Here is a 72,089-nt window from a genome sequence, read left to right as displayed (position 1 = left end):
TCCACTGTCCAGGTACCATACACTACCCATCATCGATGACACCATACAAGCGATGAGGGTAAAGTCCAGTTCGAATTGTGAGGCAAGAACCTCACCTGCTGCTCCTCCTAAGGGCTTCTTACCGACCTTCTTGAGTGGACACTTTGGGGCAAAATGTCCCAGCTCGTGATAGTGAAAGCACTTGAATTTTGAAATGTCCTTCTTGCCTTCCTAACAAGAATCTGATTTGGAATGGGATGACTTCCCCTTCCATTTCTTTGCCTTACCCGCTAAGGCACAATTCTCCTCATCATCATGCTTTGATGAGGATCTGTCTCTGGTGTTCCGCTGAATCTCTTCCTGTACCAAGTCAGACCACAACCGCTCCCAATCTGGTAGCTTCTCCCTCCCATTAACTAAGTCCTAGTAACTGTGCCATCTCTTGGGAAGTCCTAGAAGAGCTAGGCTCACCATATCGTCTTCGGCAACAGTAATCTTGACACTTCCAAGATCATCTCGACAATGGGTGAACTTGGTCAAGTACTTCGGAATTGAGTCGCCCTTCTCCATCTTGATCTTTATGAGTTTTTCCTTCAGTGCCAACTTCCTATGGTCACTGTTATTTTGAAACAGGTCCGTCAATGCCTTCCACATTGTGTATGGAGTGTCCTTACTATGGAGACTCGAGACAATGTGATCTCGAACTCCTTCCAGGATAATCCTTCTCGCTTTTGCCACACACTTTCTCCATTCAGCCAGATATTTAGCATCAGATGTTGGAGGCTTAGGAATGTCATGATCTATGAATTCCTTGAGGCCATTGTCTTCCAACACTGCCTCCATCTTGTCCTTCCAAGCTATGTAATTCGAGCTGCCCTCCAGGGCATACTCAAGTCTCAAACCGTAGAATGACATATTGCTGACTCTAAAGTATGAACTTGCAAATTCAATTTCACCTACACAACAAACTTGAATTCTCCTCTTCTATATTGTCTTCAACTCTGATACCATGTAGATTTTTACTGTAGATTCAACAACTTATGTGATTTGCTAAAACACAAGACAAGAATCTACTCTACTCTTCAGCAGAAACCAAAATTGATTGATGAAAACAATAAGCAAAAAAGGAAGAATATCAATCACACATAACACAATATTTCTCTAGGGAAAGCAACTTCTAAAAACCCCGACTATCTATATTGCATTAACCAGAAGATCTGAGAAGAAAATACAATGCTTGTTCAACCTGAACAATTCTTGCACTAATACAATCTAACTCTCTACCTCACAAGCCAGCTCAAACTAACACTTAGGAAATTATGCTGCCTGCCAAGCCCCTACTTCCTTACGCAATTACTGAGAGAATTAACCCATATTTAATTGGGAAATTCTCCACCCATGACAACGCAATCCATCCATAGGCCCTCAACTGATTGCATACACCATCTATACAACTCGGAAAATTATACAACTGATAGTACACTATCCCTGAACTCTAATATCAACTACATGCATGAGTTATTTATAAGTGAATCTTCAGTGAACTGGTGTGGTACTGAGGATGCATTGGTGCATGTCCCCACTACTAGACCTCCTACTAGTTCCTCCAATAGTTAGAACTAGTTTAATTGACTATAGCTCAGTTAGACTGAGTTATCTAATTACAACTCAAAAGAACTCAACGTGGGCCCATAAAATTTAGGGATCACTCTACATGAATCTAGATAGACTTCCAACTCAAATTTCCTAAGTCAATTTAACTTAATTAACTATTACAAGTTGCTATGAGAATAGAATTTCGATTTAATTCACAATTTAATTCAAAGACAAATTAAATTGGAGTTTCTTGTTGTTATTTTTAACATATCACATCAAGAGAAATCTTTAGTATTGGGCCAACAACAGTTTCTTAGTACAGTAGGAAGCAGAGATCATTGCACTCACTTCAACAGAAGCAGAGTACATGGCTGTTATTCAAGCAACTTGTGAAGCTATCTGGATGAGAAAGATTCTTGTTGGGTTATTTGGTCAGATGATGGATCCTACAGTGATTTACTATGACAACCAAAGTTGTATCAAACTCTCTGAGAATCCAATTTTACATGATCGATCCAAGCATATAGACATCTGGTATCACCATCTATGAGATTGTGTGCATAGGAGAATCATGTTGTTGGAGTACATTCCTATAGAGGAACATGATGCAAATATTTTGACAAAGGCACTATCAAAATGAAAATTCGAGTTTCATAGAGGCAGGATTAGGGTAGCAGATAATCCCTTTCTTGTAGAGAGGGAGTGTTGAAAATGGAAACAAGAAAATCCTTAATCTTTTCCCTTAAATTAAATTAAGAGAAAATTGTAATTCCTCATCACAAGACAACAAGAATGAGTTAACTAAGTTAATTTCACTTTGTTGGCTCAATTAATTCGAGTTGAGGGCCTGACTTGAGTCATGTAGAGTGTTTCCTAATTTTTAGGAGCCTAGGTTGAGTTTATTTTGAGTTGTAATATTTTAATTCAGTTAAATTGAGTTAATGTCAGTTAAACTATTTCAAATTGTTGGAGGAACTAGTAAGAGGTCTAGCAGTGGGGTGCAACTTCATGTGTTCAACCAGTTAATTGATAAATCATCCATAATTTTTTCTCATGGAAAAATCATAATTTTGTTCATTAAAAATGATCAAAATTACATGTTGTAGATGCTAATGAGCATATGCAGTAATAGCAAGTCCTGATTTCTCAGAATCCATAAAAGACAAATCTATTATTTCCTACCCTTCTTCTTTTCCACTTTTCGCCAACCACCAGGGTTGGGAGTGGAAGTTACAATAGAGATTTGATTCTCATTGTATTAGTAAGTTGTTCTTTGTTCGAATCCGATCCCTCTGATCCATGGATTCATTTAGTGCCACTATTTTCTTTTCCTATTGCATGTTGTTGATTTTGCTGCAAATGGTTGTTGGACCACTGTATTAATGCTGAGTTGTGCGCTGTGTTATCCTTCTGTGGGTAGATCTAATCAGTCTGCTCAATATTGTCTACAATGTTCTTTATTGTCTCCTCGTCTTTTGTTGTTTCATCTAGATGTGTTGTGCATTGCCAACCTTTTGGTTTTTGTGGTGGTTTCTTATTTCTTTTGGAATGTGAGCAGGTGCTGAGGAGATGACCCATTTTTTGATAGCCCCGACACCGGAATGCCGTATTTTCATAATCTAGTGGATGAGTCCACTGTGTATTGTTGTGGATCAAAATAATGCTGTCAGGTAGTCCTTGACTAAGATATGCCTCAACACATATTCTGGCGAAAGTGAATATACCTCTAGTGACTCTGTCCATATCTGTCTTAAGATATTTGCCTATCAAATTCCCAATTCCTTCTAATACTTTGGGATGCCAAAAGTGTAGAGGGAGATTGTGTATCCTTACCCAGACAGGTATTTTAGATACCACCATAGTAGTGGCATCAAATCCTAGATAAATAATCCATAATTAACTCATGCATGCATGAAATTCGAGTTACCCAGTTGAGATTGGATTTGAAGGGAAGTGTAATATCAGTTGTATAATTTTCTGAGTTGTACAGGTGGTGCATGCAGTTAGAGAAGGGCCTATATGGATTGCGCAATTCAGGATAGGGATTTCCCTAATTAATAGGGGGATAATTCCTTGAGAAACAACGCAAATATTTAGGAGCTTGATAGGCAACAAAATTGGCGCAACGATTTAGGAGCTTGATAGGCAACAAAATTGGTGCAACGATTTAGGAGCTTGATAGGCAACAAAATTGGCTAGAGTTAGCTTGTGAAGTAGTGAGATAGCTTGTACTTGTGGAGAGATTGTTCAGGTTGAAAAAGCATTGTATTTTCTTCTCTATTTTTTTGATCTAATGCAATATACAGATAGGAAGGGGTTTTGAGCAGCAAACTTTCCCCTTAGATAAATCTTGTCTCATGTTTTGTGATTTCTCGATCGATTAATTTTTTTTGCTAATGAGTAGAGTAGATTCAAGTCTTTTGTTTTAGCATATTACATAAGCAGTTTGAATCTAAAAGGAATTTCTACAACTGTGAATAACTTGGAATCATGGAGTGTGTTATTGTGCAACCCTCAAAATCGCTACAACAACTAATGGAAGAAGAAGAGGTTGATAATCACAAACAAGATTTTGGAGATAAAGTAGAGGAGAAAAAAGGTGGTGAATACTTTAAATGTAGATATCGTAGTTGGTGGATTAAATGCAACTTACATTGTTGCAAATGTTGTTGTTGTGTACAATATATTCGTTCATATCCTAAGAACATTGAATGAGTGTCAAATGGGAAACATGGAACACATTTATTTGTGTGATTTAAATGATAAATTTGTTTTACCACAAAGCCTCATGTAAGAGATAAATTTTACAAATTATAATGCTAAAATCAATAGATATTAGATTGACCTCTAAATCCCATAGTAATTTATCATCTCTATCTGTACTTGCAATCTTTAATCCAAGATGAATGACTATAGAAACCAAAAATATTGCATTGGCAGTTGGTTTAGTGTAATATCTTTTACTTAAATTAGCGTATTGAATAGGGTGCATATGCAATTGAATGATGTTACAATAATGTGATTACATTTTATACATGGTTTTTATTTGCAAGTTCTTTAGTCATATGTAGGTAGAACGTTATTTGTTATTTATAGTATTGTAAATAATGCCTTCAATGCCTAACAAACATTATTGCACAAAGTAGATAAATAAAAACCTCCACTAGCATTGAATCTACTGTTACTTTGTCCTTGTACACAAGCCCATTGTTTCTTAGATGAATTGGTAGTTGCACTACTATAAATTCTACCATTAACAACGTAAATAATGCTACCTTTGAAACCACTATAATTGTTATTTACTGTCATTGTAAGTACATGAACATCTTAATGATTAGTGACTCATCATACATACAACTGAAGTATGTATAGGCAATGCATCAAGATGAAGTATGTAGAAGTGATGTAATTAATTTTATTAGATGGTAAAGTGTAAAGGGGCAATTTACATAAAGGAATTCTAAAATCATATATATAGCAAAAATAGTATGTATTTTATGCCCAAAATTAATATGTAGTATGTTTTACTAATCAAAACACATACAATGTTTCTTTGATGCTTCCTATTGTATAGAATTGTCAATTATTCGTAAGTAGAACATACCCTCTATGTGAAGTTCACATCTTCACAAATAATGATCAATGTCACATGCACTTTGTTTTGCAGTCATACAAAGGAGTACAAAATAGGAGCTAGTCAATTGCAAAGTTGTGTCCCTTTTTTCACTATTCCAAATCACATAGAAAATATCAAACTGTAATCAGTCTTTTATCCTAGTAAACATTATCAAATACATATCCCTAATAAAACAAAAAAAGAGTTGAACATTCTCTCATCTTTGAGCTAAACCAATCTAACGTTCATAGAACTTAGCAAACAAACCATAATACAAATTTCAAGAATAATTACATTAAAAAAATGGTTAAAATCTTAGATGTTGAAAAGTATCATTCAACAAAAAAATGTCACATAGATGCTAACATTGATGACATGCTAACCAAGAATAGTCTCTTCAGACTACAACAATTTCTATATACTCCTGGAAATTGTTTGTTCAATGCATTTGAAGTGCTATTACACTTTCGTTACTCGTCCATTGAACTATGAAATGGAATAATAGACCATTTTATCATTTGTCTACGTCGCAATGACATAGAGACAAAATAACCATACCAATATGAACTAGATCCTTATATGTTGTATCAACTTCATGGGATTCATGATGTTGACACATACCTACATAAAATGTGATTCTCTGCTTCAAATAGTAATTTTCAATCTGAAAGAGGACTATGGGGAGACACATTTTGCATATGATGGCTATCGAAGTGGTTGAACATACCAATTGGAGTTTGGTCACTAACAATGAAAACAAGGTATTTGTTCTTCAATCACGATCTAGATACAATTCCAATAAACATTTTGTTTCATGATACAAATCCTCTTAATGGACATTTTGAGCCTCTATTGTACAAAAAATTGCCTAGATGCAACTTTGTCTCTAATTATTACTTGTCACCTCTTTGCAAAGATCTTGAAAATAATTACCAATCCATTGTTCATGAAATGAAAATTCATGGATTAGATAAAGCAAGAGCAACTATGTCCAAATGTCCCAATAGCATGTTCGTTGCAATTTGTCACTTAATAACACCTGAATTTGATGAACACTCTTTGATGCTTTGTTTTGTCCAATCCTTCTGTAATGCACTAATGGGTAGGAACCAAGATGCATTACATTGTCTAGAAAAATACTTAACAAATGAAACTATACAAAGTTAAACAATGGTTGCAGGCTGGCAAGAATATCTTATTAATATGGAAATGCCATATGAAAAAGGAAGAGTTGAAGGAACATCGTTCTGCTTCTAGTGGACATCAATCATATTCAATGTAAACATACAAATATGGTCATCTGTCACTAAAAGCATTGTCAATTACTACTTGTAAAATACAAATTGCAATCGAACATATAACATATCATCATTCCAAACAAGTACATTAAACATTCATTATGAACGATTATTAGCAAATGAAAATAGGAATAAATACAATCTACACCATAAAATAGTAGAAATGCATAAAAACACCAAAAATAGGATAAATTTCCACAAATGATACGTATAGATAGCGCAAAGAGTACTCAAGAAAATAGAAATAAAATAAGGAATAAACATTGTTACTCAACGAAGAGTACTCCTATATAAATTTACAAAAAACAAATTGAAGGCACACCTAAAACCAAATGTCCAATATGTAAGAAATTACAATTTGGAAAGAACATGCTAAGCATTGGACTTGACTTAGAACAAATGTACATAAACATATCTGGAAGAGGAAAAATGTTGCCTCTTAAGATCATTTGCAGATTTTGCAAAAGAGCACTTGAGAATGCAAAGTTACCTCACTTTGCAACACTTGAACAAATAAGACGTAATAAGCCATTGCGAACTGTAGCAACACTTTCAGAACTTGAAGAGAGGCTTGTAGCATTAAGAATTTCTTTTGCACAAATAAGGCAATGGGGCTTCAAACGATCCCAAATGGGCTTAACCTGTGCACATGGACATTATTCAAAAAGCATTGCCACAATTCATGGACAATACAATGACAATTTCCATTACATTAAAAAGACGATTGGAATACAAGAATGCATATCAAACAGGGAAAGTATGTGTGCATATTGTCATGAAAGCACTAAAATAACTATGTTCTCGATATTTATATAAAGTTGAAAACATTTCCATAAATATCAATTGGAATTATATCCTCGAATTGAACATTAAAGATAATACATCTGAGGATGAGGATAATGATAGTAAAAGTGAAACAGACAACAATTCAACAAGTACATGGATTCACAGGCTCACAACGTATTCATAATTTGCAAGACAAGATCATTGAAATAGAACCAAAAATAGGGAAAGGACCACTTGGAATATTCAAAGACAAATATGCCGAAGAGATGAGTTTCCCAACATTATTATTTGGAGAACCACATGACAATGACATAGTACAAAGATTTTTTTACGAAGAAATAGTCAAATGGGAACTAATGTATCAGAGTGGTGACTTTTCCTATCACATCACAAATTTGTTTTTCAAAACAATGTGAATAGTAATTGAAAACGTCATCTCATTCATTTCAATCTGAATAAGGAAAGGAAAACTACAAGGAAGGAAGTTATTAGTAAAGGATTTTAAGTACAAGCCCAACTTAGAACAATTACTAAAAAGTCAAATTTGATGCATAGATTTCAAGCACATACGAATTTATCCTGATTACCTACAACAAATGCAAAAACATATATTTGCAATGATACGAAAATTAGGCCCTCCAACTTTCTTTGTTACATTTACAAGTGCAGAACACCATTGGAATCCACTAGTAGAAACTCTTACTAAATTACATAGCAATAGAAGAAAAAGGAAGCACATTGAAACAATTGAGGAATACGACATTGATTATCTTGTAAGAAAGGACCCAGTAACTTGTACACGTTACTATAGACATAAGACATATGCCATAAAACAATTTTTTCAAGATAATACGTTTTTTGGAAAAATACTAGATTACTACTTTGTAATTGAGTTCCAAAATAGAGGGAGTGCACATGAACATGCTCTTCTATGGATAGAAAATGCTCCAATATATGGAATAAATAGTAACTTAGAAATTAAAAACTTCTTGGACAAATATATAACTTGTAACACAGATCACCTTCATCCAGAGCTTGCAAAGATACATGAACACCATCATACTAGAAGTTGTAAAAAAAGAAAAGCATCACATTGTAGATACAATTTCCCAATGCCCCCAATGAAAAGAACAACAATTCTTGAACCCATTACTTTGCTAGATGAGTCAATAAATGAAAAAGCAATGTTGTTGCAAAGTACCTTAGAACAAAAACACTATGACAAATCAACTACTTAAGAACAATTCTTGAATGAGTTTCATTTAACATAAACTAATTACATTAAAGTAATACAAAGTGCATTGACACAACCAATGGTGTTCTTGCAATGAAAACCATCACATATATGGAACAATAGCTTTGCACTCAATATACCGCATCTATGGAATGCAAACTCAGATGCTCAATATGTGCTCAACACATATGCTGCAACATCATATTGCGGTTCATATATGACGAAAGTTGACAAATCTATGACAACTACATTCAAACGGATACGACAGCAACATGAAAAGAGAAAAATTGACATTATTCAAATGGTACGATTATTAGGCAATGATTTGCTTAATCTTCAACAAATTTCAGCTCAACAATTAGTGCACATAGCACTCTCCCTACCATTGAATCATAGTTCAAGAGAATGAAACTTTCTAAACACAACAACAATATATGAGTGCACATTTATACTTAAACCATCCATTCTTCTAAAACAAATATCTGACAAATCTAAAGATGTTATGTGCAATTCCATCATTGAATACTACATCAATAGGCCTCAATGTATTAAGCATGTGTGTTTAGCTGACTTTGTATCAAAGTATAAGAAAGACGACATACCAATATCAAAAAGAAAAAAAGAAAGAGTAATACGATTCATCAAATACAAAAAACACATTGACTATGAAAACTACTATAAAGAAAAAAAATTGTTATATGTCCCATTTCAAAACAATGAAAATGCACTAAACCAAGACTTGCCAACATGGAAGAGTGCATATATGTTACATAAGAATACAATAAAGAGAAATGAAGCTAAATTCTCATACAATCTCAACAAAAAATGGGGTGATTTGGAAGAAGCAATTCAAGATATTGACAACAACCCTATATCTTCTACTAACACAATAAAAAACCCTCGAATATCCATCGATCATGATGCAAGTATGACCTGGATAAAGATTTGCAATTGCTCCAATGTCGTGGCAAAAAATGACATCTTAATTTGGTTTTCAGTTGACAAAACACCCATTTATGCTTAGTAATCAAGAATATTACAAAATTAGAAGAATGCTTAATAGAGAACAACAAGAAATTCTCAAAGACATTGCAATGAAAAAACGAAAGAGCATAGACAAACCGATCTACTTATTCTTGATTGGAAGAGTTGGCACTCGAAAAACATTTACAACAAAATCCATATTTTAAATTCCCTTGTGAATTTACTATGCACATCACAATACAAACCCTTTGAAACCAAAGGGATTGATATTAGCATATACATGTAAAGCTGCATATAATGCAGGTGGAGTGACAATTCATTTTGCATTGCTAATGCCTTTCAACAAATATAGTTTTCTTCCACTTAGTAATGAAGTCTTAGACAACTTAACAAAACTTTACCAAGAATTGAGAGTAGTTCTCATTGATGAAGTATCTTTGATTGGTAGTCGTTTTCTGTATCACATCGATGATTGATTAAGGAATATTAAGCATGTTATAACAAAAACACTTTTGGAAACATTGACATCATATTTTGCGGTGACCTATACCGTGCCTATATACCAAGCACAACCTATACGGGTTCACTAATATTTGAACAACCTACAATAAGAAAGAAACCAATAACATATAACTTTTGGCAAGAACATGTAAAATACTATGAATGCACACTACAATGCGTCAAACAAAATGCTCCCAATGATCCCACCTTCCCTTATCTATTTTTTAAGAATAGGGATGTCACATTGCACAACAAGAAAATGTTGTCTATTGCTCCTGGTGATGAAATTGTAACTGATGCAATTGATTATGAAGAAGGAAACCATGGAAATATACCTTCTCATGCACATATAACAACATTTCCTTCACAAATCATGCTAAAATTGAACATGTTAGTTGAAATATATGCTAGAAACTATGACTCAGAAGATGGTCTTGTCAATAGTGCATATGGTATCATTAAAGCATACACAAAATTAGATAAATTTGATGTAATATGGATCACATTCTATGATCCAAGTGTTGGACGATGATAAGCACAAAAATTTCTTTTCTATATAGCCAGCAAATTTGTAAAGATTGGATGCCCATATTGCGCACAACAAAACCAATTTTCATATTAGCGAAAACAGGGCATTTGGAAATCAAAAAACAATTCCCAAATCAACTAGCATGTGCACGTAAAAATACATAGGTCACAAGGCTTAACACTAAACAATGTTTCGTTTGATCCTTCAGGGATATGACAACATGGATTAGTATTTATAGCTTTGTCTTGCATAAGAAACATAGAATCATTGTATTTGCTTAGTCCACTTAAGAGAGAAAACTTCAAAATTAAACACAAAATTTCCCTTCAAATGGAACGTCTACAAAAACTACAAAGTGGGAACTAGAATAGAATTATCCATTCATCAAAACAATGAATATACTTCAATTTTTCTCTGAACACCCGCAATTTACAAATACATATCGATGATTTTCTAAGTGACTATGATGTAATGCAGTCTGACATCATATGTTTACAAGAAACATATTTGAAATAACCCGTCCTACTAGAAAGACTCGAAGCATTCAATTTCATATCAAATTATAGTAAACATGGTTTACTCATCTGTGTCAAAAAACATATAAAGGTTTTGGAACATATGCACTTTGAAGAGAAAAATGTAGAAGCTACAATAGCAAACATGATTGTTCATGACATGCATATTGTAGTTCTCAATGTCTACATGGCACCATATGAAACATTGACCAATACATTGCATATTCTTCCGAAATCATTATGCAATATACATTCAAATCAAACAATAGTCATTGTGGGAGATTTCAACATCAATATGCTCGAAAGCAACAACAAAACAAACAAACTAAGATCACATATGTACAATTACAACCTTCATTTTCTTCTAGACACAAATAGCAATGCACCAACATCAATCATCGATCACATATGGTCAAACATAACTTGTAGCTACAAAACTTTCAAGCTAGATACATATTGGACAGACCATGATACTATTTGTCTCATAATCAACCATAAAAATGCAAAAGAACCATAGTACACATGAAACTAGTCTAATGGATTTGTTTTTCAATATTGTCACATCTACTTAGTCATTTCCTTTTTATACAAAGCACAACAATAGTGAGTATTATTACCAATGTTACTTTTACTTTGTTTCTAAAGAAGTTGTGAATTGTTGCATTCTAGCTTTTCAATAATGTCACCACATAGGCCTTAACAAGAAGAAAACATTTACTTCTTCCAACACCTATGAATAAATTTTAGTGCAAAACATTTAGTTATTTTTATTACACATATGAATTTGCTTCTTTTTTTTACATTGCAATTCTATTATTGTGACTTGGACTGGTATGTCTTACACAGTTATATTGCTTTCTACAGTGGATCAAAGGTCCCAAAACATTTTACAAAATCAAACAAACTCATCCAGGTTCATTTATTACATCTGATTCACTAGTTGTTTCCTACATATGTATACATGTATGTCTATACTTAGTTGTTTCTTTGTTTCTATGCCTATGTTGCAAGATATATATACATATATGTCTTATGTCTATCTGTGCCTTTTGTGTTTATCTGTCTCTTTTTATCAATTTTAAGGAACTTGGATATTTACATTATCTCTACAAAACCACATACATAATTACTGTGATGTATCTGATAAATAAAAAATAGACACAAATATATAAATATTTGCTAGTATAAATAAGTATAAATTTTTTTTAACCAACCAATAAATCCTTGGTCCTACACTATAGCCCTTTGTAAAATAATCTCTACTAAACAATACAAATTGAAATGCAGATCTTCATTCAAAATCACAATTTTAATACAAGTAGTAAAGATATTAGTAGCGAAGACCCTCCCCTCTACAACCCGACCAAGCCTTGCTATTGACTCTCGTCATTGCTACAGATAGGAATTCGAGGAGTAGAGAAGGGCAACTAAAAACCAGTGTTGATAATATCGCCGAGATATCAGTGATATTCGGAAATATCGTGATATTTTCGGCGAGCCGATATATCGCCGACAAAATATCGCGATATTTTTGGCTTTTGAAAATATCGGGCGATTTCCGAAATATCGCCGATATTTCGGAAAATATCACGCGACAATCGAAAATATCGCCCGGTGACTGTAAAAAATTTCTACAAGGCCTATAAAAATCCGATTTTGGTTTTTTTTCATATCATTTTCATTTCTGATTGCTAGAGAAGGAAGGGGAGAGCTATGTGGTTGCTGCCAAGGAGGGTTTGAGCGTTCTAGGCCCTAGTATTGATATGCTATTCATGGTAATGTTAAATTCTTAAAGTAAAAGTGACATTCTCCTTAATCTTCATTTTCATCCTTTTACTTAAATTTTTAACATTACCATGAAATGACTCAGGATGTTTGAGAGTGGTTCCGGCCTCATTAGATTTCATATGGAGAAAGTAGAATTTTAGATTTCATTCAAAATGCAGCAGACTTATCAGTTTTTTAAGATTTCAGGATTGGGAGATTGTAATGTTTCCAGGTGACACCACCTGCCCGGGCTACCCCTGCCACCAGTAGAGGACGTGGTCTACCTCCTATAGCTCCTACTTCTAGTTCTTCAGCTTCTAGAGCATAGCAAACTCCACTGCCAACTCCACCAGCACCAACATCTACATCTAGAGGGAAAGGGAAAGCTGTGGCATTTTCTTGCAAGAGGGGCAGAGGAAATCAATAGGATTAGACTTTAGTTATTTTCTTATGTGCTTGTAAGTTGTACATGAACAATGAACATTGAATATTCAAGAATCAAGACCAAGCATATCACATTCTAATTTCTAAGTAGTAAATTTTGATTCTATTTATTTTTTTAAAGTGAACTATGAACTTTGAGAAGTAATTATATTTTAATTTGATTAGATATGTTGCAACCTGCAATTTAATATGGATAAAAAACTATATTTTGGTATATATATATATAAAACGTGTCCCCCGTGTCTTGTTTCCAGGTCGTTGTGTTTCGTATTGAATACTCGTATTTACGTGTCCTCCGTGTCTTGTGTCCTCGTGTCATGTGACTTAGCTTAGACAATATTGATGTATTGTCTCCGTGGAGGGTGGAGTCTGAGGAGCCCCTCTTGGAGGAGTCACCTTCATGGTTAGAGCCAGTGGCAGATGATCCATTAGAGCAGGGGCAGCAAGAGGAGGACTCGGAGTCAGAGGAGCAGCAGCACTCAGAGGAGGAGCAGGAGGAGGAGGAGGAGGACACTGCGGGAGCATCAGCATCAACACCATCTGCTATAGATATAGGAGAGCATAGCCCCATACCTAGCACTCATTATTCGACATTAGATGCAGAGGCAAGGTCAGGGCCTCCTACTACTAGGGGCAGGCCTGGCAAACAACCCATCATGTTTTCCCGTAAAAGGGGGAGAGGGCAGTGATTTTAGATAGATAGCTGCTAGTTTTATTTGTTGTGCTACATATAACTCATGATTATGAGATACTTTTATATATGTGATGTTATTTTGTATTGGTTCTCCACATTTGAGTCCTTGAATGGACAATTATCAGGGATCAGCAGAATTTGGTATCGCCTTTGATGTATCATTTCTATTTGACATCATATATATCAGTGTTTTCTTCATATTTATGTGCCAATGTGTTTATTTCATGTTGTTATTGCTTTATATGTTTAAAAATCTGAAGAAAAAAAATGAATATATTACGCATTTTTTATGCTTTCCGATATTTGCCGATATTTTCGCCGATATTGCCAATAAGATATTTTCTGGACCCTCGCCGATATTTTCCCGATACCGATATTATCAACACTGCTAAAAACAATATGAGTGCTTCTTTTATTGTCGGTATAACTACCAACAGTAGTTAAAAACTTTGTACTAAAAATCTAAGTATAGGCTTGTGCAAGGCCCTACCTCCCCGGGTTTGGTTGGCAGTTACCGTAAACCATAAAGCCTAATTTTAGGTACCATTGATCCTCCACCATGGGATTGATAAAACCCTGCCCAATATAGCTAACACAGATTGCTACAAACATAAGACTCCATGAAATAAGAGCAGTTAAGGGTTGGTTATCAGGATATGGTAAACGTGCTTGTTCTTTTTATTTGTTTATTTATTTTTTTGTTTATTGCCAGCTCTTAAGCATTTTTGTTAAGGGCACACACCCTTACCTAAGGTTAGGTTATATGATTGTGTTTCACTCATTAATTGGGTTGTTTTGATTTGTATTTTTTTTTTAATTTGCCTTTATTAGGTTCCCTTATTGGATATTCCTTGTCATTATTTTTGTATTGATCTAGATTTATCCCATTATGTAACTTTGAAAATTGGGTTTCCACTGTGTTGAGTTTTTTTGTTGGTGGGGTAAGTCCATGCTCTAAGAATTCATTCTTTAATGGGCTTAAAATGTCTAAATTTAACATTTTATGGATATTTATAATTATGATAAAATATTCTTTAAAAACAGAATTGAAATACCTAGGCTGTAATTTTATTTAATTGATTTTTAGCACATATGATGCCCCTTTTCTAAGATCCTTGACGGGACAGAATTAATTCCCATGGTTTTTCCCTATTTTTTTTACAAACCTTTCTGTGCTTTTTTTCATATGAACTTTGAAGCATCTCAATTTGTGCTTTGTTTGCTAAATTATGTGGTGTTTGCCTTTATTTTGTCTTTATTCTTCTAATTGCAGTCAATTTTTGATAATTAAAACCTTTTGAGACTACCAAATTTTTTATCTTAATTCAAATATAAAGCTTATTTATAAATTTTTCTAGCTCATTAACTACTTTTGAAATTTGCAAATTGATGTTAATAAGGTCTTGAGCTTAATAAATCAATCAGAATTAGCATTTATTACATAGATTATATTTTCAAAAAAATTGTCATGGATAATGTCTGTTAAACCAATTAAATCAACCATAGCACCTATGAAATTCTTTAAGTAGTTAATATGTTTTTTAGGAAAGTGGAAAAGCATGCATTTTAGTCAACTTTAGTTGAGTGAAATTATTTCCAAATGGATTAGGTTCAATAAATACTAAGTAAATAAACAACAAACCAAACAATACTCATCTTAATTCAACAAGCATTGGACAATGGCTCTTTCTTTAGTATTATTCCACTGATTATTATGTCTGGAATCCAATACAATTGTTTTTAGAATTTAATGTTGTTTGGCAAACATTTCTGCTTTTATTATCTTTGTAATGTGTTGTAGGGAACATAGTCATTAATTTTCCTTTGTTGCCTCTTTCAAGGACTATTGTGTTTGTCGATATATATATATATATATATAGATCCAAGTGGATCTTTAGATACAATGGCATGGAAAAACTCAGAGATCAAAGTGATCAGAATGTAGTCAACCCAGGACCAGAACAGAGATCTCATCGTTCTGATTCCAACGGCGCAAATGATACTTCAATCCGAGTCTGGATGATGAAGTTATTGCAAAAAGAAGGGCTCTTCAATCCTTAAGAAAACAAAGGAATTTCCTTTAAAAATGGGTCTTAAAAGCCTTAAAGGCAAATCACAATCAGAGGTCACATGAGGGCGGACTTAAGGTTTGGGCCGTGGAATCCTCGATCGCCGATCTCCAATCAGATCGGATCGGCGGATTGAAGGCCATCACAATCGGTGGTTATATATATACATATATGTGGATATCGGCGAATGGACAATGCGATCGGCGATTAATCGGATCGACGGAACCTCCGACAAACACCTGGGGTGATATATGTGCGGGAAGTCGACGCAATCGGCAAACGTCGATATCGGTGATCGGCGATCGGCGGTCGGTCTTTCCCGAGGATTAGGCTAGGGACACAACAAAACGCCAATCCGCGACCTCAACGCGGACCTAATACCGATTATAAGCCTGATTTAATAATATTTGAGGTCCGAGCATATGGGGTTTGGGAGGATTTGCAGTGTTTTTGGGAATTTTGAAGCTTTGTCGTTCAACGATAAAAAGACCACTGTGAGCGGCGGTTGCACCTGCCACTCTACCAACCTCCATTATTAACCAAGCAACCTCAATTTGAATGGGGTTCTGTCCAAAGAACCCATTATAAAACATAATCGATGGAAGAGCACGGGAGGAGGCATTTTCTTTATGGTTGCAGCGCGCTATTTCACAGAGGATGAGAGCATCTTTTGATCTGTTTTGGACAGTTATACGACTCCAGCCCTCTTCTATTGTTGCGAGAAGCTTTGGTGCTGCATACTACTCCATCTTAGGCATTCGTTTCATAGCCATCAGGCAAATTGGAGGTATAAGCCTCTTATGGACAGATTGATAAATGTAATTCTGTTTATTCATGCTATTTAATCATAAATGCCTCCCCATTGTTGAGCTGGGCCCAGAGACATAGTCCGAATTGGACGAACTTCGTTATCAAGCCTATTATGTGTTTTCTTCTTCTATTCATATGTGCATATTTATGTGTTAAGCTGCGATTTTTATATGCAATTCTTTTCTATACATCTATAAGCGAAAACATCCTGGATCAAGTGGTATCAGAGCAGGGATTTTTAGATGTGAATTGCATGTTTGCATCCTAACAAGAGGCAGGATTCAAAGAGGCGAAAGGAATCTAGAACCTTTTGATCCAGAGGCTAGGCGTGCACCTCGAAGAAGAAACATGGCTGAAGAGGAAGCTCATATTGAAGAGGAGCACAATTTCAGAAAGACTTTCTATTCAATGGAAGAGAATATCAGTCAGCTAGTTATAAGACTAGAAAAAGCTGAAGAGAGGAATCCAGAAGACAAGGTTCAACACATGGGAATGATGGAGAAGAACCCCCTCCTTCTCCTTCTCCTGCTGGTGGTGAAGGTTCTTCTTCCCCACACCACCATAATCAGAGAAATCTAAAAGATGCATCGAAGAAACCCTTTTTTAAATTAGATGTTAAATTTGATCTTCCTATGTTTAATGGTGAAAGTAACGCAAAAAAGCTTAACAATTGGATTAGGCAGATTGAGGTTTATTGCAGGATTCAACAAATCGTAGAGGATGAAGCGAAAATCTGGTTGGCCTCTCTATGGCTGGGCAGCACACTCTCGTTTGGTGGGAGAGTAAGTTGCGGAGTAGTAAAAATGTGGGTAAGCTCTTTTCCTCGTGGTCTGATTTTACTTCTACGTTAAAGGAACAGTTTTATCCGATACAAACAGAAAGCTTTGATGAATTGGAAATATTTAAGGCAAGGCAAAGGGTAGGATGTTCAGAGTTTTACAGAAGAATTTAGGAAGAAAGCACTGAATTTGGGTATTGCACTAGATACACCTGAAGTTGTAACTAAGTATATTGGCTCACTGCATAGTTATATTCGGCATTCATTATTGTTGTTTAAACTAACCACTATCGATGCAACTAGTGTGAAAGCAATTCATATTGAGAACAGGGGCAAGAATGAAAGCGAGGACCAGTCCAGAAAGCCACCGTTCAAACCTCCCAATGGCAAATCCAAAGCGACATGGAAAGAGAAGGAGAAGAAAACAAGAGAAACCAAAGAAGGAGAGCGGCCTTATTGCAATCATTGCAAGAAAGAAGGCCACGATGATGATCACTGTTGGAAGCAACACCCAAAGAAACGCCCAAAGAAGTATGGAGGAAAAGGGAAGCAGAAAACAGTGGCAGCAGCACAACAAGACCTTGGATCAAATTCAGGAGATGAAGCGTTGGTCATAGCAGCGGGAACAAAAGGTACCTTTACACCTCCTATTGATTCTAAATCACAGGGAAGCACTAGTTCTGTAGATGAGTCCATTTCAAATGATAGAAAAAGGATTGAATTATTTCATATCAAAGTAGTAGTAAACCATACCAAAGTAGAAACTCTGTTTGATACGGGGTCCCAAGCAAATTTAATTGCAGAATCTCTGGTAAAGAAGCTAGGCTTAGAAACAAAACCACACCCAAAGCCTTACCTGTTGGGATGGATACATGATAAAGATAAATTGAATGTAACCCAACAGTGCAAGGTAAAATTTGTGATTGCTTCTAAGCTGGTAGATGAAGTAGAGATGGATGTTATATCATTAGACATTTGTGGCATGGTATTGGGGAGCCCCTACCTGTATGACAGAAAAGCTGTCCTTTTCCGCCATGAAAATAAATACCACATCACTAAGGATGGGATAGAGTACATAGTGCGGGCTCATCAAAACAAAATTAACGCCAGCCTCGTAAGCGCTGGGCAGATGAAACGGCTGGTGAACTCCAGCAAGGCATGCATGCTTATGGTCGTCAAGGAAAAGGAGGCCGAATTCACAGACGCGTTCCAAGGCTGCGATGGTAAGCATAAATAGGAGTTGATGGATTTAATTGCTAATTATAATGTATTATTTCAGGAGCCGTGGGGACTACCTCCATAGAGGGAGATCCAACACGAGATCCACCTGTTGCATGACGCCCCTCTGCTGAATATCGACATGTACAGAATGTCAGCAATCGAAATGGAGGAGATCAAGCGTCAAGTACAGGAATTGCTGGACCAAGGCGTGATTAGGCCAAGCTCCTCTCCATGTGGGTCGCCAATTGTACTAGTGCCCAAGAAGGACGATCGCTGGAGGATGTGTGTGGACTATCGCGCGCTCAACAAAATATCAATAAAAAAATCGCTATCCCCTCCCATGCATAGATGATTTATTGGATCAATTAAAAAATGTTGTATATTTCACAAAATTGGATCTACGCAGTGGCTATCACCAAGTCCGAATTTCGGAGCAGGACGTGTGGAAAACTGCTTTCAAAACCAAGCAAGGGCTATTCGAATGGATGGTAATGCCATTCGGGCTTTGCAACACTCCAGCCACCTTTATGCGGGTTATGAATTATAGATTTCAGCCTTTCATTGATGAGTTTGTTCTTGTATATTTAGATTATATATTAGTCTTCAACAAGAGTTGGTTTGAACATGTGAGTCATGTAAAGAAAGTGCTTGATGTGCTGAAGAAAGAAAAACTCTTTGTAAAATTGTTAAAGTGTGAGTTCGGGAAAACCTCTTTGGGTTACCTAGGTCATATTGGTTGGTCATGGTCAGTTAAAAATTGATCCCGCTAAAGTTGATGCAATTGTAAATTGGCCTAAGCATACTAGTGTAACTGAGGTCCGTAGCTTTCTAGGTGTAGTCCAGTATTGGAGGAGATTTATTGCTAATTTATCTATTATTGCAACACCTTTGCACACATTGACAAGTGTGAAACAAGTATTCCGATGGGGAGGAAGACAACAGAAGTCCTTCGAAACATTGAAGGAGAAAATTAGCACCCACGCCAATCTTAGCCTTACCCGATCTCCAACAGCCATTTGAGATCGAAACCGATGCCAGCAGTTATGCCATGGGAGCTGTACTGATGCAGCAAAAGAAGCCAATTTGTTACCATTCTGAGAAGTTTTCTCAGGTTGTGATAAACTATCCCACCTATGACAAGGATATTTATGCCTTGGTGCAGAGTGTGAAAAAAATGGAAACACTACCTGATCGGCAAGGAGACCATCATCCATACAGATCACCAACCCTTGCAATATCTTCGGTCACAAACCAAGTTGCAGCAAACTCGTCATTTCAAGTGGATGGGCTTTCTTCAACAGTTTCATCTAGTAATAAAGTATAAGAAGGGCACTAGCAATAAAGTGGTCGATATGCTATCTCGCCCTCCTATTTCTGCTTCTGTTATTTTGCATAATGCTTTGTTGTCTTTTGAAAGTTATGCTGAACAATATGCTAATGATGATGACTTTAAGGAGGTTTATGCAAAACTAACCCATGGTTCACAGGTGGACAACTATCACTTGCAGGGGAAATTGTTGTATCACCTTGGTAAATTGTGTATTCCCACAAGAGAAAGAGTGCATGTAATTCGAGAGGCCCACACCTCTCTTGTGTTTGGACACTTTGGTGTCGAGAAAACTTTAAGTCATGTACAAAGATTTTGCTTTTGGCCTCATATGAAAAACATTGTGACTCGCTATGTAAAGGGTTGTGTGATGTGTTTTGTTTCAAAGCCCTCTAATAGAAAACTTGGGCTCTACACACCACTCCCTATTCCGAGTCGTCCATGGGAAAGTGTGTCAATGGACTTTGTAGGAGGTCTACCTTTGTCTAGGAAGGGTCACGACTATTTGTATGTTGTCATTGACCGGTTTAGCAAAATGTGTATTCTTATGCCTTGTAAAAAGCAGATTACTGTAGAGCAGACTGCTTCTCTTTTCTTTTAGTATGTTTGGGTTCACTTTGGATTACCCACATCAATTGTGTCAGATCGAGACTCTCGCTTCCTTGGGGAGTTCTGGACCAGCTTGTGGAGAATGATGGACACCAAACTGAAAAGGATCACGACATTTCACCCGCAAACCGATGGGCAGACATAGGTTGTTTACTGAACTGTGGTACATCTATTACGAGGCTATTTTGGGAAGCATCGCAAGTTGTGGGATGAACATCTCCCCTATATACAACATTCCTATAACCGAGTAGTGCATTCATTGACACAACGGTCACCATTCGAGACATACTTTGGTTACCTGCCAAAGGACCCTTTAGACATGGTCTTTGGAAGGGAGGATGGCTTCGGTGGACGTAATGATAAAGACAAAGCTCAACAGTTCATTAAGCAAATCCAAATGATTCACCAAGCAGTGCAAGAATAGTTGGAAAAGAGTCAAGCCCGTTACAAGGATCGACATGATAAACACCGGGTCAACCATCAATTCCAAGTGGGCAACAAGGTGTGGTTCCACATCAACAAAGACAAGATGAAGGGAGAAGGAAAGAAGTTGCGGCCAATCCGGTATGGACCATTAACCATATTGGAGAAGACTGGGAACAATGCCTTTCGTCTTTACTTACCATCATATATGCAGATGTACTCAGTAGTGAATGTGGAGAACCTAAAGCTGTATGAACCTCCTTTGATCATGGACACTGATGAGGTGGGCACAGTTCCTACCGTCGACGATTTTGCACCTAAATATCTCAATGAGTTGCCTGAAGACATCATCCTCAACAGAAGAACCAGGACTTCACGGCGAGGAGATGTAGAGTACCTTCGAGTTGGATTCAAGGGAATGCATCCTAGCAAGGCCAGATGGTTGGAGAAAGAGAAAGTGAGGGCACAGTACCCTCACTTGCCAATTGACTAATGAAAAGCTTTTGGCGGTCCAAAAGCTCCTCAATGGGGAGGATTGATCTAGGTGGATCTTCAGATACAATGGCATGGAAAAACTTAGAGATCAAAGTGATTGGAATGTAGTCAACCCAGGACCAGAACAGATATCTCGTCGTTCTGATTCCAACGGTGCAAATGGTACTTCAATCCGAGTTCGGATGATGAATTTATTGCAAAAAGAAGGGCTCTTCAATCCTTAAGAAAACAGAGGAATTTCCTTTAAAAATGGGTCTTAAAAGCCTTAAAGGTAAATCGCAATCAGAGGTCACATGAGGGCGGACTTAAGGTTTGGGCCAAGGGATCCCTGATCGCTGATCTCCAATCAGATCGGATTGGCGGATCAGAGGCCATCGCAATCGGCGGTTATATATATACATATATGTGGATATCGGCGAATGGACAATGCGATTAACGATTAATCGGATTGGCAGAACCTCTGACAAACACCCGGGGCAATATATGTGTGGGATACTGACGCGATTGGTCGACACCGATATCGGCGATCGGCAGTCGGTCTTTCCCGAGGATTAGGCCAGGGACACAACGAAACGCCAATCTGCGACCTTAGCGCGGACCCGATACCGACTATAAGCCCGATTTAATAATATTTGAGGTCCGGGCATATGGTTTTTGGGCGGATTTGCAATGTTTTTGGGATTTTGGAGGCTTTGTCGTTCAATGATAAAAATACCATTTTGAGCGGCGGTTGCACCCGCCACTCTACCAACCTCCATTATTAACCAGGCAGCCCCGATTTGAATGGGGTTTTGTCCAAAGAACCCATTATAAAACACAGTCGATGGAAGAGCACAGGAGGAGGCATTTTCTTTATGGTTGCAGCACGCTGTTTCGCAGAGGCCGAGAGCATATTTTGATCTATTTTGGACAGTTATACGACTCCAGCCCTCTTCTATTGTTGCGGGAAGCTTTGGTGCTGCATACTACTCCATCTCAGGCATTTGTTTCATAGCCATCAAGAAGATTGGAGGTATAAGCCTCTTATGGACAGATTGATAAATGTAATTCTGTTTATTTATGCTATTTAATCAGAAAGGCCTCCCCATTGTTGAGTTGGGCCCGGAGACGTAGTCCGAATTGCAAGAACTCCGTTATCAAGCCTTGGTGTCTTTTTTTTGTGCTTGTTATGTTTTTTCTTCTTCTTTTCATATGTGCACATTTATGTGTTAAGCTGCGATTTTTATATGCAATTCTTTTCTATACATCTATAAGCGAAAACATCCTGGATCATATATATATATATATATATATATATATATATATATATATATATATATATATATATACATACATATATATATATATATATACATATATATATATATATATATACATATATATAGATAGATATGCCCAGAGAGGCTAGTCAAACAACTCAAGGACTATGTGAAGGATTATAACTTCAAATAATCCAAGTGTGACAACTCAATCGAGTAATCTAATCTCATTCCTAGTTACCTCCATTTATTGCTTTCTTTCCCTAGGCATAGTTCGAAATTACTTGATTAGCTCCTCGCTTTAATGCATTTAATCATATCCCTTAGCATCCCAATTCACATTACATTAAATTTCCCTAGACATTCATCATCTTTGTTACATGTGTTAAATTTGTGAAGATCCAATCAAGGATAACATTCTGAGATTCACTTCAAATATTTGTAGAAGGATTTTGGTTTTTGCAAGAATTCAATTGCTCTGAGTGCTTGGGAATCGCTTGCATTGTGTGCAGGAATGAGAATATCTAGTGTATATTACACATATGGTGTTGGCAAAGCCAATGTTCTTAGTATGAAAGGTATAGGTCCTCTTCCAATTTTGGGATTCTGCGAAAAGCAAATTCCAACATTTAAGACTACCTATGATGAATAACATCAATGCATTTTATAAATTAAACCCCCAGTTGGTGTTAATTGCAATATGTGCACTTTGCACGGGTGCAGGATTTATCATGTTGATTGCCATGGGTTTTTTGGATTTGGCACGAGGAACTCATGTTTTGGAGGCCTTCCAAATTGTTATGGAGAGATTGAATAAGCATGTACTCGCTACCTTGCAGCTTCTCAATGAACTACTTGCATTGTTTGTGGAATTTTGCAAAGTACTGGGAGGAATTGATATTAGTATCATTGTTAATAGCAGTCGATCCAGAATCAATCGATATACTATGGCTAGTATTTTGTCTCACCAAATCATGATGATCAGAGGATGAATATAGGAATGATTCATCCTCATCTATATTTATCCTCGTCCTCATGTGCAATATGTTTGGGATGTATTGGGGTGCGTATGGACGGCGTATTCTTCCGAATTGCATACACTATTTTCATATTTCATGCGTTCATCAGTGGCTTCTTCTATGTACTGTTAATACATCTCTGCACTGAAATACACTAAAATTGTATCCTATAATATCGTTCTTGTCATATGGGCATTTTTTTCAACTTTATATTGATGTACCTAGTTGAATTAGAGAAGGTCCATCTAAATCCTCTGGTACAATGTGTGATTAGTTCTGATTTTAGTGTCTTTAAAGTTTGGATCTGGATGGATGTCAATATTATTTTTGCCTTATTCTCTAGCAATATTCATGGGTATGGTGCCGTCCTTTTCTCTGCATAGTTACTCTACCCTTCTCAAGTTCACATTCAAACTCAATCTTATCGTTTTCTGAATTGACTAAAATTCCTCCTACTCCATATGTTTGCTAGTTTCTATTTGAGACTCCGTCAAAATACGCAATGTAGATTGTTGGACATGATGTTTGGAGCTCTTACATTCTTCCTTTTTTAATCAAATTTTGTCCTCTCAAAGTTTTGGTATTGTCCTTTTATTCTACAGTATGTTTTGCAATGCCATATTCCGTTCTCTTGGAACGAAGCTTCGTTCCTAGTAAACCATTATGTCCAAACCACAAAGCCACAAAGCATGCAGGAAAATGATGATCTAACACATCTTTGCTTTCCAGTCATGATTCCAAACATTCCTTCTTCATACAATAGGAATTTGAACAACTTTGGCAAAGACAAATAACATTAATAACACTTCCCATCAAATTCTATAATGTTCAACGACTACAATGATCTATGTGGAATAGTTGTGAAATATCAATTGTTGAATGATGTGAACATGTAGCTTAAGGACTTCACTTAGTAGGGAACGACTTTATATTCTATAATAATGTTAAATTCGATATCCAAACACTTCCTCAACATTTGTTATTGGTAATGTTCATGGATCTACCTATTGTCCTAAATATTAATTTTTTCCAAAAGAAAGGGTCTGCAGAAGTAGATACTTTGTCAACCATCGTGCAATTAGACATTTCTCTTCGAAATTAAATCAATGCATTGTAAGTTTCAATAATAGAATAAACATGACAAAAAATTCTCATCAAACACAAATCAACCTCTTGAATATCCTTTAAATACCACTGTAGGCCTTGTCATTTGCAGAAATTTGGTATATGCAAATTATCTCAACATCAAGAATCAAAATGGTTTTGTCATAGTTACATATGGGTACCATCCCTGGCATTGGAGAGCACATACCCCACGCTCCTTTGCTCCGGGGAGCTTGGGAGCTGATAGGAAATGCTCCAAAGTCGTTGGGAGCTTCAATGGGTACTTTGGAGCTTTTTGGGAGCTTCACTGCAACATATTTTGACGTTTCGGGTACTTATTTTGAGCATATTTTGATGTTTTGGGTACCTATTTTGAGCAAGGAAGTTACCATTTGTCTATTTTATAAGTGACACATGCCAGGTCCGGAAGCTAGATTGCATGAACTCTGTAAAGTGACAAATATGTGGAGATGTAACTAAATATAGACAATTGTCAGTCATTCATTGGCATCTTCTGTTGCAAATCTTGAATTTCAACAATTGCAAATAAGTCTACTCTCTTGAAGCCTATATTGAAGCTTTAATGATAATGTTCAACGAATTACAGTGATGGTCAGAAAGAGAAAGATTACTGTGTGTGTTAATTTCACTTTATAAATTTCCAAACTTGAATTTCGAAGTTGAATATAATATAACATTGCATGAAATCACATAATAAGTGAGTAATAACAACGTTTTTCCGATTTGGGAGTTCTACATGTTTCTTTGCTAGGAAGGAATTTGATTGTAAAATCGTTGATGGATTAATATTTTGACTTTTTTGTTCAACATTTTTTTTGCAAGATGGAATTTGATTAGCAAGTTTTGGATAGAAATAAATAAATAATTTTCTTTTTAATATATATATTAAATTTTAATATATTATATTATTGCCCTTTTCTTATAAATTTGGACAAAGCTTCTAGCCATGTCAAAAACTTGTTCCTACATACCCGAAATACCAGCATACGAGAAACTCGTGCAACATAAAGTTTTACATTTTCTTGTTGTCCACATTTTTCTGGATATGCATATGAAGGGAATCTAAGTGAGTCTGATGATAATATGTTGCTATTCTCTCTTCCCAATCCTTGGGAATCTCATACAATAATTAATTTCTTTAAAGAGATAATTTTCCCCATTTGGTTTTGTAATGGATTCAAAGGAAAATAAGCTTACGATGGATGTGCTAGATAAAGACAATGAAGACAATTCGACCAACTTTAATTTGTAGAGTGCGATATGGGGGTTTGGGAAATTTATCTCATTTACTTTTTCCAATGTATGTTGAGATCAAGAACATTTCTTACACAGAATTAAAAAGTCCATTTTGTTATTTAGAATCCCTGTTTTTACTTTTATGATTTTAGGTACAATACACAGTTAAATGTTATCTCTCTAGATATCCATATTTTGAAGTTCAAACTTCTCTTCATCCTTCTAAATACTTTTTCCTCTAAATACTTTTTCATCTAGAGATGTTTTTCATCTTTCTGTCTTTCTATCACATCTTTTTGCTTTCTTTGTTTTAGTGACTTTTTTATCATTTTTTTCCTTTATTCCTACTTTTTCAATTCTTCTAACAGTGACCTCCATTTCCTGGCCAAGGCAATCTCATCCATGTTTGCTCATTTGTGAGTTAGTTTCTACCTCTCTCAATATTTTATGCAAATACTTGCTAATGTTCCTTAATGCATCATTATGTTAAACAATAGCTGAATATAATGGTCTTAAACAAGGATTACCTATGGATCGATCCTTGGTTTTGTGCTTCTAGAGTATTCTCTTTAGTGGATTAGCAGTGTCAATCTCCATGGGTTGCGTTACAATAGCTTCTTTTGCTACATCTCCGTGTTCTCCTATTGAAATAGGTGTTACATCAACAATGCTTCCTATTGGCCCTTATGTCTCAACATAGATCTACTCTTATTCTACTTTGTTTCCTTTTCTTGCTAGTTCTTAGGTAATAGTAGGGGATTTCTCGTCAACTTATTTATATTGTTATATTATTGATTCCAGTGTTACAACAAAGGTTGTACTTGCCCCAATTTCATTATGCTATGTAATCTTGATTGCAATTTGACTCACCTTTTGTTCATAAATTTATCCTCTTTTTCTTGGGGATTGTTATGTGACAAAACCCTTCAATTTGTCATTTTCACATGTGCTAAGCACTTTTGGTTGGGGGGAAGATTGTTTCTATAGTTGTTAATAAGATGTAATTTTCTTCCTTCGTTCAATATGGTCAGAGTTAACAATTTAGATTCTAGACTAAAATACATATTAGGTTTCCAGTTGTTAATAACATCTCGTGTACATAATTCTTTGTTGTTCTTTATATTAGTTGCTTATATTTTATTCTCACTATGCTCATTTGTGGAATATTTATTTTTCAAACGTGACTATAATTGGATACTTAGCCCATTTGAAATAGTTATGTTACTTTTATGGTCAACATCACCAACCTAATCAAAATTAAAGAAATAAAACAACAAATCAGTTGCTTACGACACCTAAATAATTATTCATCAAAATCACTATTTATGTTTCTATACTCAATCCTAGTACTGATGTTACATCAGGCTCATCTTGCAACTCTAAAGAACCAGCAAACGTGATAAAGGAGCATCCTGCTTAGAATATTATTGTTCATTTGGTTGATTTAGGGGGTGATGTTTTTAATTATTTTTAGGAATCTTGTATAGATTGAGTGAGAAATCTATGTGTGAGGTTTTCAGTTGTGAAATATTCTCAACTATGTGAGAATATCAGGGATAATTGATATGTGTAGATCTCGTAGAGATCTTAGGGATTAAGAGATCCTCGAATAGGAATTATTTGAGTAAATAATTGGAAAAATCATGGATTTAGTATAATCCATAATTGTGTAATTAATCTATAAATGTAAGCCTGCGAGGAGAGTGATAAACAAGTGCTAGAGAGAGATAAGTAGTGGAGAGAATAGATCAAAGCACGAGATGTTCTGAATATATATGTAAATATTGTTATGAATGAAAGGAGTTTTGGGTTCAAAACTTGTTTTTGCATGATATTTTATTATGTTATTTGGTTTCGTTGATTCTTTAAATCGTAGGCTGAATCCTCTATTAAATACAAGAAATTGTATGTGAAATTAAAATCTTTAATGGAATCTGGCGTTTGAGGATCGCCTTCACAAAGGCTTTAATTTGTTGATCACCGATTGAAAGCAGACAGAGATTGAGTGAACTGACAAATCATCATTGATCACAGGGTGGATCAATGATGATCTATTTGGGAGAATATCCATGGTGATCGCACAGGAAATTGCAAATAAGTTATCTCGGCTAGCGGACCCGATAAAAGCATTAAAAAGAGTTTAAAGTTAAGAGTGATCGAACCGTCCGTTTAATGGGTAATCAGACGCATATCACTTCCAAAAGTGCCCACAAGTTAACTTTAGAAATTGACGTGATAAGGTTTTATACAACGGGATTAAAACCTTGTTGAGTTCCGACCATCAAGACCGTTCGTTGGTTGATTGATCGGACGGTAATCGCGTTCGAAGATGCACACAGAGTAATCCATTTTCAGACGTGATATTTTATGGACTGTGATTTAATCCAATTGAATTTCGGATCGATCATAGCCATTCATTATGAATGGACGAGATCCAACAGATATCACTCTGGAAGATGTGTGCTGGTTAGCATAAATTTTGGACGCGATAAGGTTTGAACTAGATTTTAATTTGTTTGGGATCCCCGAAAGAGATCGGGGTCTGATAGTTTAGTAAATAGGGGTTTTAATTGTTTAAATTCTGGCTGTAATAAATAAATTAACCAAATGTGTGGGCCCATAACCCATAGGTCTGCATATTGATTTCAAGATGCAGTTTCGCTACATCAAAGTGGTATCAGAGCAGAAGAAGATTCTATGTGAAGTATGATTATATTGCAAATTTGTCAGAATTAGTCTTTATAATTTTTGTGCAGAGTAACAACAGAGGAAGGTGAGAAGATTTGCAGCAACCTAGAGCAAGGAGTGCTCATATGGTTCCAGAGAAGAGAACCAGAAAGATGCCGAAAGACTAAGCTCAGAGGAGAAAAGCTTAGTGAGGTATCGTGTAGCAGGGAGGACTTGTTACTGCAGAGGTTTTGTTGCAACTCATGAATGTTGTTATGAGAGACCAAGAAAGCATATGACAAGGAAAATCAGAGGCGCAGTGAAAGCAAAGGGAAAAGAAGAGGAGTCAGTTTTAGAATTTGATTGAGGTAAATATTTTCTTTTATTGAATTTCAAATATTGATTTGAGTTTGAAGAATTAGTGAAAATGAACATGGAGAAACTTAGGAAAGGTTCAAATAAATGTCAGATGAGTCATGAAGAGCATAGGATAAGTATTGCAGTGATGAGAGCAGAGTTGAATATACTACAAGAATGGTTTCAAGAGAAAGAGAATGAAGACCGAAGACATGGATGGAGAATAAGGAAACGGGTCAAGTGGAATCTATTGCAACAGAAATGGAATGCTATGTTGATGAACAAACTTGAAAAAATACATATTTCTTTGTTGGAGAAGGAGAGACTCATAGGAATTGAGTCACAACAAAGAGGATTTGTTGAAACCCAGAAATCCCATGGTGGGAATTTGGTGCTTGAAGCATCAAAAGAGACCGAAAGGTCTGGTATTTTTAAAACTGATAGTTTGTCTGTGAATATAGGTATGGTACTAAATAAGGAATTTGTTGCTATAGAGACAGTTAATGACCATTGTTATGATCAAGAAGTCTTTTGTGAACCTGAAGGAAATTGGGATGATTGTTTTTCATTCCATGAAGTTGAGTTTGCAACTCAATTAGAGAAGGAAACGGTAACTAAAGAGACAAAATCCAAAGAAGTTGAGACCAGAGAAACTGTAACAAAAGGAGGAAAGTACACCATAGAGAACATCAATTGTGCTGATGTGATTAAAAAAGAGGAATTACTCCTAGAGCATGGTGGAAAAAATTGCTTTACAGATATACAGAATTTGGTTGACAGTTCGAGTGATGATGATGGTGAACTTTCAGATTTAGCTCTTACTAACATCAGCATGACAGAGTTACCTAGTGAAGCTATAGGTGCAGACGGTGAACCAGTTCGAGACTCGTTCAAAAATTTGGAAATCGGGAAAATGGGTATTCAAGTTTCCACATGCAGTTCACGAGTCTATATTTCCATAATAGAGGATGATGAGGTATGGAAAATTGAGAATCATGTTTAATAATTCTTTGAAGATATTATTCTGTGAATTTAATGTCAGACTACATGATGAAGTTATTCCTTTGAAGGACCATCATCAAAACAGAGTTTGGAATCTTGGAGGTAGCAAGTCATTCAGACTTGTAGCTATCACATTACTACAGAAAAGTGACAGACCTCATACACAAGAGTCTATGATTTATTTTTTTTCTACATCGGGAGTCTGATGCAGGAGCATCCTGCTCAGAATATTATTATTCAATTGGTTGATTTAGGGGTGATGTTTTTAATTATTTTTAGGAATCTTGTATAGATTGAGTGAGAAATCTATGTGTGACGTTTTCAGTTGTGAAATATTCTCAACTATGTGAGAGTATCAAGGATAATTGATATGTGTAGATCTCATAGAGATCTTAGGGATTACGAGATCCTTGAATAGGAATTAGTTGAGTAAATTATGGGAAAAATCATGGATTTAGTATAATCCATAATTATGTAATTAATCTATAAATGTAAGCCTGCGAGGAGAGTGAAAAACAAGTGTTAGAGAGAGCTAAGTAGTGGAGAGAATAGATCAAAGCACGAGATGTTCTGAATATATATGTAAATATTGTTATGAATGAAAGGAGTTTTGTGTTCAAAACTTGTTTTTGCGTGATATTTTATTATGTGATTTGGTTTCGTTGATTCTTTAAATCGTAGGCTGAATCCTCTGTTAAATACATGAAATTGTATGTGAAATTAAAATCTTTAGTGGAATCTGGCATTTGAGGATCGCCTGGACAAAGGCTTTAATTTGTTGATTGCCGATTGAAAAAAGACAGAGATCGAGTGAACTGACAAATCATCATTAATCACAGGGTGTATCAATGATGATCTATTTGGGAGAAGATCCACGGTGATCGTGCAGGAACTTGAAAATAAGTCATCTCAGCTAGCGGACTCGATAAAATCATTAAAAAGAGTTTAAAGTTAAGAGTGGTCGGACCGTCCGTCTAATGGGTAATCAGACGCATATCGCTTCCGAAAGTGCGCACAGGTTAACTTTAGAAACAGACGCGATAAGGTTTTATACAACGGGATTAAAAACTCGTTGAGTTCTGGCCATCAAGACCATTTGTTGGTTGATTGTTCGGACGGTAATTGCGTCAAAAGATGCACACAGTTTAATCCAGTTTTCGGACACGATATTTTATGGATTGTGATTTAATCCAGTTGAATTCCGGATCGATCATATCTGTTCATTATGAATGGACGAGATCTGACGGATATCGCTCCGGAAGATGCGTGTTGGTTAGCATAAATTTCGGACGCGATAAGGTTTGAACTGGATTTTAATTTGTTTGGGATCCACGAAAGAGATCGAGGTCTGATAGTTTAGTAAATAGGGGTTTTAATTGTTTAAATTTCGGCTGTGATAAATAAATTAACCAAATGTATGGGCCCATAACCCACAGGTCCACGTATTGATTTCAGGATGCAGTTTTGCTACATCAAAGTGGTATCAGAGCAGAAGAAGATTCTGCGTGAAGTATGATTATATTGTAAATTTGTCAGCGTTAGTCTTTATAATTTTTGTGCAAAGTAACAGCAGAGGAAGGTGAGAAGATTTGCAGCAGCCTAGAGCAAGGAGTGCTCATATGGTTCCAAAGAAGAGAACCAGAGAGATGCCAAAAGACTAAGCTCAGAGGAGAAAAGCTTAGTGAGGTATCATGTAGCAGGGAGGACTTGTTACTGTAGAGGTTTTGTTGCAGCTCATGAATGTTGTTACGAGAGACCAAGAAAGCATATGACAAGGAAAATCAGAGGCACAGTGGAAGCAAAGGGAAAAGAAGAGGAGTCAATTTTAGAATTTGATTGAGGTAAATATTTTATTTTATTGAATTTTGAATATTGATTTGAGTTTGAAGAATTAGTGAAAATGAACATGGAGAAACTTAGGAAAGGTTCAAATAAATGTTAGATGAGTCATGAAGAGCATAGGATAAGTATTGCAGTGATGAGAGCAGAGTTGAATATACTACAGGAATGGTTTCAAGAGAAAGAGAATGAAGACTGGAGACATGGATGGAGAATAAGGAAACAAGTTAAGTGGAATCTATTGCGACAGAAATGGAATGCTATGTTGATGAAAAAACTTGAACAAATACATATTTCTTTGTTGGAGAAGGAGAGACTCATAGGAATTGAGTCACAACAAAGAGAATTTGTTGAAACCCAGAAACCCCATGGTGGGATTTTGGTGCTTGAAGCATCAAAAGAGACCAAAAGGTCTGGTATTTTTAAAACCGATAGTTTGTCTGTGAATACAGGTATGGTACTAAATAAGGAATTTGTTGCTATAGAGATAGCTAATGACCATTGTTATGATCAAGAAGTATTTTGTGAACCTGAAGGAAATTGGGATGATTGTTTTTCATTCCATGAAGTTGAGTTTGCAACTCAATTAGAGAAGGAAACAATAACTAAAGAGACAGAAGCCAAAGAAGTTGAGACCAGAGAAACTGTAACAAAAGGAGGAAAGGACACCATAGAGAACATCAATTGTGTTGATGTGATTAACAAAGAGGAATTACTCCTAGAGCATGGTGGAGAAAATTGCTTTACAGATATACAGAATTTGGTTGATAGTTCGAGTGATGATGATGGTGAACTTTTAGATTTAGTTCTTACTAATCTCAGCACGACAGAGTTACCTGGCAAAGCTATAGGTGCAGACAGTGAACTAGTTCAAGACTCGTTCAAAATTTGGAAACCAGGAAAATGGGTATTCAAGTTTCCACATGCAGTTCACGAGTCTATATTTCCATAACAGAGGATGATGAGGTATGGAAAGTCGAGAATCATGTTTAATAATTCTCTGAAGATATTATTCTGCGAATTTAATGCCAGACTACATGATGAAGTTATTCCTTTGAAGGACCATCAGCAAAACAGAGTTTGGAATCCTGGAGGTAGCAAGTCATTTAGACTTGTAGCTATCACATTACTACAGAAAAGTGACAGACCTCATAGACAAGAGTCTATGAATTTTTTTCTACATCGGGAGTCTGATGCAGGAGCATCTTGCTCAAAATATTATTGTTCATTTGGTTGATTTAGGGGGTGATGTTTTTAATTATTTTTAGGAATCTTGTATAGATTGAGTGAGAAATCTATGTGTGAGGTTTTCAGTTGTGAAATATTCCCAACTATGTGAGAATATAGAGATCTTAGGGATTACGATATCCTCAAATAATAATTAGTTGAGTAAATTATGGGAAAAATCATGGATTTAGTATAATCCATAATTATGCAATTAATCTATAAATGTAAGCCTGCGAGGAGAGTGATAAACAAGTGTTAGAGAGAGCTTAGTAGTGGAGAGAATAGATCAGAGCACGATATGTTCTGAATATATATGTAAATACTGTTATGAATGAAAGGAGTTTTGTGTTCAAAAATGTTCTTGAACACTCATATTCTCAGCTTGGGGAAGGAATGACCTCTGTGGGAACTAGGGTTTGAAGATCACGGTTTCTACAACAACCAAAGTACTAACTCTGGAGAAGAACAGGATGAGAGCGGCAAAGCTTCACAGAAGGGGGCAAACTTTGACCCGATAGATGGAAAATGCGGGGTCCATAGGGACCCCATCATACAAATAGATAATGATGAACAAGAAGACAGCACAGGACGGGGTGCGTATATCAGGGTTTGAGAAGTCAGATCAGGAAAATCCACCCAGCAAAGGGAAGAGGAATAATGAAGGTAAGAATACCAAGAAACTGAAGGAAAATGTTGAAAGTAAAAGTACAGAGTATAGAGACAGCAAGAATCCTACCCAAGGACAGTTTTCACAAGGAAACAAGCCAGGGAAGGAACAGGTAGTGGTAGAAGAAGAGGTTCTAAATCAAGATAAAGAGGAACAGGAGGGAACAACGTTAGCACCCACTGAAGGAAAAATCCAGGGTCCGTGCAAACCCAAAGCCACAGAGACCCTAAGGGTTGTGATTTCTGATCCGGAAATTCAGTCGTACCGAGACCACATGGTCGAACATGCAGTGATCTGCAGGTTCATGGGGTTTTGGCCAACAGAGCGAGCACTGTGCCAGTGGATAAAGCAGCAATGGAAACCTAGAGGAGATGTAAGGCTGCACTTAGGAGCCAAGGGTTTCTTTACTGTTGTCTTCTCCAATCTGGAAGACAAGGATAGGATATTCGATGGAGGGTCGTATTTCTTTGCCTCTGCAGGGCTTTACATAAGGCCATGGAAACCCAACTTCGTACCAGAAAAGGAAACTTTCAAGCAGGTACCAGTATGGATACGCCTTTTTTCTCTTCCAATTGATTATTGGGGACATGCAGCACTAGAACAGATAGGTAACAAGCTAGGGACCTTCATCAAGGCCTCAGAAGCAACATTACAAAAAAGGTATACCTCTTGTGCTAGAATCTATGTGGAGATGGATGTTTCGGGAGCATTGCATGAGGGCCTATGGCTGGAATACAGAGACGAAGATTATTTCCAAGCCATTGACTATGAACAAATCTTATTCCACTGCAGAAAATGTCATGAACATGGTCATTTAATCAGAGAATTCCCACTGAACAAAGTGACAAGGGAAAACAAAGAAAACAAAGGAGAGAAGAACAAGGAAGTCTTCACAAGACTGCAAGCCAAATAGAGAGCAAATAAAAAAAGCCAAACCAAGGCAAATACTTCACATGGCAATACAAGCAATGCATTTGAAGTATTAGAGACAGAAACGGAATCAGAGGACAACAATAAAGAATAAGAAACCACGAATATAAACAGATCTACAGCCACACCATAAGGGAAGGATCCGAGGCGAACCCTTCAAGTATCATTCATCAAGTTCAAGAAACAACGGAGGGGGTAGAAGAAGATTCAGAGATGTTCACCAATGAAATCGAGCTAGAAGATATGGAATTAAGCGACATACTAGAGAAAGAAGGTATGGATCTACCAAATATGGTTGAGAACTGGAAAAAGAAGGAAATGGAACATATATCGGAAGAGGAGGTAGAGAGAATAAATGACATATTCATAGCATGGCAACGGGCAGAGGTGGAGCTGCAGAGTAAGTGCGTGGGAATAGCAAAAGGACTAGGGATTCGTACACAGGGATTACATCAAACCTCTAGCAACTCCAAGCACTAGAAAAAGAGAGGAAGAAGGAATAATAATGAGGCTTTACAAGAACTGGGATAGATGCTCTTAAATTCAGGTAAGATGAAAGCCCTTGAAGCGTTCTCACTAACCTCCTAAACTCTGTTTAAAATCAAAGTTCTTTCTTGGAATGCTAGAGGGCTAAATAGCCAAAAAAAACAGCGTTTATTAAAGAAGAAGGTCCAAAAGGAACAACCAGACATAGTGTTTGTGCAAGAAACTAAGTGCTCAAGCAATACGGTAGTCAATATCAACAAAAAACTAGGTAAACGTATGGAATACTTGGAGACAGCAAGCAATGGATGGGAGGGAGGCTTGGTCATTTTGTGGAATCCACAGGTAATCCAGCTCCTTTCCTCTGAGGCAACCAAATCTTACATATCTATAGAAGTCCAAGTAGTAGGGAACTCAGAAACTTATCTTTGCACCAATGTCTATGGCCCCCAGAAACTAGAGGCTAAACTTCTATTTCTAAGAACACTATTCAACCTAAAGCTAAGATATCCTCAAGCAAAGGCGATCTTTGGAGGCGATTTCAACATGATCACCTCACTCGCGGAAAAGAGAGGAGGTATTAGGAAACTCAACAGAGACTCTGAAGCTTTCCTAGACTTCATCAGATCGGCCAATCTGGTAGATGTATTCCCCAAGAGCGGCGCTTTCACATGGAACAACAAAAGGGGAGGGGAAAGGCAAATAGCCTCTCAGCTGGACAAATTTGTAGTAACAGAAAGCATTCTTCTGGAAGGAATTATTGTTGAATCGGACATTCTTCCTAGTGGAGGGTCAAACCATTGGCCCATCACAATGACTGCAGCAATCCAAGGCACTCCTAGAAATAAACCTTTCAGATTTGAAAAGTTCTGGCTCACTCATCCTGATTTCATTCAGAAAATTGAACAATGGTGGAAAGAACCGTTGGGCACAAGAGGTACCAAAATGTATCTTCTGTAGGCTAAACTGAAACACATCAAAGCCAAAATCAAAGTCTGGAATCATGAAGTCTTTGGGAATATATTCAAGGAAAAAAAGAAACTGGAGGAGCAAATGGAACATATACATGAAGGATGGATTCAAGGCAACATAGACCAAGACACTGTGGACAGGGAAAAGAAGCTAATGAAGGACTGGCAACTACGATGTCAACAGGAGGAAACACTTTGGAAGCAAAAATCTCGAATCCAATGGCTTAAAGAAGGTGAACAGAACACCAAATTCTTTCATAGATCAGCCATTGACCACAGAGGGGCTAACAAAATTCTAAGCCTTAAAGATGAACAGGGAGCCAATGTATAGACGCATCAAGAAATCTCCAACCTCCTTATAACCCACTTCAGCAGGATTGCTCAGGAACCTGGGATCGACAGAGAGGAGGCCATTGAGGAACTTGCATCCTCCATCCCCAAGTTAATCTCGGAGGAGAAAAACATAGCTTTAAGTCGAGAAATCTCCTTAGAAGAGGTGGAAGAAGTCGTAAAAGAGATGCCAAATGGTAAAGCACCTGGGCCTGATGGATTTACCATCGACTTTTACAAAGCTTGTTGGGAGATAGTCAAAATAGAAGTATGGGAAGCAATGGAGGATTCACGATGCTCCTCTTCAATCCTCAAGTCCCTCAATTCTACTTTCCTTGCCCTTATTCCAAAGGAGGAGGAAGCCAACACGCCCTCAAAGTTTCATCCAATTGCGCTATGCAATGTCATGTACAAGATTATTTCCAAAGTCATAGCCAATAGAATGAAACCCATTCTTCCAGGTATCATTTCGGAAGAGCAATCAGGTTATGTAGAGGGGAGACAGATTTTGGACAATATCTTACTAGCACAAGAGATGATTCACACACTTCAAACGCAGAAGAAAGCAGGTATGATGATGCAGCTAGACCTATCGAAGGCTTATGATAAGGTAAACTGGCACTATCTAGAAACTATTTTGGAAGCCTTCGGTTTTTCTAAACAATGGATATTTTGGATCCTAGCTTTAGTCAAATCCACAAGATTTTCAATACTGGTTAATGGAGCCCCAACATCCCAGTTCTCTCCTTCGCGTGGTTTGAGGCAGGGTGATCCCTTATCCCCCTTCCTTTTCGTGATTTTAATGGAAGGCTTAAGCAGACTAATCAGAAAAGCTAAAGAGGAAGGAATAATTGAAGGACTTCAACCCTTGCCATTAAATCCGGCAACTACTCATCAACAGTTTGTAGATGATACAATGTTGCATGGCACTCCCTCAGTTAAAGAAGCTATGGGGTACAAAAGTATTCTCAATCTCTTCAGCAAAGCTTCAGGTATGGAGCTTAATCTCTCTAAATCCTCTATCTTCTTTTTTAATACGCACCTAGCTGTTCAGAAAAATCTTTCTACCATCCTAGGCTTCAAAAGATGTAACCTCCCATCGAGATACCTCGGTGTTCCGCTGACTGACAAGCCCTGGCAGAAATCGCACTGGGAAAAGCTTTTAGCTAGCCTAGAAAAAAGATGTCATCATTGGACACACAAAGCCCTTAACTTCGTAGGTCGACTGGTCCTCACCAAAGTAATCCTCCAGGCCATTCCACAATACATGCTCTCCATTATGCCAGCTCCCAAGGGAGTTCTGCAAAAGATAAGGGTCATCCAAAGGGCTTTTCTTTGGTCGGGTAATTCAGAGAAGAAGAAATGGTCGCTAATGGCGTGGGATAAGCTTTGCAAACCCAAACATCTGGGAGGGCTGAACCTGCAGGACCCATTCACGGTTAACCGTGCCTGTGGAGCAAAATTATGGTGGAGGTGGCTAAAGGAACCCAAATTACCATGGGCCAAACATTGGAAAGCAAAGTATGCTCCAAATAACAGACTGTAGAACTTAATCTGAATGCAAGAAACTCCAGAAGGATCTCCAATTTGGAACCTGGCGAGAACTAACCAGCATATAATTCAGGAGCAGAGTTTTTGGGAAATTTGAGACGGAAAGACAGCCCTTTTCTGGGAAGATGCGTGGCAACAACTCCCTAAGCTGGAAAGCCCTGCTTTCTTAGATATCCAAAGAAGAAACTAGGAGCTAGGAAGAACTACAGTGAATCAATACTGGAAGCCTAACGAAGAGAACCAGGCGTGGAGAACTTGGATATTCAATGAGACAGAACCCATGGCAGAAGAAAACAATAGTTTAAAGGACCTGCGAACAGAGCTGGCCAAAAGAAGAATAAGGAAAGTAGGGGATAATGACCAATTACGCTGGGGAAAGCTTGAAGGGGGCAACTTCACACTCAAAGAAGCAAGAACACATATAGAAGGCATTGAGCATGAAGAAAAAGTCAATTGGCACAGCAAAGTATGGGACACCCAATTATGGCCGAAGATTAAAACGTTCCTCTGGCTCCTGATGCACCGAAGAACGCTGACATGGGAGAATCTCCGGAAGAAAGGATTCATTGGTCCTTCTCGCTGCCCCATGTGTGGAATTGAGGAGGAAACCATGAATCACCTCCTCAATACCTGTGAATGGGCAGACAGCCTATGGAATTGGGCGGAAACCATTCTTAAAAGGATGGATAGGGTAAGTAATTCAATATAAGAAACAATAGAGAATTGGAGAAGTAATTTCTCCAATACCCAATTGGTTAATACAATATGGAAACTTATCCCAGGGTTTATAGCATGGACAATTTGGAAAGAAAGAAACAAGCGAGTATTCCTAAATGAAACAAGAGACATAAATTACACAAAGGACACAATTCTTCAAAATATCAAGCAAATAGTTCTCTCCAAAGGGAGAATGGAACAGGACAAGAACATCTCAATTTCAGACTTACAGATTCTGAAAGCTTTTGACATTAACATGGGAACCTTCACGTCTTCATCAAATCATCGACAGGAAATAAATACCAATGTAAATACCTGGATCCCTCCGCCAACAGGCTTCCTCAAACTCAATTTTGACGGAGCCTCTAAGGGTAATCCGAGACCGGCAGGCATTGGGGGTGTTCTCAGGGACAGCAAAGGTGAAATTCAACATATTTATAGTCAATTGCTGGGGGAAGGGACTAATAACGAAATGGAATTTGCAGCGCTTGAGCAAGGTTTGAGAATTCTCAGAAGAATGAAAGCTGGAGCCACCGTGGTAGAAGGGGATTCTCAACTGGCTATCACGGCAGCAAGGAGAATGTATACAGGAGCTAAACCAAGTAAAGTTACGAGGCACTGGAGGCTTGCCAAGGTAACAGAACTCATCGTTGAACACCTATCATGCCTGGAAGGATTAATCCTTCATGCAGTCAGACGAAAGGCGAATGCAGTGGCAGATCATTTAGAAAATTATGGAATTGATAATCCCTCAGCCCACTTGGACACCTGTTGGCAGGAAATCACATGCATGGAGCTGAGGAACAGATGCACTCTTCTTTCAAGGCAAGACATTATTTAACGAAAGAGGTGGAGAAGGGGTACGAAGAATTTCCCCATCTTAAGAGAATGATTTCAACCAATCGAAAGAACATTAGGATAAGTGGATGGCAGGCCCAGGAAGTACAAGAGAGGAAGTGGCAATTAATTCACAAGAACAAAGGGCTAGTACCAAGGAGCACAGCAAACAAAAAATATGGGCAGCGCCGGCATCAAATCACAAAGGGAGACACTTGGAATTCCGCAAATTGGCTCAAGTGTGGCAGAGTTAATAATAAGGATTCGTATTATCAATAGAAATGTGGGGATCGGAGTAGCAGTTATTATGATTGGACATGCGCTCATCAAACGGAGAAGTGGGAAGCCTCAGGCCTGTCAAGGTTTCCTTCCACTATAACTACGGCTTTCCATCACAAGGGTAATGCACTGCTTTCCCACGCACTCAGCATAGTTTCAATAGTATCCTTAGAAAGCTCAGAATTTCAGTTCTCGGCCATAGAAGCATGGCGCGTGAGGGCAGTCGTAATGCTTCGGCTAACAAAGAACTCCAGAGGGCTCAGGACTCCTATGAGACACGAACCTCCATTAGAGAAAAACACAAGATTGAGGAGCTTGAAGCGATTATTGCAGAGGAGGAAGAGCATCTGAAGGAGCAGGATTTGGAGAAAGAGGTGGAGTGGATTCACGATCCTGGAACGGCAACCACTCGGGCGACCCAGTTTGTGCGTACTCAAGCGGAGATGTGGAGAATGAAGACTATGTTAGCAAAGGCACTTAGTATGCAAGGGGAATACATTAATCAGGCTCATCAAGCTATCTCCGTTATCACCACGGAGCACATGGTGAAACTAGACGCCTTGGATTTCAAGCTTAGTGCTCTGGTGCAACAAGTCAACATTCTCTCCCAAAAAATGAGTGTTTTAATCAGTCTTCTCAGGCACACTATTCGCCAGGATTCCTCAGTTGCGGGGGAGGGTGCGGAGGAGGCTACAGGAACCAGCCAAGGGAAGCGCACATCTCAGCGCACACCTCTGCCTGGTAATTCGTCTGCTTCAGCCAACCCGGGTGTCACTACCAAAGATTATGTCATCCTCAAGCTGTAATGGCTTGTTTCGGCAGCTTCAGTCTGCTTTTGCTGTTTAAAATTTGTTTTGTCTCTGTTTTCAAGGTTACGTGTCACCTTTCTGTCTTTACTTGTTTCTGTCTTTGATGTCCATATGGTTTGTTTTCTATCTTTATCTTCAGTCGCCGGAAAGGGCACATTGTTTTTCAGGCCCCAACCCTGCTCTGTGCTACCCTGCGTGGTATGCTTTGGGGTCTTTTGATAGAATTTTAGCGGCTCATAAGCACTATAATGGGGCAAGAATGTTTCTCTTTAGTCTATGCGAGCAGACCTTTTTGTACTCTATGTATTCTATGAATTAATACAAAATGCTGATTTACAAAAAAAAAGGAGTTTTGTGTTCAAAACTTGTTTTTGCGTGATCTTTTATTATGTGATTTGGTTTCGTTGATTCTTTAAATCGTAGGTTGAATTCTCTGTTAAATACAAGAAATTGTATGTGAAATTAAAATCTTTAGTGGAATCTGGTGTTTGAGGATCGCATGGACAAAGGCTTTAACTTGTTGATCGTCGATTGAAAGCAAACATAGATTGAGTGAACTAACAAATCATCATTAATCACAGGGTGGATCAATGATGATCTATTTGGGAGAAGATCCACAGTGATCGCGCGGGAACTTGCAAGCAACTTATCTCGACTAGCAGAGTCGATAAAATCATTAAAAAGAGTTTAAAGTTAAGAGTGATCGGACCATCCGTTTAATGGGTAATCAGACACATATCGCTTCCAAAAGTGTGTGTAGGTTAACATTAGAAACGAACGCAATAATGTTTTATACAACGGGATTAAAACCTCGTTGAGTTCCGGCCATCAAGATCGTTCGTTGGTTGATTGATCGGACGATAATCGTGTCGGAAGATGCACACAGTTTAATCTAGTTTTCGGATGCGATATTTTATGGACTGTGATTTAATCCAGTTGAATTCCGGATCGATCATAGCCATTCATTATGAATGGACGAGATCCAATGGATATCGCTCCGGAAGATGCGTGTTGGTTAGCATAAATTTCGGGCACGATAAGGTTTGAATTGGATTTTAATTTGTTTGGGATCCACGAAAGAGATCAAGGTCTGGTAGTTTAGTAAATGTTGGTTTTAATTGTTTAGATTCCGGTTGTGATAAATAAATTAACCAAATGTGTGGGCCCATAACCCATAGGTCTACGTATTGATTTCAGGATGCAGTTTTGCTGCATCAAACTGGTATCAAAGCAGAAGAAGATTTTGCATGAAGTATGATTATATTGCAAATTTGTCAGCGTTAGTCTTTATAATTTTTGTGCAGAGTAACAACAGAGGAAGGTGAGAATATTTGCAGCAGCCTAGAGCAAGGAGTGTTCATATGGTTCTAGAGAAGAGAACCAGAAAGATGTCGAAAGACTAAGCTCAGAGGAGAAAATCTTAGTGAGGTATCGTGTAGCAGGGAGGACTTGTTACTGCAAAGGTTTTGTTGCAGCTCATGAATGTTGTTACAAGAGACCAAGAAATCATATGACAAGGAAAATCAGAGGCGCAGCAGAAGAAAAGGGAAAAGAAGAGGAGTCAGTTTTAGAATTTGATTGAGATAAATATTTTCTTTTATTGAATTTTGAGTATTGATTTGAGTTTGAAAAATTAGTGCAAATGAACATGGATAAACTTAGGAAAGGTTCAAATAAATGTCAGATGAGTCATGAAGAGCATAGGATAAGTATTGCAGTGATGAGAGCAGAGTTGAATATATTACAAGAATGGTTTCATGAGAAAGAGAATGAAGACCGAAAACATGGATGGAGAATAAGGAAACGGGTCAAGTGGAATCTATTACAACAGAAATGGAATGCTATGTTGATGAACAAACTTGAACAAATAGATATTTCTTTGTTGGAGAAGGAGAGACTCATAGGAATTGAGTCACAACAAAGAGGATTTGCTAAAACCCAGAAATCCCATGGTGAGAATTTGGTGCTTGAAGCATCAAAAGAGTCCGAAAGGTCTGGTATTTTTAAAACTGATAATTTGTCTATGAATACAGGTATGGTACTAAATAAGGAATTTGTTGCTATAGAGACAGCTAATGACCATGGTTATGATCAAGAAGTCTTTTGTGAACCTGAAGGAAATTGGGATGATTGTTTCATTCCATGAAGTTGAGTTTGCAGCTCAATTAGAGAAGGAAACGGTAACTAAAGAGACAGAAGCCAAAGAAATTGAGACTAGAGAAACTGTAACAAAAGGAGAAAAGGACACATTAGAGAACATCAATTGTGTTGATGTGATTAACAAAGAGGAATTACTCCTTGAGCATGGTGGAAAAAATTTCTTTATAGATATACAAAATTTGGTTAACAGTTCAAGTGATGATGATGGTGAACTTTCAGATTTAGTTCTTTCTAATCTCAACGCAACAGAGTTACCTGGCGAAGGTATAGGTGCAGACGGTGAACCAGTTCGAGACTCATTCAAAAATTTGGAAACCAGGAAAATGGGTATTCAAGTTTCTACATGCAGTTCACGAGTCTATATTTCCATAACAGAGGATGATGAGGTATGGAAAGTCGAGAATCATGTCTAATAATTCTCTAAAGATATTATTCTGCTAATTTAATGCCAGACTACATGATGAAATTATTCCTTTGAAGGACCATCAGCAAAACAGAGTTTGGAATCCTAGAGGTAGCAAGTCATTCAAACTTGTAGCTATCACATTACTATAGAAAAGTGACAGACCTCATAGATAGGAGTCTATGAATTTTTTTTCTACATCGGGAGTCTGATGCAGGAGCATCCTGCTCAGAATATTATTGTTCATTTGGTTGATTTAGGGGGTGATGTTTCTAATTATTTTTAGGAATCTTATATGGATTGAGTGAGAAATCTATGTGTGAGGTTTTCAGTTGTGAAATATTCTCAACTATGTGAGAATATCAGGGATAATTGATATGTGTAGATCTCGTAGAGATCTTAGGGATTATGAGGTCCTCGAATAAGAATTAGTTGAGTAAATTATGGGAAAAATCATGGATTTAGTATAATCCATAATTATGTAATTAATCTATAAATATAAGCCTACGAGGAGAGTGATAAACAAGTGTTAGAGAGAGCTAAGTAGTGGAGAGAATAGATCATAGCACGAGATGTTATGAATATATATATGTAAATATTGTTATGAATGAAAGGAGTTTTGTGTTCAAAACTTTTTTTTGCGTGATCTTTTATTATGTGATTTGGTTTCGTTGATTCTTTAAATCGTAGGCTGAATCCTCTATTAAATAAAGGAAATTGTATGTGAAATTAAAATCTTTAGTGGAATATCGCATTTGAGGATCGCCTGGACAAAGGCTTTAATTTGTTGATCGTCGATTGAAAGCGGACAGAGATTGAGTGAACTGACAAATCATCATTGGTCACAAGGTGGATCAATAATGATCTATTTGGGAGAAGATCCACGGTGATCACGCGGGAACTTGCAAGAAAGTTATCTCAGCTAGCGGACCCGATAAAATCATTAAAAAGAGTTTAAAGTTAAGAGTGATCGGACCGTCCATTTAATGGTTAATCGGACGCATATTGCTTCTGAAAGTGCGTGCAGGTTAACTTTAGAAACAGACGCGATAAGGTTTTATACAATGGGATTAAAACCTCGTTGAGTTCTGGCCATCAAGACCATTTGTTGGTTGATTAATCGGACGGTAATCGCGTCGGAAGATGCACACAGTTTAATCCAGTTTTCGGACGCAATATTTTATGGACTATGATTTAATCCAGTTGAATTTCGGATCGATCATAGTCGTTCATTATGAATGGACGAGATCCGATGGATATCACTCTGGAAGATGCGTGCTGGTTAGCATAAATTTCGGACGCGATAAGGTTTGAACTGGATTTTAATTTGTTTGGGATCCACGAAATAGATCGGGTCTGATAGTTTAGTAAATAGGGGTTTTAATTATTTAAATTACGGCGATGATAAATAAATTAACCAAATGTGTGGGCCCATAACCCACAGGTCCATGTATTGATTTCAGGGTGCAGTTTTGCTGCATCAAAACATGGACAAACAACAAGAAACATCACTTGCAACAAAATCAAAGAAGTAAGTACATTTGAAACAAACTGTTATAGACTTTACAACCTGTTATTTATATTCGTCAACATTGTCTCTTAGTTCTGACTTTGTATTTTGTCACATCAACATCATCCATACACAGATCTAAAGCATCATCTTTAGTTCCAGTTCAATTGAAGAACTAAACATTTGCAAAACTGGAAAGTTGTTTAATGAAGATGGCATGGTCATTTATAGCACATAACTTGATAAAGTCCACAAAACACGACAAATACTACTTGCATATTTGAAAATGTTGAAGGAATCATGACAATCACATTGTATGTACCAACTGAGCTTATTGAAGAGCATCAACAAAAACTATCATGAGGAAAAGCAATATCAATTACAAATTTTAAAATTCTGCCTAAAACAAATTATGACCGTGGTGATTGTGACTGGATTCTGCTACTAATTGAATCAAGCACTGTATAGAACATATCACTAATTTGCAAAAATTACAAATTCATTCCAGATAGGAAAATAACTTGCAGCAAATAATAAAACATATCCAATTGGAACAATTGCACGAACAATCGGTTCACAATATACACTACAAATTAAAGATGGAAATTTTGATGGCACAACAAAGAAACAGTAACATCAATTACTTTGCATTAGTTTTATATTACTATTCTCATCCTGAATTTCATCGTTCTTTCAAATAACAAAAAAATAAAATAACTTTTTTGTATGGTATTACAGTTGCAGTTATTCGACACATTTGCACCACTCTACAATGAAATCAAACAAGAATTGCAAAAAGGGAATTTTCCAATCATGATATTCAAAAACATAACAAACAGGAAAGATGTCAAATAAAGAACTCTTCGAAAAACACAATCAACATTCATCAAAACCTTGAATGCAGAAGAACTGAGAAAATTGAGCCCTCCAACAATCTCTGTAAGTACACATGAAACAATACTTCTACTTCTCCATATGCAATTTTTTTTTTGTCCATTTTCACATATACTAATTGTCCTCCTTTATTAACAAATAGAAGGAACATTGACAGTTGCAAGCATTTACTCTAGGTCATTTGAACTTCTTTGTGTTGAATGCAATTCACCAATACCACCCTTTACAATGATAGAGGACACAATGGTTAACTCTCTAAAATGCAATAAAAAGTCCTTGTTTTTCTATTCAAGTCTAACAACAACACTAGTTTACAGTGTTGTATCAGGAACAAATTACTCTGGAAAGAATTACTTCCCAACTTAACAAAAATGTCTTTAAAGAATATGTTCAAAGAAAACAAGCAACCATGTATATGTTACGAGATTTCAAAATACAAAATACAGAGTAGATTTACAATCAATGAAGACAATGAAATCCAACCTATTGACAATAATGACAACACAACCAAATCCAGATATTCTTCTAATTAATATTCATGTCTGTGCTGCAAAGGACATATATGTAATTTAAATTATGTTATTCAAAATAATCAATTTGTACTAATTTTTTCCTTCTCTTTTCACCTCCAACGCTTCTGCACAAATTACCTACAAGAAGAACGCGTCATAATGCACAGATCAGTCCAATGCTCTTCTGAATTTTTGTATCAAATTGTATTGATTTTCACCTCCTCTTTTGACCTACAGCACATCTGCACAATTTTCCTACCAGAAGAAAGCATACAAATGCACATATCAAAGCAAGGATTTTTTTGAAATTTTGTACTAAGACGCTGACCTCCAACACATCTGCACAATTTTCCTACAAGAAGAAAACATACAAATGCACATATCAAAGCAAGGATTTTCTGAAATTTTGTATAAAAACGTTGACAATAGATATTTATTTCATGATATTTATACTTATGACAAGTAGATGACTCTGAAAAAGCTTCCACGTCCTTCGTTTTAATAGCATTGGTATATCTTTTAATGCCATTTTTGACAATAAGATTTAAGACTGGTTTTCAAGAACAAATCATGAGAGCCATGCATTTTATGTTTCTACAACTACTTTTGTTGATTGAAGCGTCTATGTTCTTACATGTTAATCTCCGTTCCAGATTCTTCAATATTATATTAAAGAAATACTTACTCCATTTTTAGAATGTAGATTGTTTTTAAATCACAATTACTCGTTCTGTTTTTAAAATGCGAGTTGTTTTTAAATCACTTCCATGTTTATAGTTAATGTGTTGGTTGTCTCTATTTATGCATTTAATTGTTGAGATGAACGAGAGACACATGAAAAGTCCATTTTGGGAGCACCTGTTAAGTAATATAAAGGGACAATTTTTGTGGTCGTAATTCTTATTTATAGCCAGGTAATAGTAGCTTTGATTACAGCCATATCCAGTAGGGATAAATTGATCATGTGTTTGATTATTGTGTGCAAAGTTTCCACTACATAAATACATGAATATGAATCCATTTCAACCTAATATCTCTTAAGCTCTCAAATGGATAAATTAAAAACAGGTGTAAGTCCGTTGCTTCCTAAAAATCTAAAGTTATAGCAATTAATTAAAAATAATAATAAAGCTTTGCAATTTTAAACAAAAATTCTCTCCCACTCTAGCTTGTCAGAGCACTTCACTTGGTGTAGAAAAGCATACTGTATTGTAAACTTAAAAAGCACCCAATTGCTTTGTTAGGATGATTTTAATCATGCTATCCTTTGTAGCTGCAGTGAAGACAAATTCCAGTAAGAGGGACTGGGAGGCTCTTCTGTTGTTTAGAGAGGCCATTATATCCGATCCAACAGGATCGCTGTCCAACTGGACTCGTGAAAATTCAGAGAATCTATGCTCCTCATGGTATGGTATTCGGTGCAGAAAAGGGACCAAAAGAGTGGTGGCCATAATCCTTTCTGGCTTACAATTGGAAGGAACCCTTTCACTATCTCTGGCCACTCTCTCTTTGTTGCGCACTTTTAATATTTCTGATAATTCTTTGAAAGGAGGGATTCCACCAGAATTTGGGCGCCTCAAGGCGCTGGGAACACTTGATCTCAGCAACAATCTACTCTCTGGTTCTATCCCAAAATCTCTCTCTAATTGCACACGCCTTCGATGGCTTGGGCTTGCACAGAACAGCTTGGCGGGGAGCATTCCAACAGAGTTTGGTCGTCTATTTGAGTTGGAACATCTCATCTTGTTCGGGAATGTTCTGAATGGAAGTATTCCAGATTCTCTGAGCAACTGCACATCTCTACGGGAGTTCTCCATTGGAAGCAACACTAGACGGTCTCATCCCTCCATATCTCAGCAATTGCACTGAATTATCATACATCGACTTTTCTGGCAATGGCTTGAGTGGAAAAATCCCAGTTGATTGGCTTCAGTGGAAAAATCCCAGTTGATTGGGCACTGTTCCAGAAATTAGAGTACTTGTATTTATAAAAAAATGTTGGTCGGTCATTTTTGGCCGTTCGGACAATTCCTCTGCCTTGTTAGACGACTTCTCAAATTACCCAACTGAGCAGGTATACTACCTATAATTGATTGTGCCCCAAATACAAAAACTTAAGCAAAGAGCAGTTTCCCAAAGATGGAGGAATGTTGTTCTCCGACATGTTAGAAAATGGAGTCGTCTAAAGAGGCGGAGGAATTGCCCGGACATCCAAAAGTGGCCTGAATCGGGCAAAAAAAAATTCAAAAAATCTTGTAGAGACAGTGTTTGAATCGTATTTTTGATGGTGGAAATGGATTCAGCACCATCAAAAACATCTAGAACACTTAAAATTTTGAAATTTAACAACTATAACTTGGATTTACAAAAATCCTTGGCGGATTTTCTCTAAATATAACTAAAATTTCTATAACTTTCCCGACAACTCCTCTGCCTCATTAAACTACTCAATTGAGAAAGCTTACTGAAATCTCTATTTATGTTTAAAGAATTACGAAAACCTAAAAATAAACCCAAATTTATATACATGCAAACAAAAATCTCACGATGGGTTCACCATCGCCCTCAAATGAGCGTGGGTCATTTTTCTTAAATGGCTTCCACCAATTTTGCATTTCATTTTTCTTAAGTAGCTTCCCACAAGTTTTGAGGGCATTTTTCTTAAATGGCTTCTTCCGGAAGGTTTTCTGGAATGGATTGTTCCAAAATCCCATTAGAACTAAAGGACGGAATGGATTGTTCCAAAATCCCATTAGAACTGAGAATTAAAGGATACTAAACTTTCTTTTCCTAATTAGTTTGCTCAATTTATTTTCTAGCATTTAGAAATTAATCTTCTTATTTCTATCTATTAAGCATTCCCACATCTATGCAACTTTGTCGTATGAATTTACATCTCTCTGGGCCAATTACCTCTTTTTTGGATGACTCATCTCATAGTTGGGTTGGTTCCACTTGTCTAGAGTATAGATATACTATTTGGTCTAACCCCACTTCGCTTAGTCGACTTCCCATAGCTTGGATGAGCCAAGTCGTATAATTAAATATATTCACTATGCAACCTTCATCTACAAATGGTTGATTGTTCTATAAATTAGGAAATATTGAGGGTGCCAGGTGGTACTCATATTTTTCATTAAGTGCATGAAATATTTGATACTTTTTTCTGGTTGTTAGGATTCTATAAATGGTAGAATGTATGAGGAAAAACAAAAAATAAGAGAATCTAAGAAGTGATTAAGGGAGATGTCTCTATGTAGGTGAAGCTATAAACAAGGAAGCAATATTGGAGGTTAAAAGTTGAGACCACATTTGAACATCTAATTATTTATTATTAATGTGCGCAATTGTTTCCATCTAATTTACCTAAGCTACAGGGACTAGCTACTATGTAGCCCTTATTTTAATATGAAGTTATATAGATGATGAACATAATACCAATCAACATCAACTTCAAATGTCTTCTTGCTTTTCAAACTACTCTCTCAACTTTCTACTTGTCTTCTTATATATTTGTCACAAATATATAGAAGCTCTCAAAGACTTGACTTCATCTCAAATAAAAGCTCAAAGATCTCATCCTATAGGAGGGTAGGACACCATTTATTTTTATTATTTTTATTTTGTATTTATAAAAGATTTTATTTTTTGTAATGGTTTCATTGATTACTAACATAAATATATAGAAGCTCTCAAAGACTTGACTTCATCTCAAATAAAAGCTCAAAGATCTCATCCTATAGGAGGGTAGGACACCATTTATTTTTATTATTTTTATTTTGTATTTATAAAAGATTTTATTTTTTGTAATGGTTTCATTGATTACTAACATAATTTATTTATTTTTAATTTCAAAGTTTTGTATTAGTTATATAAATAGAGATACATGGACAAACATTCAAGGGAATTCCAACAAAAGAACTCCACTTCTTCTGGATAGACCCAACAGAAACTAGTTATTGATATACTAAGCTTTCCACTTCTTCTGGATAGACCCAACAGAAACTAGCTATTGATATACTAAGCTTTACATAAACACTGCTTAGATGAGCTTACAAGCTTCCCACCAGATAAACACAGAAAACCCAAGAGACATTACATTCTCAAATCAGCATACGAGTGGCTAAATCTTGCTCTCAAAACCAACGTAGAAAGAGATACAATGCAATTTGGAGCCATAAAGAACACAGGCATTACAAAACCAAAAACACTCAACCAACACTGAACATCGGGTTGCGACACCATATGTCGTTGTAATCCCTCTAGAGTAATGCCCATACTAGGCCAAACTAGAGCAAGATAATCACCACCCGAAGTCAACCGACACCAACCAACTGCAACCCTTCAACACTAGTCCTTGTTGGACGGGGCAAATCTAGTCGAAGCACGAACACTAGAACCGGGTGATTCACCATGGTCGCCACCTTCCAATTCGCATGGTACATGACTTTCAACATGTCTCAGGCAAGCATCAATTCCATCCACACTGAAGCACAAGTTCCTTAGCATTCTCTTGTTATCTTCATGAGATGCACAAAAATTGTATTTTTCAACTTGTTTGTCTCTCATAACTAAGCCTTACAGTGTCTTCAAATTACTAACATAAATTTTGAAACATCTTCATTTTTTACAATAAAAATATCATTAAAGAAAATCATTAAGTATATTGAGAAAATAATAATATTATAGGAAAAAAATAAAACATTCTGATACGTCATGAACACAAAAATTAATCATATTTATAATATTAAAATCAATAAACAAAAAACAAAAAAATAAAAATAATATAAAAACAATTTTATATAAATGTAAGAACAGATAAATAACAATATTGGATTTATGTAAATATAATATCAATATTAATTAAAAATATATAGAACTAAAATTAAAAAATGTACGCACAATAATATATTGATATAGTATATAGTATGTCAATTATAAAAAATAAGTATATATATATTTAAAAAATAAGTTTATCATCTTGTCATGATGATAAACCATACTCGCTGGTTCGAAAGATAGACCAAATATTCTCAATGTGATTTTTTCCAAAAAAATTTCATTAATATTAAATTTATGTAAATAAAATATCAATATAAATTAAAAATATATATAAAACCTAAAATTATAAATAAAGAAAATCATTAAGTATATTGAAAAAATAATAATATTATACGGAAAAAAAATAAAACATTCTCATACATCATGAACATAAAAATTAATCATATTATATTAAAATCAATAAAAATAAATAAAAAACAAAAAAACAAAAACAATTGTATATAAATGTAAGAATAGATAAATAACCATATTGGATTTATGTAAATATAATATCAATATTAACTAAATATATATAGAACCAAAATTAAAAAATATACACACTGATGTGGTATATAGTAAGTCAATTATAAAAAAAATATACACACTGATATAGTATATGGTAAGTCAATTATAAAAAATAGGTATATATATTTAAATTATATAACGAATAGAAAATTATAAAATGATATTTGTATTTATTAATTATTTTCAATTATAAATATATTTTAAGAATTTTTATTAAATAAGTGTAATATGTGGTGTCAATTTAGTATCTATGTTTTTTGGAAAAAAAAATTGATAACAAAAATTACTGTAATCAAGATAAAAATAATTATGATATTTTTTTTCAAAATTATAAATTTAAATTATAAAATTTATAATAAAAAATATCAAATATATAAATAAAATTAAAATTAAATATTTAAAATAAAAAAATTTAACTAAAACAAAATTTTATTAAGATCGTGATTTTGAAAGGGTTAATTCAATTTGATATTATGTTCTTTTATTACCTTCTTCCCTATACTACAAGGTAATTCATTACTTTTAGTGCAATTAAAATAATTTTATTTAATAGATATTACTTAATTAGTTTATAAATATGAAAACTTATTTATTTATTGAATATTATAGTAAATTATAAAACAAAAGTTATTTATATAAAAATTATAAATAATAATTAAAAAATATAAATATTCATTTTTTAAATTTTCAAAATATTATATTCAAATTTTAAATTTTACAACAACAAAAAAAAGTGATGTATTCTGTAAAATCTTTTCAAAATTTACAAATAAAAAAAAAAAAAAAGGGAGTCTTCAAACTTTAGTTTCACAAACTAATTACAATATAACTTTCTATCAATATAATAAATAAGTTTAATTTAAAATAATAATCATGTTCAAATGCTTATTAAAGTAATAAACGTATTCAAAAGTTTATTATTATAAACATATCAATTGTACTATGTTTAGGTTATTAACTTAGCATTATATTATAAAGACATTATGATATCAAATAAATTGCAATATATTTAGGCTCTTAGCATACCCTCTTATTTGTTCTTTAAGTTTTGGTGCATATCCACGAACTTCTAACCAATGGAACACTCGTTTGGTTGAAGCATCAACATTAAAATGACACGTCCTCGTTCTAATCTCTTGCCTTGCCCATTGATATTCCTTATTGGCTTCTTCTTCCTCCTTCTGGGTTTCTAAATCTTTCATTTTATGTTTAAGCTCACTTACTTCCTTTTTTGAAATATTAATTTCTTTTCCTAGATCATTCACATTCATAGGCTGTAATTTTTCATTCTTTTGATCTCTCATGAATGATTTAGTATGTTTCTCAAAAAAATGTCGATGAATAAGGCCTTCTTACTTGATGACTTTGGCATTCTATGAGTTCTTGCCATTGTCTTAAGAAATTTCTCTGACAGTGATGTCTTCATGTCTCCTTCTGGTAATGCCTTGATTTGTGCTAGCGTTTGTGCATCTCCATCCTCTATGACTTGGGCCATGCAGACTTTCAGTTTTCCTTTTATATCATATTCTTCTTCATCATCTTCACTACTTGAATCATTGTCATCTTCAGTACTGCAACAACATATTTCAGAATTTTTCAATTACAAGAGTCTACAATCATCAGTGCTTCTTCTTCTAAATCAAATATTTCATTAGTGTTGTAATCAAAGTCAGAAGTTTATGATTTAGAAGAAAAACATCCTTCTTGTAAGAGATGGACTTCTTCTCTTTTAACAAAAGGAAAGTGAAGATAGTGGTTTGTGTCATGTTCATTTGAACCACATCTATTACAATGAAAAAATTGTCTGTTTTCCTTTTGCTTTATGTTTTGTTTTGCTTTTTGTGCTGACAGTTGTCCTCTATTTTTCTTTGAGGCTTCACCCTAGGGAGATCTTTTTTTCCCATGGAAAATTCGTAATTTCATTAGTAAAAGAAATTACATTCTGTAGATGCATATGCATATTCCGATATTTCTATCGATAAACACTGCGTCTGAAGAGGCAGTAAACATCAGCTACCCTATCCACTCAAGGAGTAGCCCAGACAGTGTCTGAAAAAGAGTCAAAATGATACAAAATAACAACAGAGTATATATTATCTTGTTCCACGCAGGGAGATAATACCAAAAAATATGATCAATACCAAAACTATGGCCGCATATCAGATCAAATACAGCAAAGGAAATATGTACAAATTATGTTCCAGAGTCCGAACATTAATTCAAAATGTCCATAAATGGCCTGTGATAGAACTGGTGGTGTTCCCCATCAATCTGTTCGATGATCAGCCAGTTGCCCTACTCCCGGATCACGCCTTCTTTGGAAAGACGGTCAGCCTCTGTGTTCCGCTCCCTGTATATATGTTTACATGAAAAATGGTCAAAAATGGAAATCATTCTTAAAGCCTCATCAAGTGTGTGTCTCAATGTGTAAGTCCTGCAAGAAGATACTCTATTTTTCTTTGAGGCTTCACCCTAGGGACATCTATTAGCAAGGTGGTTTGTTTTCCCACAAAGCCAACATACTGCTCTTTGGGCAACCTGAATCTTGTGAGTTTTGGGCTTAATATCCTGAAGGGAATAACAATGGGTTTTTTCTCTTTTTCTGTATCTTCTTCATGTAGAATTATATCTTATAGGATAAGAATTTCTCTTGGTTTTGAATTTTTGAATTTACTTTAAGATATTCTTGGCCTTTTTCTTTCTTCTTACAGGATCATCTATAGTTAACCCATATTTTTCACAAATGGACTTGTTGTGGGGATGTCTAGACATCTTCTAAATTGATTTACTAACTTTCATATTAGTGCATAGACTTACTAATGCACTAGTAATCAAGGAATAAATTTGTCCCCATGTGTACAATTTAGAAAGTTGCTTGAACACTTCTTGTGTTTTCAAATACTCAACAAACTTGTTAGGAATAGCAGCCAAGTAAACTTGTTTCCGTAAAAGGTTCTTACTATCTTTAACCTCATAAATTCTTTGTGTCCATTCTTTATAAAATTCGCCATAATGAGACATTATCTTGCATTTCATATTCATGATGATTAGAGCATGTTTATCAGATATTTCTTGTTCAGTTGCACACCAATGCTCTAAAATTAGGGTAGTAAGGGCACCTATCTTATTACTTACGGGGCGACCATCTTCATGGTAAACTATGTCACCATTTTCTTTCATGACTTCTTTTTCCATTTTCTCCACCATGGGAGGAGAAGATTTTACTTCCCACCATTTGAACAAGGACCGAGTAAAGCATTGAATAATAACTTTGCATGCTTCTACTTCAATTTTCCCCTTCATGCACATGAGCTTATCAGAAAGAAACATTTTGTCCAAAACCTTCTTGATCTGTCTAACGGACATATCATCAATGTTCCATTTTGGATACCGATCTTTAACAAAGGTTTGGGATTCAGGGATTTTTCCTTGTAGATCAGGTGTTGTTTCTTTAACAGGTAGAACTTGGGTAACCAAGGAGTGTTCTTCTTCTTTTGAAGAAGATTCAGGTTGTTCTTTGGGAATCAAAGTTGGAAAACTTTTTGTAGATTTTTTAGGGGGTTATGGTTGTAATGTGTGGAGTAGTATAAGCAACAAGATGAGAAATGGGAATCTTTTATGTCTTCTTTTTAGGCAAACTTTTCTTCATATTCTTCGTTTTCTCATCTATTTTTACTAAAATTCCTCCCATCATTTCAAAAGTAGTTTCCATATTTTTATCCATCTATCTGTAGTTTTCTTCTTATTTTTCTTTTGCATCAAAAACAATCTTTCTAATGTCATTTACTCCATCTTTGATTTCTGAAACTAAAAGACTCATTTCATTTATAGAAGATGAAATAGAATTTATTGACACTTGAAGACTATCAGTATGTCTTTTTCATGCATAATCATTTGTAACAAAAGTATTTACTGCCATACCCCTTAAGGCAGTATTGGTCCAATTTGGTTGTTCACTAATAGTTTGTATTTTGCTTTGTGCTTCCACTTAAAGGGCCTTCTTCATTTAGGACCAAAGGGATTTCTTTTGAAATTTTGTTTCCTTCTTCTAAAATGATTCCCTTAAAAGGGGGGGAATGGACATAGATTCAATTTTGCTCCCATCTAGACTCTTCCATTTGTGTCTTGGGGAGACAACTTCAATTTCTTGTTTTTCTTCCCCACTATCCATCATTTGAATAGAATCATTCATTTGTTTCAGTCTCCATTCATAAAAGGAGATCCAACAATTTTGTTTTGGCATATTATTCCTCGAGTTTTCTTTCAGAATTACTTTTTGTTCATTTGGCACTGAGGCGTTAAACTCTTACATTTGTGGATGAGCATATAGATCCTAATTTATTAGTTTTTTCATCCATTTAGAATTAACTTTCCATTTGTAACAACCTCTTATTAATGAAAATATTTTTTTTCATTTTTTGCAACTACAGGTTTCTGCATTCTTGGGGAAATCATATTTTCAAATCTACACTGTGGAATCACATAATCTCCTAGATATTTGCACCCTAGACCACATCTTGGAGTACCAATTTTTCTCAACTTTTTGAACATTTCTATAATTCTAGGATCTTCTTTCTCAAAAGAACGTATCATCGGGATATGACCTTTATGTGGAAATCTTATATATATGCATCGATGGTGTGGACATGGTTCTTGTGCAGTTTAACTAGGAGGAGGAAGATCCTCGTCTACCTGACCAAACCATCGTCACGTGAACCATGGCTTGGCTAACTCACCTACCCTCCCTTGTATGATTAATACTAACTCCCAAACTGAGAGCTCCCTCACTGACCTTCAATGCCCATCAATAGAAGTGGGCCTGGGTCTGGGCCTGGGGCTGGGTTTGTTTACCGAGAAGGACCCTATACTTATTTTGAACTCAAAGCCAACCGGGGCCAGAGAAAAAGAATAGACCATAGTACCTTTCCCTTCTAAATAAGGGTTCATACTTGGATTGTGATTTTGGTGTTCAAAAGAAATAACATTGTCACCACGTTGGGTTGCGAAGTTCTATAAAGAGGCTCGATTGGAATATTCGAGACAAACAACAAAGTAAGAAGAATAGTTGAGATATTTAGCTAAGGGAACTAACTAAATATGAGGACAAGAAAATTTATAGAATGAACAAAGGAAATAATGGCAGAAGAATGGGATTATTTAATGAGTGCAGAAGTAATAGAATGTTGCTTCAAAACCTTGGGAACATCGACAACCCATGTTTTTGGGAAAGAAAGGTCTTCCCATTTTATCACTTGGTGTTCCATCTTCTGATTTGAAGGATCTGTTGGGACCGGGGTATTAGAATGAGACTCTTGGCTAGGAATAAGTAATATTACAGGATACATAGTATTGGTATGCCTAAAATAGCCTCGGGTCTTAATGACAATATTAGTCCTCTTGGATTTCATACTAAACCCAATAATTTTGATTTACAATTTTAGAATGTCCCCAATATGTTCATCAAAGGTATAGACTGAGAAGTTTGTATAGTAGTCAAACAATACAGGATCATTAGATAGTGAAGTCACTATTCCTACAATTAATGAATTTGTAAACTTATGATGCATGAGGTCCCTTATAGTGCATAAGACATAAGCATTAATACCTCTATGAACTAATGCATAAATCTCAACCCTTATGCACCCAATATGTAGATAATTTGTTCTATGTTTTCGGGCTTCTTTCTGGATCTGCTTGGGATCTATAAGGGATATGGTTTGAGTGACTTCACACTTTTGCTACACTTGGGAGACTGATTCTTTGACTATCACTTTGCTAATAGCTTTGAGATGAAAACAGTTTAAATATGCATGAACACTAGAAGGAGAGATGATTGGTAAATTCCATGTAGCTTGTGGTTTATATTAAACTACTTCTATTTTAGCATCATTAAACAAATATTTACAACTACTATCAAACAAGATTTCAAGACCTGAATTTGAAGATTCTTCAAAAAAAATATTTTTTTTAAAGACACTAATTCAAAGTTTTGCTCCATAATTTATTTCAGAAGTGAATGTGTGTACATGGATTTTGTGGCTTTGATACCAATTTGTGACACCAAAGGCTTCCTTCGACAAAGATTGAAGCTTGATTGATTTCTCTTCTTTCTTTACATGAACTCCTATGTGAACCTTCAAGCAAGTTCCTTAATTCCTCAATCAAGTTGCTCACAATGACTTCCCTTTGCCTTAACGTGATGAACAACAAGAAATTTTGACAAAACTCCGAACCTTGGATGAACTTCTGATGAACTTCAAGAAAGAGTTTAACACATATGCAAGGTTTTGAGCACAGAACCACACCAAGACAAGTAATTTATTTATTATTGCATAATAGATTTACATTGCATCGACAATATAAACTCTCAGACTTTACTCTTCCTAAGAGTCCTACCACTTTAGGTTCACATATAACTCCCAGGTCTATATATGCAGGCTTGTTGAACTCTAAATTAAGACTGACTTTGAATCTGCTCAATATGCATATATGATCACTCGAAGTGCAAGTGCGGGGCAAAAACAAACTCAGACTGACTCTCACTCCAAAACCCCAAATGAGAAGAATGAGCTTCCTTCTCTTATTTTTAGATCTTAAGAGGAGGCAAGAGGCATCTCCTCAGATCATAAACTTCTGACATAGTACAAAGGAATCATCCTCAAAGTAGGAGATTCTAACAGACTTAGACGGACTTTTCAGACTACTTTTCTATAGATTCCCTAGGATGTGGGTGAATCCTCACCTTTAGCTAGAGAAGTCCTCTAAGTCTTGAAGGAATCATGCGAAAAGTAATCATATGTAGACTAAAAAATAGTAGATATGTACATACTCAAAATGATACTTTTTTGAGAGGAAAAACCCCTCTCTTAGTCAAATTGCATGTTACAATTTGTAAATCTTTGATCATAGTACAAGGTATCCCAAGATTTTGAATATATTTTTCAGACAATGATGGGCATCCCTTGTAGATTTATATATACAAGTTCACCTTGACGAGCCATTGATGATGATTATAGAGAAATGTATCCATTATTTTCCTTTCATCCATGACTTCGCGTTCTTGTAAATCTTTGATTTTTGAAATCAGAACTTCAAGTGATTAATATTCTCCCTCAATTATATAAGGGTCCATTACACTTCTATTAAGGCCAAATGTCTTCCACCAATCTAACAACCATTCAGGACATTGCCAGGAAAGTAAAGTATTTACTAATCCAAATTTTGCCAATGTGGTATAATTATTTGTTGGATTATCTTTGCATATTAAGTCCCACCATAAATTTTTGTATTGATTTTAGTCATAATCAACCCCTGGGAATTTGAGAGTGGGATTCAATCGTGGTCATTCATTATAAGTCTTGGGTCTTTCAAGACTGAAGTATTGGTGTACTAGGCCGATTCTATTATTCATTTGCTACCCGATAAGAATAATACCTTTAAATACATTTTATAAATGATTTTCAACATATATTTCATAGATCATGTATGTGTTGACGGTGTTGGACCCACCAACATGTCAGGGGATCTCCCCAGTAATAAGTCCCAACTAGACCTTAGACCATTTGGTGTAGGAGTCCCAGCAGTGGGTCGTACAATATCGCCTTTACCCTGGTTGCACGCAGAGGCAAGTAAGATATCCCTGTCGGTCACTAGGGTGTGACATATGCAGCGAGTCAAGGAAGGTGTGTGAACGGTTCTAACACACTGGGAGCAAGGTGAGTGCGCCCCTTGGAAACCTGTGGAATCACGTGGCTAAGAAGGGAATACATAAGAAAAGATGCATCACAAACTTGAAAGCAGGTAAGCTAGCAATACAAAGTGATGGTTAAACCAACAACACATTTCAGTAAGATTCATACATAATTATATAGAAAAAGTCCATACATGCATGCGTAAGCAAACAAATACATATATCATTAGAGTAAACAAGTTAGTTGAAATACAATAACAACATATGCATGAAACGTGTTGGCTCTGTTATATTAAGAAGTGAAAGTTCCAATCATACAATACAACCATGACCAACCACTAGTCTTGACAGCAGAACGTTACAGTCACTGCCACCTACTCCTCCAAAGAGATATACTAGCTCTACACTATGGAGAAGCCAAGGCTCATTACAATACTCTCCAAGCTTTCTCTAAGATACTCCTATCGGAAGCTTGGCTGACCAAAAGCTTATACAATGAGTTATGAGGGACTATATATAGCAAAGGGTGGGGTGACCCTTAACATTCCCCTTTGTGACTGTTCATCTACCCTCATGACTCTTCAACTACTCTATGACTTTTACATCCAACTATCGACACCTGAACTTCCACCTGACAAGACGTTACATACAATTTGTACATGTACCCATGTGAGACAAAATAGGCTTGAGCAAGCCATAAAAGACATCACTATGACTCGGACAATTGTGGGAAGACCAGCTCTTCAACATCCTCATGATGGTTGACAGTGGCGAACTGATGCCAATCCCGGTAGTCCGCGATGGTGTCCGTGTACTCTATTGTGACATATTCCCGAAAATGAACTCTTGCCTCTATTGCATCTAGGTACACTGCTCTGGCTCCTCTGTCCAACTCGTATAATAACATGTGCATCATTATCTTGAGTGCGGCTAGACCAGTGACATACTAATGCATGGTGTTTGCACTAATCGCCAAGTTTGTGCTAGTGGTTATGCGCATCAACTCGTCAAAGTACGAGTCAAGCTCTAGTCGGACTTGTGAGTGTCCCAAAATATGGGATCGCATGTGCGTGCACAACAACATCCATGCTTCTGAACACCCGTGCATGGGAAGCCTACAAACTATTGATCAGCTACGGGAGTTCTTCATAGTTCCATATTTGACTCTGCATGTGTGCCTTCATCTCGACTGCTCTGGGCTTCATCATCTTGGGCAAGTGTAATGGGGCTCCCTTGTATCTCATTGTCCATGTTTGCATGTGATCGACAGCAACATGCAAGTTTGACAATAAACGTGCTCTTCTAGCACATCACTACTGCCAACCATTGAGATGGAAACCTACTTTATGCAGAGTGCCAAACTTGGAATACAACCCCGCATGACTGTCTCAAGGGACGATACTTCATCTAGTATCGCCTTCTTCAACTCTTCTCGGGCGGATGTTGTAACCAGTTCTCCTCCTTGCTTGGTTGTCTCTAACTCTTTAGTCATTCTCTCATTTTCTGCTATCAATAAGCGAACACTTGAGCTAGTACCTTCGAAATATGCTCCAGTAGCATCGGTCAATGTTGTTGGATGCTTGCACACGTCAGACATGACCTCTCATTCCTCAAACTGCACATGAGATATGTTGTCGTCCGAAGTAGACACTTTGCATGATTGCACAACTCTATGTTGCAACTCATTGAATTATATGTTGTGCATCTCTTCTTCCAGATTGTCTCAAAGGATCTCAGTGTCTCCTTGGTGGTAAGGCATGAGGTCGATGTCTTTCTCTAACTCTGGCTACTCCATCTTTGTATCCATCTACTCAAGTACTCGTTCAATCTCTTGAGTGAAGTCCTGCTCATGTGACTACTCACCCTCTCTACTTTGCGCCAGCTACTCGGATGAGTCTACTACCTATACAGGAACAGTTTCATATGTCTATACATGTTGCACCCCCTGGTGTACCTATCCTTGTTGTGCTTCCTTCTCTTGTCTGCGCAGCTCCTGTTCCTTCTGGAGTTTCTCCTTCAACTCATGCAACTCCTTCACTGTTTCCTCCATCCTTTGTTTTTATCTATGCCTTTATGCAGTCCTCCTGTCGCGTTGTTGCCTCTTCGCCTCTATTTCCAAAGATGCTTTCTACACAAGTGGGTCTACTCTGAACTTGCAGCTTTGTTCTGCCTCTACGTTATCGACAATCTTTCTCTTGCCTTTGTCGTTCGTCGGTATGTTTACCTCTGTTGTTGTTGTTAGTGCTCTCCTGGATGTTGCTTCGCTAACCATTCCACAGCGATGTCGACCAGTTCATTGGGCCTAGAGAAGCTGTGACAATATCTCCATGGGTCCTCCTCAACCCAATGACATGCCCCATGGATCCACGGAAAGTGTACTCTCGCTCAGTGATCCTTCCCAAACCAAAGTGGGTCATACGGATTAAAGCTTCTGGTGTCGAAAGGATACTTCTTGAGCTCTTATGTTTCAACATATGCATGCCTGAGATTTCGTATCTCGTACAACCTAATCCGCAACGAAAGAGTGGGCCAAGGTGCCTTCTTCTTCCGGTGCAGCCTAGCTAACAGTCCTATCGAGATGTGGTATGCTACTTCTTGCATGACGAGCTTGTCCATGGCAAACTTCGGCAAAACATGTGGAGGCTTCTCTGTGTTATACATCTATACGAAGGTGCCAAACGGTGAGGCATACCAATCTGCTATGTCAATCAATGCCTCCATTGTTGCCTTCGACATGCAAGGTGGATCCTACTCGAATATCATCTTGTACACTGGGGTGCCAAAATGATCTGAAAGTTGTGTGATGACTCCTCGAAAGCTGCATTCAAAAGACATTCTACAATAAGTATTGACAGAGGTTTCCGCTAGTGTCCACGCCCACTTCAAACCCGAGAACTGCTAATTGGCACAGATTGCATCTAAGATGTAAGCAGACATGTAGATTTCTACTTGTTGACCTTTGGGCGGCTGCCGAGCTCCTGTTACATGTTCCTTTAGCATGTTAGCCAACATGTCAAACCAGTTGCATGCTTTGCCTTCACTGGCTAGTTGGTCCAATGCAATCACCCAATTCTACGGGAAGGTCTTTGTGCTCTCTCGGCCATACAAGAGACATGCAAAGATGACAAAGTAGTGATACGCTTTCCGCAGTATCTTCGTCTTATAAATCTGGTTGGGTGTCATCCTGAATTTGGTTGGCTCCTTCACCCAGTTCTTCAAGATATCCCTAGAGTTGATATTGTTGCTATGTATGCTAAAGGGTGTCTCCATGGTGATCACTGGCCTCGGCAAGTGGTACATCTTCTGGTAATCTTGTGCCCTGAAGGTAGCAATCTTTGTCCCGCTGACACTTCTTATTGTCATTGTCTTGGGATTTGTGTGCGAGACGATCCAATGAATCATGTCCGCGCATGGAAACATGGGATACCTACATGCAATCTGGTACAAGTTGGACTTGTGAATGTTCACATAGACTTGGAGGTTTTCGAGATCTTCCCCAAATGTGCCTGAGAATGCATCATTGACTTCTTTCCATTTCAGCTTGATGTCTTCGTCTACAATCAGCTTGGTGTCTTCGTAAGTCGACAAACTCATAGACACTCGCTCAACTGCTACTCCAGTTGCGCTTCCGTCGGTGTCCTTTGACCTTGCTCTCTTAGAGGCCATTGATCTCGAACTACTGAGAGACAGACGAACACTTGCTATATATGGAGACATGGCGACATGCATGGTAAGAAATATGTCAGCTAAAAACAAAGCAAACTTGAGGATTGACATGCAACATACCAAGGGGAACTGTTGGCAAGGATTGTGCAATTTTCACTGGGATGTCGGGAGACTGACTGCTGGAACTGTGCAAAAGGAAGTCTGGCCTGTCGGGAGGCTGCTTGACTGCTGGAGTTGCACAATGCACAATCCAAACCGGCCTGTTGGGTGCTGATATTGCGCAATGCGCAATTTCAGCTGGCAAGGGATGCAGGCCCAAGGACTACATTGCGCAATTTTTGGGCCAGTAGTCATTACCTCTCAGAATTGCGCAAGGCAAGACTGGAGGGCACTGACTGGCTAGATTTGTGCATTTTCTGGTAGGAATGCAAAGCCTTCCCTCTCATAATAGCACAATGTTGTCGAGGTAAGGCAGAGTCCAGGCCAAGGTTGCCCAGACCCTCCAATGGCAAACTAAAAGCAAATGAAGATGTGAATGCATGGAGATACTAAGTGTAAGCATGAGTGAAGGATTGTGCATGCAAATATCGAATGCAAGATTCGAAAAACGAAACAACATGCATGTGTGTGAAACGAGTTGCCCAATCGGTGACCATTCATGCAAAACAGTGTCATGCATGCGACAGTAGTGAGATGCAAACAAAAATTGAAACACGTTCATATAAATCAAGCAAACATCACTCACACAAGCCATAACATAAAAAGAAACAGAAATGTTGCAAAAGACAAGTTAAGCGAACTCACCCGGAAATAGTTGAGTTGGATGTGTCAAAGACTCCTGGATGTGTTGTGGGATGTCAGAGATTCAATATCGATGTGAAGAATGAGCTATGAAGTGTCGAATAAATAAGTTTGAGGCTTATGATGCGCATGGCACAAATCTAGGAAAAAGCGACACTTGGAGGAATGTTTCTAAAACGATATTTGCATGTAACCTCCAGCTGATAAAAAGAGATCCCTAAAATCTAGGGATGATTTTTGCATGTTGCTTGTTGTTATTTCAGGAAAAAGCAGCCCATGCATGTAAGTCAAGTTTTCTCGGTCCCGGAGGGAACTGGTCAACCTGAATGCACATGCAACAACCTGCTTGACTGAGAGGGATTTTTGCATAATTTCTAGGAGGAAGATGGGCTAGTTGTACAGAGGGATTCGCAATTTATGGGAGGAGGAGCTAACCGTTTCCCAGAATTACGCAAGTTCTGGGCTGAGTTGCACTGCTAGACCAGATTCCACAATTTTCCAGAGGACGGTTGCTTGACAAGATTACATAATTTCTTAGACGAGCAGGCTTCCAGTCAAATTCATGCAATTTCTAGAGGGAAGGTTGGTTCCCCTCCAGAATTTCACAATTTTCTGAGGGAGCTACTCATCCAACAGTTGGACCAAGTCCAGAGTAGCAGGTTATGAGGGGAGTGAAGCAAACTATCACACACAGGCTGGAAAGTTGCTTAAAAACCAATGAAGCTTATGTACTTGACAGTGCAAGACATGTTGTGAATAATGGTTGGTAGGGAGGATCCAAAACGAAGCTAAGGAAAAAATTTGGAGGGTGGTTGTAGCCACTACAACACTTGGCGACACATTGGTAGAACTCCAAATCTCTGAATAGACCTTGTTCATGAAAAGCAAGTCTAACACCTCTAGAAGTATTGTTCAGTTCTCTCTTCGTCTTGGTTTCCTCACTTGCTTGATTGTAAGATGTAGAATCTGCCAAGATCTTGGTCGGTCGACACACATTCCAAGCCAAGCCAACACAATTATTTCGATTGGGGATGAAAGGTATATTGGTGCACAAGTAGTATGGTCGTCAGAGTTTTAGTTTCATCTCTGGTGTTGCTCCTCTCCCAGCAAGCTTGGACAGTACCTCGGCAGAGTCACGCTGGAAAACAAGCATCGCTTTGCTGCGAGTGAGCCCGGTCAGTACTCCGGCAAAGTTACTTGCATCACCTCTCTATGCAAGAATACTTTCTCTTCTTTCACCTTATTCATTTTCATTTTTTGAAATTTTCACTTTTTCACTTTTTTCATTTTCATTTTTGTAAATGTGCATAGCACTTATTCATTTCATAAGCGGAAGAGGGATCCCAACTTATTGAGAGCAGAACAGGTTGTTCCTTCAGAGAAGTAGTTTATATATACCTCTGATGTGCTTGTTAAGGTTTTCTCCCTCACCTTACTCTACTTGACTGAGCTGACAAGGATTAACCCAAAAACAACCGACTAGAGTAGGTAACACTAGTTAGTGCGCAAGCGTTGTATTTTCACCAAGGTTCGCTTTGAATAGTATTTATTTTCCATCAATGTATCATGGACTAAAGATAAAAAGTTATTCATACAGAGGTAGGACGACAGATAACCAAGCGTTGATAACTACACAAGTCCTCTTGTACTTTACCCAACTTATTTCAAGAGTCGCGCGTGGTTTCATGCGACACTAACCTACGAACGTAAACCTGCAAACAAACACAAAACAAAGCAAAAGAAGAAGTAAATGCATAAGCAAATCAAGTAAGCAAACAAGCAAGCAAACAAACAAACATGCAAAGTAAGAAGCAAACATACATGCAAGCAAACAAACCAAAAGAAAACACTACTCCTACTCCTAAGCTAATGGTGCATGGGTCTTCTCACATGAAGTGATACTTCCAATGCAGCCACTAGTGCATTGGTCGACCCATGTTGGTGAAGGCATGGTTCGCGAACAACACAGCTGTGCGAACCAGAAAACATGAAAGATATAACAATGAAGACAAACACACTCCAAGTTTAAATGTGTCCACAAAACATAAGTGAGTGCAAGTGCATGACATGCAATCCGTGGACTTATCATGATGTGTGACACTGCGTGCAGCTGTTAAGAATACGCATACTCTTGACTGTGACATGCAAGCAAACGAAAGAAACAAAGACAACTTGCATCGTGCACGTGTGCTTGCTATGTAAGATTCCTCCAATGCATGAGCGATGGGATCGTGTAGTTCGAGTGGAGGAAGCGAAATATGTGTGTGATATTGATCGTCAATGCATACAAATGAGTGATGAGACACCTTGGGTGTTTCAACAATTTCCTTATTGGAAGTGAAACCAACCTCAAGACAGTGAGGGCCTGACATAACCATCAGCTTGGGCTGAAGTGCCTCGACAGTCTGTGGGGTTTCGACTTTGTTGACAGATATATCATCATAAACAGGTGGCTTGGAAAAATCAATTGCGATAGAATCATCATCGTGATCGAATACGGGAGTAAATAGATCATGACAGCTACAATAAGAAAAATCAATGATTTCATCAGCATCCTCATGATCTGATGAATCAAACAGAGGGGTAGATGAGAAGCGGAAAAATTCACCCTCTGTGTTTCCGGAAAAAGCAGATGAAAAATCAAGTGGATTTTCAATGAATAATTTTTCCTCTCCGTTGTCGGATGATGGACTGACATCCGGTGTGTTTTGCGAATGATCAACAATGGGTGCATCCATAGACGAAGATACACATGCGAAATCATGGATGGTAGAATCACCAAAGATGTCAAGAAAAAAATGGAGGAGGCTCGAACAAAAGGGAGTCATCCTTCATCGAGGATTGATGCTCAAGCTCCCAATCATACTCTTCATGAATGACAACGCAGGTTTGTTGCGCAACACAAACTTCGTTTATAGCTTGATCCTCATTCACAATAAGTGTAGAGTCTGGAATGGAAGAACACAAGACAGTGCAATCCGGAGGATCAACAGAACACGAAGACGAAGGTTGAGGTAAAACAGACATGTGACAACCCATGGGATTCGCAAAAAAATCCGTGCAAAAATTGGGAGAAGTGATGTTGGGAGGATGTGACAGTTGAACGGATGTGTGTACTTGTTCTCCCACATCACTTTGCAGTGGTGGAGTTGTTTGATGAGGGGACGAAGGACAGTCGCGTGTGACAGCAACCGTGTCCGTCTGTGATTATGCAACTCCATAACCTAAGTATGCTAAGTGGGGCTTGGGCTCAAACGTTATTTTATGATTAACAGATTTGGTAAGACAATACTCAAAGCTGTCCATGAGATATTGGAATTTCATTTGACTTTTCGGAGCTTGAAACTACAACACACGGAAGCGGTTCCAAAATTCCATAGGCGATTCATGCGGGGCCTTCATTGTTGTAACAGTTTTTTTTCAAGAGGTTATGGATCAAAATGATGGAAAGTAGATTCAATGAGATCACAGAACTCTTCAAGTGAGTGCATGTTGTCAGGAGGTAGACTCCAGCACCACCATTGTGGGGATTTGTGAAGTGTGTATGAAAGCAGTAGACTGACCTCTTCTGCATAGAACTCATCTACATTCTCAAGGAATACATAGAAGTCTTCTAAGTACTCAGGCCAGGCTACTTCGCCTTCACCATCATACGTGAATTTGGACAAGAGATCAAAAAACTCCCTCATGATGTTGAGAGGTTCGGCATGTGAAATACATTGTGGAGGGATGAGTGTAATAGAATCCATGATAGATGTGCAATGGTTCAAAATAGGATGAGAAGACATTGCTTGTCATCTGGCCCTCCTTCTAGCGCCAGAATTGTTGTTGGTGCTCGACCCACCAACATGTCAGGGGATCTCCCCGGTAAGAAGTCCCAACTAGACCTCAGACCGTTTGGTGTAGGAGTCCTAGCAGTGGGTCGTATGGTATCATCTTGAACGCAGTTGCGCTGAGAGGAAAGTAGGATATCCCTGTTGGTAGAAAGGGTGGGACATGTGCAACAAGTCAAGGAAGGTGCATGAACGGTTCTAACACACAGAGAGCAAGGTGAGTGCACCCCTTGGAAACCTGTAGAAGCACGTGGCTGAGAAGGGAACACACGAGAAAATATGCATCGCAAATTGGAAAGCAAGTAAGCTAGTAATCCAAAGTGATGGTTAAACCAACATCACATTTCAGTAAGATTCATACATATACAGAAAAATTCCATACATGCATTCATAAGCAAACATATACATATATCATTAGAGTAAACAAGTTAGTTGAAATACAATAACAACATGTGCATGAAACGTGTTGGCTCTGTTATATTAAGAAGTGAAAGCTCCAATCATACAATACAACCATGACCAACCACTAGTCCAGACAGTGGAACGTTACAGTCATTGCCGCATGTTCCTCCAAAGAGATATACTAGCTCTGCACTATGGAGAAGCCAAAGCTCGTTACAATACTCTCCAAGATTTCTCTAAGATACTCCTATCGGAAGCTTGGCTGACCAAAATCTTGTACAATGATTTATGAGGGACTATATATAGCAAAGGGTGGGGTGACCCTTGAAATTCCCCTTTGTGACTGTTCATCTACCCTCATGACTCTTCAACTACTCTATGACTGTTACATCCAACTATCGACACTTGAACTTCCACTTGACAAGACGTTACATATAATCTGCACACGTACCTATGTGAGACAAAATAGGCTTAAGCAAGCCATACAAGACATCACTATGACTCAGAAAAATGTGGGAAGACTAGCTCTTCGACATCCTCATGATGGTCGAGAGTGGCGAACTGATGCCAAGCCCGGTAGTCCGCAATGGTGTCCGTTTACTCTGTTGTGACATCTTTCTGGAAACAAAATCTTGCCTCTGTTGCATCCGGGTACACTACTCCGGATCCTCTGACCAACTCATCTAATAACATGCACATCATTATCTTGAGTGTGACTAGACCAGCGACATACTGATGCATGGTGTCTACACTGATCGCCAAGTTTGCGTTGGTGGCTATGCACATCAACTCGTCAAAGTACGAGTCAAGTTCCAGTCAAACTTGTGCCTTTTTCTTTGCCTCGGTGAGTGTCCCAATAGATGGGATCGCATGTGCGTGCACAACAACATCCATGCTTCTGAATGCTTGTGCATGGCAAGCCAGTAAACTATTGATGAGCTGTGGGAGTTCTTCATAGTTTTGGATCTGACTCCGAATGTGTGCCTTCAGCTCGACAACTTTGGGCTTCATCATCTTGGGCAAGTGTAACGGGGCTCCCTTGTATATCATTGTCCATGTTTGCATGTGATCGACAACAGCATGCAAGTTTGACAATATATGTGATCTTCTAGCACATTATTGTTGCCAATCGTTGAGATGGACAACTGCCTTATGCAAAGTGACAAAATTGTAATACAACACCCGCATAACTGTCTCAAGGGACAATACTTCATCCAATATCGCCTTCTTCAACTCTTATCGAGCAGATGTTATAACCAGTTCTCCTCCCTGCTTGGCCATCTGTAACTCCTTAGCCATTCGCTCATTTTCTGCTATCAAGAAGCAAACACTCGAGCTAGTGGCTTCAGCATATGCTCTGGTAGCATCGGCCAACACTACTGGATTCTTCAGCACGTCAAATCACTCGTTCCTCAAACTGTGCAAGAGATGTGTTGTCATTCGGAGTAGACACTCTACGTGATTTCACAACTCTATGTTGCAACTCATCAAATGATATGTTGTGCATCTCTTCTTCCAAATTGTCTCCAAGGATCATAGTGTCTCCTTGGTCACTTGGGACCTGCTCTGCTTCCAGATCCAGTGAAGCTGGTGGGTCAACCTCTTAGTGGTAACACATGAGGTCGATGTCTTGCTTTAACTATGGCTTCTCCATATCTGTATCCATCTCCTCAAGTACTCATTCAATCTCTTTAGCGAAGTCCTACTCCTGTGACTGCTCACCCTGTCTTCTTTGCGCCAGCTGCTCGAATGAGTCTACTACCTGTACGGGCGCAGTTTCATCTATTTGTACATGTTGCGCCCCTTGTTGTACCTATCCTTTCTACGCTTCCTTCTCTTGTCTATGCATCTCTTGTTCCTTCCAAAGTTTCTCCTTCAACTCAAGCAACTCCTTGAATCTTTCCTCCATCCTCTATTTTTCTCGTTGCCTTTGTGCGGTCCTCATGTCACATTGTTGCCTCTTCACCTCTATTGCCAAAGCTAATTTCTGCACAAGTGGGTCTGCTCTAAACTTGCAACTTTGTTCTGCCTTTGTGTTGTCGACAATCTTTCTCTTAACTTTGTCGTGCACTAGTATGTTTACCTCTATTGCTGTTGTTCTCTTGGTTGTTGCTTCGCTAACCATTCCACAGCAATGTCGACCGGTTCATTGGGCCTAAAGAAGTCATGACAATATCTCCACGGGTCCTCGTCATCCCAATGACATGCCCCATGGATCCACGGAAACTATACTCTCGCGTAGTGATCCTTCACAAAACAATGTGGGTCATACAGATTAAAGCTTCTAGTGCCAAAAGGATACTTCTTGAGCTCTTCTATTTCGGCATCTGCATGCTTGAGATTTTGTATCTCGTACAACTTGATCTACAATGGAAGAGTGGGCCAAGGTGCCTTCTCCTTCCGGTGCATCCTAGCTGACAGTCCTACCAAGAAGTGGTATGCTACTTCTTGCATGACGAGCTTGTCTGTGGCAAACTTCGGCAAAACATGTAGAGGCTTCTTCGCATTGTACATCTGTATGAAGGTGCCAAACGGTGAGGCATACCAATCTGCTATGTTGATCAGTGCCTCCATTGCTTCCTTCAACATGCAAGGTGGATCCTTCTCGAATATCATCTTGTACACCAAGGTGAAAAAATGATATGACGGCTGTGTGATGACTCCTTGAAAGATGCATTCGGAAAACGGTCTACAATAAGTATTGACAGAGGTTTCCACTGGTGTCCATGCCCACTTCAAGCCCAGGAACTCCTAACGGGGACAGATTTCTTCCAAGATGTAAGCGGACATGTAGATTTCTGCTTGCTGACCTTTGGGCAGTTGTCGAGCTCCTATTACCTGTTCCTTCAGCATATGAGCCAACATGTTGAACCAGTTGCATGCTTTGCCTTCACTGGCCAGTTGGTCCAATGCGATCACCCAATTCTGTGGGAAGGTCGTCGTGCTCTCTTGGCCATATAAGCGACATGAAAATATGACCAAGTACTGATACGCCTTCCGTAGTATCTTCGTCTTGTAAATCTGGTTGGGTGTCATCCTGAATTTGGTTGGCTCCTTCACCTAGTTCTTCAAGATATCCCTAGAGTTGGCATTGTTGTTGGGTATGCTGAAGGGTGTCTCCATGGTGATCACTGGCCTTGACAAGTGGTACATTTGTTGGTAATCATGTGCCCTGAAGGTAGCAATCTTTGTCTCGCTGACACTGCTCAATGTCATCGTCTTGGGATCAGTGTGCGAGACAATCCAATTAATCATGTCTGTGCATGGGAACGCAGGATACCTGCATGCAATCGGTACAAGTCAGACTTGTGAATGTTCACATAGACTTGGCGGTCTTCGAGATCTTCCCCAAATGTGCTTGAGAATGCATCATTGACCTCTTGTCATTTCAACTTGATGTCTTTGTCTACGATCATCTTGGTGTCTTCATAAATCGACAAACTCCTATACACTCGCTCAACTACTATTCCAGTTTCGCTTCCGTCGGTGTCCTTTGACCTTGCTCTCTTAGAGGCCATTGATCCTGAACTGCTGAGAGATGGACGAACACCTGTTATATCTGGAGACATGGCGACATGCATGGCAAGAAATCTGTCAGCTAAAAACAAAGAAAACTTGAGGATTGACATGCAACATACCTGGGGAATTGTTGGCAAGGATTACGTAATTTTCACTCGGAGGCCGAGAGACTGACTGTCGGAACTGTACACAAAGCAGTCTGGACTATTGCAAGGTTGGTTGACTACTAAAGTTGCGCAATGCGCAATCCAAACTAGCCTGATGGGTGTCGAGATTGTGCAATGCGCAATTTCAGTTGGCAAGGGATGCAAGCCGAGGGACTGCATTGCGCAATTTTCTAAGCCAATAGTCACTGCCTCTCAGAATTGCGCAA

The 72,089-nt window shown here is 37.4% G+C and overlaps 1 protein-coding gene across 1 annotated transcript; it reads left to right on the top strand.

The window, feature by feature from the left end:
• Window positions 1-35,765: 35,765 nt before the first annotated feature.
• Window positions 35,766-36,446, top strand: LOC149179193 (uncharacterized). Its single transcript, XM_089422377.1, has one exon. The coding sequence runs from the start codon at window positions 35,766-35,768 to the stop codon at window positions 36,444-36,446; it is 681 nt and encodes a 226-aa protein (XP_089278503.1).
• The last annotated feature ends 35,643 nt before the right edge of the window (window positions 36,447-72,089 follow it).

This window comes from Pinus tabuliformis, chromosome 4_1 (genome assembly GCF_031772625.1).
Source record: "Pinus tabuliformis cultivar Carrire ecotype Pingquan chromosome 4_1, CPIR1, whole genome shotgun sequence".
NCBI lineage: Eukaryota > Viridiplantae > Streptophyta > Pinopsida > Pinales > Pinaceae > Pinus > Pinus tabuliformis.
This window is presented reverse-complemented; position numbering and strand designations above follow the sequence as displayed.

What these genes read in the sequence shown, in the direction of transcription:
- LOC149179193 (XM_089422377.1), top strand. Translation starts at nt 35,766, where the DNA reads ATGGAATACTTGGAGACAGCAAGCAATGGATGGGAGGGAGGCTTGGTC.